This window comes from Peromyscus eremicus, chromosome 16_21, assembly GCF_949786415.1.
Source record: "Peromyscus eremicus chromosome 16_21, PerEre_H2_v1, whole genome shotgun sequence".
NCBI classification, from domain to species: domain Eukaryota; kingdom Metazoa; phylum Chordata; class Mammalia; order Rodentia; family Cricetidae; genus Peromyscus; species Peromyscus eremicus.
In genome coordinates, this window is record NC_081432.1 from 61,626,662 (window position 1) to 61,697,099 (window position 70,438).

At 53.1% G+C, this 70,438-nt stretch overlaps 1 protein-coding gene across 1 annotated transcript; it reads right to left on the reverse strand.

The window, feature by feature from the left end:
- Positions 1-23,861: 23,861 nt before the first annotated feature.
- Foxp4 (forkhead box P4) lies at positions 23,862-59,040 on the reverse strand. The gene is made up of 16 exons (XM_059281815.1): positions 58,800-59,040; positions 45,142-45,237; positions 38,113-38,235; positions 37,618-37,704; positions 36,037-36,184; positions 35,707-35,920; positions 35,361-35,465; positions 34,640-34,727; positions 33,518-33,601; positions 33,205-33,373; positions 33,046-33,122; positions 32,227-32,328; positions 28,299-28,420; positions 26,494-26,560; positions 25,845-26,014; positions 23,862-25,517 (listed from the first exon to the last, which is right to left on the reverse strand). Exons 1-16 carry the CDS (start codon positions 59,025-59,027, stop codon positions 25,370-25,372), a joined length of 2,028 nt encoding a protein of 675 aa, XP_059137798.1. The 5' UTR covers positions 59,028-59,040; the 3' UTR covers positions 23,862-25,369.
- Between the last annotated feature and the right edge of the window lie 11,398 nt (positions 59,041-70,438).

Here is a 70,438-nt window from a genome sequence, read left to right on the forward strand (position 1 = left end):
AACAAAGTGTCTTAAGTAGACCGTACACTGGGTTAGAGAAGGAGCCGAATTGATACTGTTAAAGAAAATTCAAGAAAAAACAACTAAAGGCACATAGGGGGACCAGAGCTGGAGAATAAACAGAACACCAGTGACATGAGGTTATAGAAATCAGTCTAACCCACGACTGGAGGCCCAGATTTAGTGAAGGGGAAAATTTATTTTATGTACGGGTTGGCGATATGGCTCAGCAGGTAAAGGAGTTTGCTGCCAAGTCTGACCAGCTGAGTCATCCAGGTGGAGGACAGAGAAGGATGTTGGGTACCTGCTCTATTGGGGCATCACTCCTTAGAAATAAGGCTTCTCACTGTACCAGGAGCTAGGCCACCAGCCAGCCCCAGTGACTCTTGTCTACCCCACAGTGCTCAGGTGACAAGAACTCACATAGCCATACCCAACTTTTTTTTTTTTTTTAAACTTCTTTATTGGCCGGGCGGTGGTGGTGTACACCTTTAATCCCAGCACTCGGGAGGCAGAGGCAGGCGGATCTTTGTGAGTTCGAGGCCAGCCTGGTCTACAGAGCGAGATCCAGGAAAGGCGCAAAGCTACACAGAGAAACCCTGTCTCGAAAAAGCAAAAAATAAAATAAAATAAAATAAAATAAAATAAAATAAAATAGTAAAATAAAATAAAATAAAATAAAATAAAATAAAACTTCTTTATTGACTCTTTGGGAGTTTCACATCATGCACCCCAATTCTGCTTACCTCCCAGGCCCCCCACATCTTCCCCTCATCCCTGTTGCGCCCCCCACAAAAGGAAGTTAGCAAGCAAACAAACAAAAGCAAAACAGCCCCCCCCAAACCAAACAAAAACAACAACAGAGAAAAATCTCTTTGCTTCTCCTTTCCCGCCTCTCCATCACCTCTCCATTGGTCCTGGTGGCACTGGAAACTTCGGTGTGTCACATAGTAGACCCTTTTGTCCCATCAGCCTTACTGGCAAATGTTCATTGCAATGAGTCACTGATCTGGTTTAAGGCCTCTGGTTTTTCGCACACCATCCTCCCTGGATGCTCACCAGAACTTCTCTGGGATATCCTGCAGTTGCCTGGAGTCTTGGAGATCTTGGGGGTATCTTCCTTCACTACCTCCAGCAGGCCCTAGATGGGGTGGATGTTAGGGTGGGCCAAGCTAAGGCTGTGAGCCTGGGTGTTAGCCAAGCTGGTCAGTCTGGGCCACTGGGGCCACCCACCCCAGGTGAGGGGGGTCAGCTCCCCTACATGCCTGCTCTCAGGGTCAGTTCACCCTTGCCTGTGGTGAGGGGTGGGGGCCATCTCTCCCGAGTTCAGGGGCCAGCTCTCTTGCTACAGTGTCCAGCGAGAGGCAAGGCCAGCTTTCCCAGGGCCAGTGAGGGTGGGGACAGCTCAGTACGGCCCTCGGATTTCATCTCCCACGGTTCCGAAGGTCTCCTGAGGTGACACAGGCCACAGACATCAACACAGACCCCAGCTGCAGTTGGACCACGGATCCAGACATGACCTTCAGCAGCAGCTTGGGCCCGGTCCTGGCTCTGGGTGGAAGGAATGGCCACTCAGGGAATGGTTCTGGCAGCCATGTGGTCACTGGACACCACCAAGGCCTCAGGTTGGGACCCCAATCCGTGGCCTCTACGTGACCTTTGGTGGCAATGCAGGACCCAAACTTCAGCACAGACCCTAGCTGTGGTAGGACCATGGACCTGGACAAGGACCTTGGCAGTAGCGGGGTCTGGATGTCACCACTGTCCCTGTGGCAGTATGGCCTGAGACACCAACATGGCCCTCGATCTCAGGTGTCTGTACAGCCTTTGATGGTAACAGGAGCCTTGGACATCAGTACAGACCCTGGCTGCAGTAGGGTCACAGACCCTGACAAGGCCCTAAGCTGCAGCTCTGGCCCAACGTCACCAAGGCATTGAGTAGCAGTGCAGGCCACTCAGCTCTGCATGCATCCTGGCCCTCGGACACCAACCTGGACTCAGGTGGCTGATCTGACCCTGGGCATCCTCATGGCACTAGGTGGCAACAGGAGCCACATAGGTCAATCCGGACCCTGGATGCTATAGGGCCATGGACCCAGACATGGCCTCTGGCAGCAGCCTGGGCCTGGATGACACCATGGCCCCAGGTGGCAGCACAGGCCACCCATAACTGTATGGCCCCTGATGTGGCATGGCCCCCAGACTCCAACCAAGCTGCAGGCTCCAGCCCAGATCCTGGGCCTCTGTGTGGACCCTAGTGGCAACCTGGGCCACAGACTTCAACACAGATCCCAGTTGCAGCTGGACCACAGACCCAGACATGACCCCAGACAGCAGTTCGGCCTGGTCAGCATCCTAGCTCCAAGTGGTAGCCCCGGCCACTCAGATCAGGATGGCTCTGGCATGGCCCCTGGACACCAACAAGGCCACAGGTTGTGGCCCAGACCCCAGGCTTCACGTGTCCTTTGGTGGCATCATGGGACATGAGCATCAACTTAGACCTTGGCTGTGGAAGGACCACGGACCCAGACATGGTCCTTGGCAGCAGCCTAGGCCCGGTTGTCACCATGGCCCCAGGTGGAGGCAAAGGTCACCCAGATCAGTGTGGCCCCTGGACCCAAACACGGCCCCAGGAGGCGGCCCAGCCCACTGGAATCAGCATGGCACTTGATGGCAACAGGAGCCGTGGACATCAACACAGACCCTGGCTACTACAGAACCAGGGACCCAGACACAGTCCTTGACAGCAGCCTGGCCTGGACATCACTGTGGGCCTGGGTGGCAAGCAAACCTCTTGCCTCAGTCTACTCACCATGGACCCAGGTGGCATGCAGGCCTCTAACATCCGCCTGCTCCTCACTGTCTTCATTTCTTCCGCTCTGCGTCTTTCCACAGCGCATGAACCATTCCGCTTCTCTGTCTCTCCCATTTCTCCACCACATATTTCCTTATCATAACAGGGTCCCCACACCCGGCTCTGGCCGGGCCCATGGCTGTCTTCCCGCCAGCCAGCACCTTGAGGACCCGCCATGTCCAACTTTTTATGTGAGTTCTGGGATTCAAATGTAGGTTCTCAGGCATGTGCAGGAAATGCTCTTACCCACTGAGGAATCTTTTCTGCCCTTAACATTTTATTTACTAACTCATTCATTAATCTACTCACTTACCACTTTTTCATGCTAGGGATTAAATCCAGGGCCTTAGACATGTTACACAGATGCTCTATGGATGACTTCCCTCTCTCTCCCTCCCTTCCCCCCTCCCTCCCCACCCCTCTCATGTGTTACTGGGAACTGAACTCAGGGCCTTACTATGCTAGGCAAATTCTCTACCACTGAACTACATCCCCAGGCCACTTTCATTTTCAGACAGGGGTCACTGAGTTGCCCAGGCGTCCTTAAACTCATTCTGTAGCTCAGGCTGGCCTCAAACCTGTGATCCTCCTGCCTCAGCCTCCCTACTAACTAAATTCCCGGATTACGGGTGTGAGCCATCATACCTAGATTACATTTTATTTTAGTATTTCATTTCATTGTTACCAATATAATTATTGCATGAAAATCTTGATTATAAAACTCTAACTGGGGCTAGAGAGATGGCTCAGTGGTTAAGAACATGTACTGCTCTTGCAGAGGACCCAGGCTCAGTTCCTACCACACTGGATAGCTAACAACCGCCAACACCCTCTTCTGGCCTCTGGGAACCTTGCACTCATGTGCACATAAACACATGTACACAAATAAAAATGAAAATAAAATTTTTTGAAAAAGAAAACTGTGACTGGTGATTTTACTAAAATTTGAGCATAAAGAAGAGGTTTTTAGAATACACATTCAACAGTGCATGAATTATTGGTTTTTAGTTCATTGTTAAACCAAACATTGCTGCCAGCCCTTATAACAATCTCCCAGATATGTAATATTACCTAAGTTTAGTGATTCGTATATTTTGTATATTTTGCTCTTTCATCATTTAAAAAGCAGATGTATGTGTGGTGGTGCATGCCTTTAATACCAGAGGCAGGCAGATCTCTGTAAAATCAAGGGCAGCCTGGTCTACTGAGAAAGTTCCAGGACAGCCAGAACTACATAGAGAAACCCTGTCTTGAAAACCCAAAACCTAAACAACAAAAAGACTATATATATGTATACATACATACATACATACATATATATACACATACACACATATGCATACTTTCAAAATAAAATTTTCATTTGACCATGGAAAAGCCACGTATAGTTGTCTTTCACATTTAAAAACCACTTAACTTTTGATTTAAGTAAGAGAAAGACCAGTGTCAAGCATCCTGACTCTTCAGCATAAAGAAGCTGTGTCGGGAGGAAGATGTGGTGATGCTCACCTTTTTTTTTTTTTTAAAAGATTTATTTATTTATCATATATACAGTGTTCTACCTGCATGTATCCCTGCAGGCCAGAAAATGGCGCCAGATCTCTTTACAGATGGTTGTGAGCCACCATGTGGTTGCTGGGAATTGAACTCAGGACCTCTGAAAGAACAGCCAGTGCTCTTAACCTCTGAGCCATCTCTCCAGCCCCGGTGATGCTCACCTTTAATCCCAGCACTTGAGAGGCAGAGGACAGAGATCCGAAGTTCAAGGTCATCCTCAGCTCCGGGGTTTTGTGTTAGCTACAGGAGACCATACACAAAACAAACAAACAAACAAACAAACAAACAAACAGTAAATAGGCATCATGCTGTGCACCTTTGATTCCAGCACTTTGAAGGCAAAGGCAGGAAGATCTCTGTGAGTTCAAGGCCAGCCTGATTTAAGCAGAGAATTCTAGGCTAGCCAGGGCTATATAGTGAGACCTTGTCTCAAAAATAAAAACAAAACAAAACAAAAAACAACTTTTTTGTTTCTGTCTTTTTGTGTTAATAATTGTTAATATTCTGGTCCACCCCTTGAAATCCTGCCTCTTAGTGCTGCCCTGCGTGTACAAGGAAAACTCCATCCGTTCCTCTCTCTCTTCTGCTTTCCCTCCCACGAGGTGCACACCCCTTGCCCTTCTCTTTCTCTCTCTTTCCCTCTTTCTCTCTCCCCTCTCTCCTCTTCCCCACCAAACAAAACTCTCCACTGAGCGCTGTCTGCATGGCATCTCTGTCTCTCATCTGCCATGGGGCACCTTGGCTCTACCCGCCAGGACCTCCCTCATACAATATAACAATAGTGACTTACAGACCAGCCTGGACTAAGATATAAGACTGTCTACACACACACACACACACACACACACACACACACACACACACACACACACACACACACAGAGAGAGAGAGAGAGAGAGAGAGAGAGAGAGAGAGAGAGAGAGAGAGAAACAGACAGAGAGACAGAGACAGAAATTAATAATGTTTTTCTCAAGTCAGGTGTGATGGCTTACACTCTGGGCTACATAGCAAGCTCTAGACCAGCCAGGGCTTATGGTAAGACCCTGTTTTCAAAAAAACAAAAATAAAATTGAATAAATATTTTTCTCATCTTCTAGAAGAAGATTGAAGGCTGACGGTCACATTCACCTACAACTTACTGATAGACAGGCCTGAATTGTCTGACAGGTGCCTGCTCCACCCGGCTGGGAGCAGAGCCGAGGATGGGGCTGGCCTTGACTTCTCCAGTTTCTAAATGACCAGCAGGAACAACAGCTTGGTGCTTGCAGAGTTCTTCAAGGCAGACGCAGCCAGCCTGCTGGTGTCCAGCACCCGTCCTCAGAGGATGCACTTCTCATACTAGCTGAGACTGTATTTCACAGAATGGATTGTGATAACTTTTATGATGATGGAGTTTTCTGAGGACTCCTTTGCCCGTGTGCTCTGGGGTATAACTGTGACAGTTGGCAGTCTTAGGACCCAGCTACTTCTCTCTGCACTGTCTGGGAAGAGAGGATGGGGGAGGGGTTAGGAAGAATAGAATGTGGAGAAGTTTCTGGAAGAGGCCTATAAAGATGCTGCAGAGGATCTTTGTGAGTTCGAGGCCAGCCTGGTCTACAGAGCGAGATCCAGGAAAGGCGCAAAGCTACGCAGAGAAACCCTGTCTCGAAAAAAAAAATAAAATAAAATAAAAAAATAAATAGATAGATAGATAGATAGATAGATAAAGCTGCTGCAGAACCTCTATAGAGAACAGAATGAAATGCTGTAGAGGAACTATTCAACGGGCTGGGGAGTGAAGACAGATTGATGATGGTAGACGTGCTAGGGGCCTTGATGGTTTTCCTCTGGGGACAACAGACTCATTGAAAGGAATGTCAGCAGGAGAAGCTTGCAGCCGGGATGTGGGTTGGTGGTTCTGAGTTGTCTTCTGCAATGGCTTCTTTACTCAGCTCCTTGTCAGCCTGGGAATAGAAACCAGTGCCACTTGGCAGTCCTAAAAATAAATGCAGCCCAGACAAAGACAGAGGCCTGGATGGTGAGAGCCAGAGACTGGGTAGGACTGCAGAAACCTTGACTGACCACACAAAGCCAAGATGCCTATGCATCCAAAAAATTTTGATCTGATGGAATCAAAAGGATTCAAGGCTTAGGTGTGTAGCTCAATTGGTAGAGTACTTACCTAGCATTCCTGAGGCCTTGGGTTCAATACCAGTACTACATAAAACCAAACGGAGTGGTTCACTCCTTTTACCCCAGCATTGGGTGGTACATGATAAAGGATCAGAACTTTGAGTGTGTGCCAGCCTGGGATGCAGACCATCCTGTAAAAAAAAAAAAAAAAAAAAAATCAAATGTGAGTTACTTTTCATTGTGTCCAAGGTCCCCCAAATAATCCCTAATGTCTTCGTGGCATGTTCCCATGGCCTGATCTCCTACCAGAGACACTAAACCCTTAAATCAAGAGAGGCTTCCGCGCTCTGCCGTTCGCCAACTCTAACCTCAAGTTTACCCCTGACAGTCTCTCATCCGAGTCCCATGTCCCTTTTAGATGTCAGTTAAGGTCTCACTCTGAAAGACAGAGATGATTAAATTCCACAAGCGACACTGGGCCATCACCAGCCCAGGCTTGGGTCGTTTATCCTGCTACAGCCCAGGCCAGCTTGATCACTTCATCCTCCTGAGGGTAGGATTATAGGGATGTGCCACATCCCCCACACCTCAGCCTAGTCTTTAAAAGGAGTCTAGCTACTTCTGCTTCAGTCTAGATTCCCTGGACTCTGGTATACGTTGCTGGGAGAAAAAAAAAATCCAGCCAGCCTCCATGTACTGCAACCACCCTAGCAGAATGTAGCCAGCTAAGGACCAGGATTGCCAGCTTAACTCCTCAGTCACAAGCGTAACACTTAAGTAGTGCTTGTGTTAAGCTTTGGGGTAGTTTTTCTTGTTTAGACACCGTCTCAACATGTAGTAGTCTTGGCTGGCCTGGAACTTGCTGTGTAGATCAGGCTTGAACTCTCGGCCTCTGGAGTGCTAGGATTAAAGCATGTGCCGTGTTCAGCCTTGGGGTGGGTTTTATATGGACAGACATGCGGAGGTCTGGTGAGAGCCTTCTCTAGGTCATTCCATCCTAATGGGATCCCTGAGGGTGGTACCTTTAGTTCTGTTCTCAGGTGAAAAAACGGAAGTTCAAAGGGTGGCATCCTCCTGCCCTCCCACAGCTGAGAAGTAGTGTATCCTGACTGCACATCTAAGTCTGACTTCAAGGAAGTTGGGCTGGCTAGAAGGTATCGAGGGTGGGAGGACTGTGTCTCCAAACGTTAGAAAAGGGGAGCCACGCTATCCATGCCTCTTACCTACATAGGACCATCCTGGGCTACAGCAGGAGCCGGGTGAGGGATGGACAAGGGTCGGCTGGAGTGCTGACCAGGAGTTGCATCTAGGTGAACAAAGGCTCTTTGTGGCCAGGGGCTCCTTTGTGGCACAGCACCCTGGCCCTTCTTCCTCCTCACTTTGTGTGAAATATCTCCTGGTGTCACAGGGTTCTGGTTGAGTGCTATTTCCCCAAAGGTCTCCTGGTTCAGTCAGCTCACCAGCCTGCCGCCCGTGTGACCAGCCTCTTGCTGTGTGTATCTACAAAGTGACTGTCACAGGGTCACCTGCACTGAGCATTCCCTTAGTACACTGAGTCCCTGAGCTGGAGATCACACGAGGCTCTCTTTCCAAATCACGTCGGCTATGTCCTTTTCCATCAACTCTCTGGCCCCTCCTTCTCCCTGTCAGCGTGTGCCATCCTAATGGCACCAAGCCAAACCTGAAACCTTCATCCCCCTCCAGTAATGACATTATACACCTCTGAGCGTGTGAGTTCGGAGATCCTGCTGGGTACCGCTGGGTTAAGCTCCGCAGGATTGCATGGATGTCCCGACAGGTAGCCAGCTTTCCTTTGGGAACCAGGGAGGAGAATGGAGCTTTTCAGTGCAATTGCTGGGGAAGAGAGGTGTGTGTGTGTGTGTGTGGGGGGGGGGGGGGTCCTGAATGGGAAAGTCAGCTGGCCTCAGATTTTGTCACAGCTGAGGTAATAGCAAAGTGAAAGAACATTCTGGAAGCTACTGAAAGGACATTGGGGTCTGTTGTGTAGCTTCTTGATCCTCTGATTATGTCCTGGAGTGTGTCTTTGGAATTAAAAATTCCATTTATTATTTATTTGTTTGTGTGTGTGTGTGTGTGTGTGTGTGTGTGTGAGAGAGAGAGAGAGAGAGAGAGAGAGAGAGAGAGAGAGAGAGAGAGTCAGAGGACAATCTGAAGGAGTCAGTTCTCTCTTTCCACCATGTGGTTCTCACAGATCATCTTGGTGGAAAGAACCTTTATCCATGGAACCACCTCAATGGCCATGTCCTAGGACTCTTTCTCGTGTATGGCCTCAGAACAAGAAGGTCCCTGCTGCCACCTCCTCTTCAGTGAATTTCCATTCTCTCAGCTTGGGCAACACTACACAGTTCTGGTAGGAACCACATAAGCCTCTTCCCATATTGCTGTGGGATGGTCTGTATGTCAAATGTGTTGCTGATTGGTCAATAAATAAATCACTGATTGGCCAGTGACCAGGCAGGAAGTATAGGCGGGACTAACAGAGAGGAGAATTGAGAGAACAGGAAGCTGGGTGGGGGAGACACTGCCAGCCGCCACCATGACAAGCCGCATGTGAAGATGCCGGTAAGCCACAAGCCATGTGGCAAGGTATAGATTAATAGAAATGGATTAATTTAAGCTGTAAGAACAGTTAACAAGAAGCCTGCCACGGCCATACAGTTTGTAACCAATATAAGTCTCTGTGTTTACTTGGTTGGGTCTGAGTGGCTGTGGGACTGGCGGGTGAGAGAGATTTGCTCTGACCGTCGGCTAGGCAGGAAAACTCTAGCTACACCATATGACCTTCTGAATGGCAGCTTCTTCTCCTTCTTCTCCTTCTCCTCCTCTTCCTCCTCCTCCTCCTCTTCCTCTTCTTCTTGTTCTTCTTCTTGTTTTTCTTCTTCTTCTTCTCCTCCTCCTCCTCCTCTTCTTCTTGTTCTTCTTGTTTTTCTTCTTGTTGTTCTTGTTCTTCTCATTCTTCTTGTTCTTGTTCTTCTTGTTTTTGTTCTTCTTCTCTTCCTTCTCCTCCTCCTCCTCCTTCCCCTTCCTCTTCATCTCCCTCCTCTTCCCCTCACCTCCCCACCCCTCTCTCCCCTCCAGTGCTGAGGATGGAACCCAGGATAGACAGCATGCTAGGAGACCACTCTATCACTTAATTCCAGCCCAGCCATGTCTTTCCTCTTCCTACTCCCTTGTTCTCTTTGGAAGGCTCCTCCGTCCTCAGCTCAGGAGAGATGGCTCAGTGGATTAAGTGCTTGGTGTGCAAGCATGGAGATCTGAGTTCAAATCCCCAGAATCTACACAAAACTCCTACGGAGAGGAAGGAGGCAGAAACAGGAGAATCTTGGAAGATGCAGGTCAGCTAGCCTGGTGTACACAACAGAAAACGTACAAAACAAGAGGCTCTGTCTTGAACAAGGGGGGGATGAGGATGAACAGCAGATTGTGTTCTAACCCCCACACATGCCGTGTGTGTGTGCCAGTGCCACATGCACATATACAAATGTGTGTGTGTGTGGCAGGAGGTAAGTGAAAAACAAAGCCCTTCCCGGGACAGCTGCTCCCTCTGCTAACTGTCTCCTCTGCACAGCTTTGCAGGCAGTGTGTCTGCATGCCGCAGAGCTCTAGGCTGAGCATGGAGTGTGACACGAGAGCCCTGGAGTCGCCACTCATCTCTACATAGGCCGGTTTCTAACATCCAGTGACAGGGCAAAGCAAAAGTTGTCTGCCCTCTGGAACTTCAGTGACTCACCCCGTAATCATGTAATTGATGGCCTGCAGTCTGACAGGTCCTGGGCCGGGTGCTGGGGCGACATGGTGAATGGCGTCTGGCCCATGTCAGTGGTCTTGACCCTCTGGAGCCAACAGGGAGGCACTGAGTGCTCTCCCACAGCCGGAGCAAGAAAAGCTTTTTATCCTAAGCTCGGTAGAAAAGCGGGACCCCTCCTCCTGGGCTCTCGCTCCTGTCCATCCCCAGTTCTTTGAGTGGACTTTCTGACCTTAGGACCCATCTGTAAAGAGGAGATGGGTGGTGCTGAGGAGGTGACTCGGTTGGTGAAGTACTTGCCAACACACACCGTGAGGACCTGACTATGGATGTCCAACACCCTTGTAAAAAGCCAGGCACTGTGCCCCTGTGATCCCGGTGCTGGGAAGGCACAGGCTGGAGGGTCCTCGGGGCTTCCGGCCAGTCAGTCCAGCTGAATTGGTAAATTCAAGGTTCAGTGAGAGACCATGTCTTAAAAAATAAGATGGTGAGGTAGCTAAATGGGTAGAGACGCTTGCTTCCAAGCCTGACAACCTAAGTTCAATCCCCCGACTCACATAATTTTTTGTTGTTGCTGGGTTTTTTGAGACAGGGTTTCTCTGTGTAGCCTTAGCTGTCCGGGAACTCTGTAGACTAGGCTAGCTTCAAACTCGGAGATCCACCTGCCTCTGCTTCCTGAGTGCTGGGATTAAAGGTGTGTGCCACCACCGCCCAGCCCTGTCTCTTTCTCAGGTTGACCTGGGCTCTCCTCATCTTGTGTGTACAGATCCTCTACTCCGTGCTGTGAGGAGTGGTGAACAGGAGTATGTTTGGGGAATTTGCATGTCTCCACATGTTTTCCTGTCTGCTTAATTAATAGGCAGGCAGGGCACGCTTTTAGGTTAGGGATAATTTTCCCTTAGAATGTCAAAGGCAATGCTCTTTTCTGATGGTGCGGTTGAACAATCAAGCATTGCTTTGAGTCTCTGCCTTTTGATGTGCCTCTGCTTTCTCTCTGCGAGTCTGTGAGATCTGTTCTTTCTGTGGGGGTTCTGAAACTCTGTGGTGGTGCCCTGGGGAATAAGATTTTCCTGGCTCTTTGGCCTGCTCAGCTTGGAAGTTCGAGTTGAAAAACTCTTGAATTGCTTCTTTTTCCTTCCCCTCTCCAACTAACCCCCATGTGTCCTTTTTGAGAGGTCTTCAACATTGCCCAGGCTAGCCTTGGACTCCTGGGCTGAAGTATGCCTCCTGCCTTAGCCTCCTGGGCTAGCATTGGGTTCCTGGGCTGAGGTATGTTTCCTGCCTTAGCCTCCTGGGCTAGCCTTGGGCTCCTGGGCTGAGGTATGTCTCCTGCCTCAGCCTCCTGGGCTAGCCTTGAACTCCTGGGCTGAGGCATGTCTCTTGCCTTAGCCTCCTGGGCTAGCCTTGGGCTCCTGGGCTGAGGTATGTCTCTTACCTTAGCCTCCTGGGCTAGCCTTGGACTCCTGGGCTGAGGTTATGTCCTGCCTCCTTAGTATCTGGTACTACAGGTACCACAGTGTCTTTTCTGTTTTCCTTTATGGTTTGTGTGTGCGTGTGTATATGGGGGGCACTTTTAATATGGTCTTTATTTTATTCTTAATTGCAATACTTCAATAAAGAGTAACTGTTAGCTTATCTTTGGTTTAAAAATACTTCCTTATCTTTAAAGATTGTTTATTTTTATTCTGTATGTATGAGGGTTTATATCTATGTGCACTACATGTGTGCAATACTCCTGGAAGCCAGAAGAGGGAGTTGAGTCCCACACAGAACTGGAGTCACAGATGGCTGCAAGCTGAGATGTGGGTACTGTGGGCTTAACTTAGGTTTGCTAGAAGAGTGCTATGTGCTCTCAACTGCTGGATCATCTCTCTAGCCTAGTTCTATGGGGGATCTGATACCCTTTTTTTTTTTCTTTTTTCTTTTCTTTTCTTTTTTTTTTTTTTTTTTTGAGACAGGGTTTCTCTGTGTAACAGTCCCAGCTGTCCTGGAACTCACTTTGTAGACCAGGCTGGCCTCAGACTCACAGAGATCCACCTGCCTCTGCCTCCTGAGTGCTGGGATTAAAGGTGTGTACCACCACCACCTGGCTTCAAGCCCCTATTCTATTTTATTTAATTTGAAATAGGGTCTCACATATCCCAGGCAGGCCTCAAACTCTCTGTGTGGCAGCTGACCTTGAACTCCTAATCCTCCTGCCTCCTTCTACCTCCTGGTTACTGGCATGAAACTTGTGTGTCATTATGCCTGGTTTGTGCAGGCTTAGACCCTGAGCCTGGGGCCTTGTGCATCCCAGGCAAACTCTCCTGACTGAGCTGTATCCCTGGCTCTATTTTTTTTTTTTTTAAGACATCGTCTTGCCATGCAGCCTAGGCTGGCCTGGAGTCCTTGGCAGCCTCACTTCCCAGCCTTCTCAGTTCCGGGACTCCAGGTTTTTACCACATACCTGGCCAGACCCTGTCTTCAACTTCCGGTCCTCATGGCTTTTGTTTTCATTTCTGCTACTGTATTTTTAATTTCTAAGACTTCATTTTGTTCTATGAGTGCTCATTTTTGTATCATTTGACTTTTATTTTATGGATATAGCATCATATCTGAGAATAAATGGTTATTTTAGGCTAGGCATGATGGCGTACACCTTTTAATCCCAGCACTGGGGAGGCAGTGGCAGGCAGATCTCTGTAAGTTTGAGGCCAATCTGATCTACATAGAGAGTTCTAGGCCAGCCAGAGGTATACAGATTTACGTGTGTGTGTGTGTGTGTGTGTGTGTGTGTGTGTGTGTGTGTGTACCTGCGCGTGTGGGCAGGTGGGAGTGAGCTGAGGTACCTGAGTGAGGAACCTACAGGGAGGCCTGCGTCTTGGCTGTCCTTGCTGGCTGAGGACTTGGCCGCCTCAGTCGCCCTACCTGCCCCTCCCCCAGCTTGCCGTCTTGCTTGCTGTGTTCATCTCCTAGAGTCCATTCCTTAAAATAAAAAGATCTGTGTAGGTCTCCGGCTTCAGGAGGCAGGAGGGGAAGTGCATGAACTCGGTCCTCCGTCTTTAATTAGAAGTTGCTCAGCTGGGTTTTCTGTTGTCTCCTCAAATTCTGCTGGACGCAGGGCCCCTCTTTCATCTTCCACCACAAAATGAGCGCCTGCTCCGCAGATCCTTCCTCCTGCCCCTGCTTTCTGTCACTCTGCTATCGAAGCTTTAAAACCATAGGGTCCCTTTGTACCTTTGTTTTCCTGGCCTCCTATTTGTGGAACAAGGTCACCTTTTTCTCCTTCCTCACAGCTCCCTCCCACTTCCCTTTCTTTCACAGCCGCCACCCAGATCTGTCTCCTCACAGCAGGGCAGCGGAGAAAGGCCCTGGGGAGTGATCTTCCCGCTTTGTCCTCGCAGCTGGTCTACCAAATGAAAATGGCTGTCTAGTTTTTGCTTCCTTTGGTTTGGGTTTAGGCTTTCTTTGTTCTGTATTTTCAGGCAGGGTCTTGCTATGTAGCCCAGGTTGGCCTCAAACTCACAACCCCTTCCACCTCAGCTTCCCTAACAAGTCTGTTTAAAAGAAGAAGAAAGGGGTTGGAGAGCTGGCTTGGGGGTAAAGAGTATGCGCTGCTCTTTCCAAGGACCCATGTTCAGTTCACAGCACCCATATTAAGTACCTTGAAGCTGCCTGTAACTCCAGCTCCAGGAGATCTCAGGCCTCTGGTTTCCTCAACACCTGCACTCACATGCACACAACAACCCCCCCCACCACCACCACACATACACACACACACACACACACACACTCATAATTGTAAAATAAAATAATTTTTTTTTAAAGACTCTGGGGCTGAAGACATGGCTCAGTAGTTATAAGAACATTGGCTGCAGCTGGGGGGTGGTGGTGGTGGCGGCGGCGGCGGCGGCGGCGGCGGCGGCGGCGGCAGCAGCAGCAGCAGCAGCAGCAGCAGCAGCAGCAGCAGCGGCGCACGCCTTTAATCCCAGCACTCGAGAGGCGGAGGTAGGCGGATCTCTGTGAGTTCGAGGCCAGCCTGAGGTATAGAGTGAGTTCCAAGAAAGGCTCCAAAGCTACACAAGAGAAACCTTGTCTCTTTTTTTTGTTTGTTTGTTTTTTGAGACAGGGTTTTTCTGTGTAGCTTTGCGCCTCTCCTGGAACTCACTTGGTAGCCCAGGCTGGCCTCGAACTCACAGAGATCCACCTGGCTCTGCCTCCCGAGTGCTGGGATTAAAGGCGTGCGCCACCACCGCCCGGCCTGAGAAACCTTGTCTTTAAAAACAAAACAAAAGAACATTGGCTGCTCTTCCCGAGACCTGGGTTTGATTCCCAGCACCCACATGAAAGGCCCCGGGGGATCAGAGTGTGAGTTACCACTCACAATCGTCCGTCGGTACCTCCAGGTCTTGGAGATGTACATGATGTACAGGCATACACACAGGCAAAATACTCACACACATTAACAAAAATGGGCATGGTAATAAATGCCTCTAGTTCCAGCACTTGGGTGTTGGGTGCAGGTGGATCTTCGTGAGTTCAAGGCTAGCCTCATCTACACAATGAGATCTAGGCCAGTCAGGACTTCAAACTGAGACCCTGTCTCCAAACAAAACAAGGAAAAACCCAAACAAAAAGAAGAGGAGGAGGAGGAGGAGCCGCAAGCGATGGTCACACCTCTAATCTCAGCCCTTGGCAGCAGGACCAGGAACTCAGGGTATCCTTGAGGCCGAGTTGGCCAGAGTCCCTTTCAAAACCAACCAGACAACAACAGACTTAGCAGGTATGAGCCCTCGCTGTCCAGTGTGATGACTGGAGTCCACTCCCTGGAACACAGAAGAAGCCAGATGCTGGGGCCAACATCTGGAAGCCCAGCACTCCGGTGCACAGGGAGGTGGAGACAGGACCGGTGCCTGGAAGCTCCAGGGCCAGACGGCTTGGAGTGCTGGAGGACATGATGCCACAGAGGCAGACACAAGAGAGACCCTGTCTCCACAAGTGGAAGTGTCTGATCCGCACGTGTGTGCTGTGATGCACACGTATCACACACAACGGCAACAATAAAAAAACTAAAGGAGAGCTGTCACAGCCACCGAACATAAACTGAGCTACATTTCCAGCCCTTTGGTCAAACATTTGATGTTGTTCAGAACAAAAGTCCAAGTTTCTGGGATGAGCAGCAGCTTCCAGTGTCGGCCTCCGGTCTACCTGTCCAGGCTAAATCCTCCCGCCTCTCTTCTGGGCATGCCATTCTGAAGCACCCTCCCTTCCGGACGCTTCCCTCTGCCCAGCCACCTCCCGTCACTCAGCTCAGATCCCGGAGAAGTTACACAGACAGGACCTTCCCAGGTCCCCCCCCCCCCCACTTCTGCCTGTCATCTGGCTCCCTGGTTCCTTGAGGAGAGAGACTGTCTAACCCACTTTGTATTTTAAGACCTCATCAGTGTCTTGCGAGCAGGACAGTCTCGATAAATTTTGAATGTATGAGTGACTGGCCCGTTACATTTCATTATTTATCTGCCTCTTCTCTGCCGCCTTTGCTGTCATATATTAATAACACTCTTTATAGGAGGCCTCTTAAATAATTAAGGTGCTTGAAAGTGTCAAGAAGGACTCTCTCCCCATGGAAAGCCGCCTAGAGCAGAAGGGACTGGAACAGTTCTTCTCTTTGGTGGGGATGGGAAGGAGGATGTCCCTATGTGGACCAGCTGGAGAAGGTTCTTTTCAAGTCTTTTAAATTTTGTGTGTGTGCGCGCGCATGCGTGTGCACATGTGTGTCAGCCGTTAGTTCTCAGAAGCTGTCCACTTAGTTCTATAGACAAGGTTGTCTTTCCAGCCTGGGGCCCCCTGGGTAGGCTGCACTGGCTGCCCAGGGAGCCCCAGTGGGGGAACTCCCGCCTCTGCCTCTCCAGTGCTGGGATTTCAAGTATGCACGGCCTGTCTTTTTTTTTTTTTTTTTTTAACTTGGGTCCTGGGGCTCGAACTCAGATCCTCACGCTTGTGCAGCCAACACTTTACTGCCTGAGCCATCCCCCCAGCCCCTGCTGAGTGGTAATTTTTGACTTAATAGTTACCTCACTACACAGTGGTGGTCGTTTTGCCAGCTCTTCTGTGACCCCCAGAGGCTCCAGGCCTGGGTCTATTAGTGATCCCCAGGGGCCCCAGAACCAGCTGGGCTCAAAGCAGGGGCTCAGTTAACACTGAGCCTGGGTGTGAAGCAGAGGCTCAGTTAACACTGAATGTGGGAGCAAAGCAGGGGCTCAGTTAACACTGAATGTGGGAGCAAAGCAGGGGCTCAGTTAGCACTGAGCCTGCGTGTGAAGCAGACCCTCGGTTAACACTGAGCCTGCGTGTGAAGCAGACCCTCGGTTAACACTGAGCCTGCGTGTGAAGCAGACCCTCGGTTAACACTGAGCCTGCGTGTGAAGCAGACCCTCGGTTAACACTGAGCCTGCGTGTGAAGCAGACCCTCGGTTAACACTGAGCCTGCGTGTGAAGCAGACCCTCGGTTAACACTGAGCCTGCGTGTGAAGCAGACCCTCGGTTAACACTGAGCCTGCGTGTGAAGCAGACCCTCGGTTAACACTGAGCCTGCGTGTGAAGCAGACCCTCGGTTAACTGTCATGAACTGTCTGTATGCTCTGGGATAGAGAAAGACACGTGAGCCAGCGTGGGGTCCTCTCTGAGACAGTGAAAAATCAGGCCTGGGTTGGTGGCAGACCTTGGCAGCTAGGAGCAGAATGGCCTCTTGGAGGGCCTTCTGGAGGCAGGCAGTGACAGCGGCTTCTCTAGAGTGTGTGAGAGGAAATTGACGCTGCAGGGGGATGGGGCACAGCTGAAGAAGAGGGGCGCGGGTCCCTGGGGGGGCTTAGGAAACTTCTTCACGCTCATGCTGATGTGCTGAGCCCCCTCCCCCACCACACCTTATCCAGGGTACCCATTAGGCTCAGGCCTTTGTTGGTGGAAGGGACTCCCTCCCCATTCCCTCTTCTCCAAACGCCCAGGGATGGTTTCCAGACCACCCCAGGGTCCCATCCCTCTTCCTGAGGATTTTGTATTGAGCTGAGCTCTGAGCAAAGCTTCCTTAGTGTGTGTGTGTGTGTGTGTGTGTGTGTGTGTGTGTGTGTGTGTGTGTGTGTGTTGGGGGAGCAGGGTGAGGGGGTAGGGGAAGGGTTGAGAGAGTGGAGGCGGGGAGGCCTGGCCCGTGCAAACTCAGAATCCTGTCCTTTACAAAGGAATGAAGTCATCCTGGGCGAGTCCAAGGCAGTGCCCCCTTCCCTGGTCACCTGAGGGTCTGCTCTCTCCCCTTTGTGACTAAAGTCTTGGGGACACAGCCTCAGCTCTACACTTCTCCCCACTATGCTCGCTCCCCAGCTGACTGTCTTCTGGGCTATTCTGTCCTCGGGTGCCATTCTCCGCCTCTATGGGCCCCTGCCTTAGCCTGGGCTAGCCCTCTCCTGGGTCTGTCTTTTGAGACTCCTCACCTTTGTTTTGGGCTTCCTTTGTGGCCACACCTCTTGCTGGATAGCCAAATGTGGGTCAGATGTGTTTCACCAATGTCCATCTGTCCATCTGCCTGGCACGGGCAGCTAGGTGCTCTACCACCTTCAAGCCCAGGTGAGACTTAGTCTACTTTGTCCTGACTTGAGCTGAGTGGGTCAAGATTCTCCCTGGGATGTAGGCCTCACACCCTGGAACAGCCTCCCCCTCCACTGAAAATAGAATGTGTAAGGCTTTAAGCCCAGCCACGGAGCTGCATCTTAGGCTCGGGTGGAACCTTCCATTATTTGTTTATTTGGGGGGAGAGTGCATGCCACTGTGTGCATGTAGAGGTCACAGAACAGCCTGGGGCATGGTCTCTTTTGACCCTGTGGGTCCTGGGGGGTCTCGGATCTTGGCAGCCAGTGCCTTCTTGCTGACCTTCTTGCTGGCTCTTTCTGAGGTATGGTGTCCACAGGTAGCCCAAGATGTCTTCCAGTCCCTCAGCCTCCAGAGTGGTTAGTTACAGGTGTACACCACCATGTCTGGCTGCTCTCCTTGCCCCTCCCTCCTCTCCCTTTTGAGACAGGATTTCATGTAGTCCAGGCTGGCCTCAGACTTGCTATATAGCCAAAGCTGGCCTTAAACCCCTGGATTCTCCTGTTTTCACCCCTAAGATGTAAGATTACAGGTGTGTGCCGCCTTTACCAGTCCAGCTCAGCTCCTTTTTCTTTTTAAATTTTCTCATGTTTACTTATCTATCTATCTATCTGCCTATCTATCTATCTATCTATCTATCTATCTATCTACTCTGTGTGTGTGTGTGTGTCTGTGTGTGTGTGTGTCTGTGTGTGTGTGTGTGTGTGTGTGTGTGTGCTGTGGCATGCATGGAGGTCAGAGGACAACTTTCAGGAGTGGGTTCTCTCTTTCCACCATGTGGGTGCCAGCAATTGAACTCAGGTTCAACTAAGGGACTTCACCTACTGAGCCACCCTCCTGACCCCAGCTCTTCTCCACCCCTGCCCCCTACAGGGTTTCTCTGTGTAGCCCTGGCTGTCCTAGAACTCACTCTGTAGACCAGGCTGGCCTCGAACTCCGAGATCCGTCTGCCTCTGCCTCCTGGGTGCTGGGATTAAAAGCAGTGCCACCACTGCCTGGCCTCTTTTCTTATTCTTGTTTATGTTTTGAGAAAGGGTCATGCATGTTGAGACATGCCCAAGCTGGCCTGCAGCTTTCTAGCCTCTTGAAACATTCCAGCTAGGGTGACAGGACGACCCTTGCTCTCTCTGCCCAGCTCAAACTTGACATTAGCAACCTACCAGAAACCCACGGAGGGCCCTCCCCGCTTACATCCATCCCCTTCTCCTGGAAGACTGAGTTCTTGTCACTCCTATACATTCCTTAAATCTCTGCTGCATGTATATACCTGATAGAACATGGCCATGGATGTTTTCAAACACGCTGTAAGTGTAAGCGTTCTGTGTTCCCCGCTCCTCGACACACTTTTATTTTTTCATTATTTCTCTTACGTTGGTCCTGCTGCAGGGCCCTCGCTTAGTCCTTGTGTGTGCTGCACACTACATTGTAGCACACCTGAGTGCCCCCTCTTGTGAACCAACACTTAAGCACGACCCCGCTTATTGCCCTGACTTTACCTAACTCCATCTATTTCTGGGCCATAGAAGCAACTCCGTCCTGACAGATGCCTTTTTGAGTGTCCTGCTCACCCCCCTCCCCAGAGCAGGTAGTGGCCTGGTCTAATTTGGGGCCAGTTCAGGTCCTGGGGAACCGAGGGGGGGGGGCCCTAGTGGGAGGACACGCCCATCCCACCTGGGCCCTGCCAGTTGGCTCGGCTACCTGGGGGTGGCCAGCCCCGTGCCTGCCTGGACCCTCTGCTGGGATAACGGACCTTTCAGAGCAGGCAGGTACAGCGGCAGGCTGTCTTTTGAAACTTTTGTTTTTTACGTCATTTATTTATTTTACATGGGGGAGGTGTGTGCAGATCAGAGAAGTCAGTTCTCTTCCACTGTGTGGGCTCTGGGGATTGAACTCAGGTCGTCAGGCTCGGCAGCAAGTGCCCTTACCCCCTGAGCCATCTTGCTAGCCCTGTTTCCCTAAACTTTTGATCCTGAGGCCAGGGCAGGGGACCAGGCCCTGTGGTGGGGCTGTTCTGCAACCTGTGGAAGGGGCCTCTGGGTGTAAAGCAATCAATGATGGGTGTGCACGCACAAGCAAGGCTGCCGACTCCCACTCCAGACAAGGCTTTCTTTGTCTCCCGGCCCCGAGGTGCTGCAGAAGGCCCTGTGTGATTATTTCCTCAGGGCGGTTCGGCCTTGCTCTGCTGCAAACCCGGCTTTACCTCATTCAGCCTGGAGAAGAACATCAGCTGGGCGCTCAAAAAGCCACTGTACCTACCTCACCCTGAGTGAGGCTGTGTACCTACCTCACCCTGAGTGAGGCTGTGTACCTACCTCACCCTGAGTGAGACTGTGTACCTACCTCACCCTGAGTGAGACTGTGTACCTACCTCACCCTGAGTGAGGCTGTGTGCCTACCTCACCCTGAGTGAGACTGTGTACCTACCTCACCCTGAGTGAGGCTGTGTACCTACCTCACCCTGAGTGAGGCTGTGTGCCTACCTCACCCTGAGTGAGGCTGTGTGCCTACCTCACCCTGAGGCTGTGTACCTCACCCCTGAGGCTGGGTACCTACCTCACCCTGAGGCTGTGTACCTACCTCACCCTGAGGCTGGGTACCTACCTCACCCTGAGGCTGTGTACCTCACCCTGAGGCTGGGTACCTACCTTACCCTGAGACTGTGTACCTACCTCACCCCTGAGGCTGGGTACCTACCTCACCCTGAGGCTGGGTACCTACCTCACCCTGAGGCTGTGTACCTCACCCTGAGACTGTGTACCTACCTCACCCCTGAGGCTGTGTACCTCACCCTGAGGCTGTGTACCTCACCCCTGAGGCTGTGTACCTCACCCTGAGGCTGTGTACTCCTCTGCTGAGTATCTCCAGAGAAGCAATAGGCACTAAGTATCTCTCCTTCCTTCCCCAGGGGACAAATTTGGCCCCTACCTCCTCACATTCTGTATGTAGCCCAGGCTAGCCTCGAACTCAATGGCGGTCTTCCCACTCAGCCTCCTGAATGCTGAGATTACAGGCATGAGTCACTGTGTCTTTTGAACCACCTGCTAGCTAATTAGACCATGCCTCAGTTTCCCCATCTGTGAAATGAGGATACAGTACCTAACCTAGAGTTGTGGGGAATGAAACACAGAGTTTCTTGGAGGACACAGTAAATCTCATTAAATGTTAGGGGTTTTGGGGGTGTGGGGTTATTTTTGAGACAGGGTCTCATGTAGGCCAGGCTGACCTAGGACTGTATGAACCAGAATGACCTTGGCCTCCTGGTCCTCTTGCCTCTCACCTGCTGGGACTACAGGTATAGGTCACCACAGCAGGCTAAATGTTAGTACGTATTACTGTTAGAATTCATTTTTCCTTTGGGTGAGTGAGCGGCTGTGGAGGTCTCTGACTTTGGGTCCCCACATTCTTCCTTCCTTCCGGTTTCCTGTAGGCCATTTCATAAGCCCCACGTTGGAAGATTCTGGAAAGCCCCAACAAATAGCAAAAGGAACTCTTTGGCTCCGGGTTAGGCAAGGGGTAAGCGCTCCTCCTGCACGCAGCGTCCCCTTAGCGGGTCGCTTTGTCTGAAGCGCCCTCTGCCGGCCGCAGGCAACAGGCCCCGCGACGGGGTGGCGGGTTCTGGTAGAGGCCTTGGGTGTGCAACAGGACCTGCCTGAGTCGGGTTCTGAAGTTTCTCCACAAGCGCAGGAACGCTAGATCAGGACGAGCCGCCGGCCGCAGCCAACACCCAGTCAATGGGGGACGACCGTGGGCTGCGGAAACGGTCGGTTAGCAGCACTGGCTGCTCTACAGAGGGCTGGAGTTTGGTTCCCGGCACTCACACGGTGGCCCATAACCGTCTCTGACTCGGTTTCCTGGGGGTGTGATGTCCTTTTCTAGCCGCTGCAGGTTCCAGGCACTTACATGATGCAATTAACAAACACGCAGGCAAGATATTCATACACATAAAATAACCTTCAAAAAGTAGATAACATAACCAGGGACTCACGGGGGGGTGCAGGGGGGAGGCTGGGCGGTGGCAGACTCCAGCCAGGCGGATCTCTGTGAGTTTGAGGCCAGCCTGGTCTACAAAGTGAGATCCAGGACAGGCTCCAAAAGCTACACAGAGAAACCCGGTCTCGAACCCCCCACCCCCCAAAAAAAAAACCAAAAAAAAAAAAAAGGAGAGAAGCTAGACAGCATGGAGGACTTCCTGATGGAAAAGTGAGTGAGAGACAAGGCAAAGTGCTGGCATTAAGACTACCGTGTTGGAGACAGTGGTACACAATGTAATCTTAGCACTGGGGAGGCGGAGCCAGGAGACTCGTCCGAGTCCGGCCTGGCTTCTACACCAAGTTCCAGGACAGCCAGGGCTATATAGGAAAACTCCGACTCAAACACAAAGAGGGTAAAGTGAGTTTCTAAGCCCCGTGGTCCTAGAAACTTGCTATGTTGTATAGCACAGGGCAGTCTTCCTCAGCCCCCAGTCGACCTCTAGCTTACTTCTCGACACACTGATAAACATGCGCCACCAGTCTACGGGAGAATGGGAACACAAACCAAAAAACCACCTGGATCCCAGCTGAAGCAGGAGAAACTGAGGTTAGACTGCTGGGAGTATAAAGTGGGGTGGGGAAGATGCCATCGTGTCCCCTTAGGGTCTGCAGTAAGCAGGCCACCACAGGGAAGAGCTCTCAGAACAGGCCTGCTTTTGCAGGGTAGGTAAGGGCGTTGGGTGCTTGTCGGCCAACACCCCTGGATTCTCCTGCGGCCTTGGGGCCGGGAGAGGGGAAAGGTCTCCTAAGGTTTGATTGCAGATGGTGCTATCCAGAGTAAGCACACACCGCCCTGCGGAGGGCCAGGCCACCAGAGGGGCTGTCTGTCAGGGCGAGCAATGTGCGTCCATGTCCGTCTGTCTCCAAACGGGGCCTGTTCCTCCCTCAATGGCGTGTGTGCGTGTGCGTGCATGCGTGTGTGTGTGTGTGTGTGTGTGTGTGTGTGTGTGCATAGACAGACACAGGAGATCTCAGACTCTTGCCGAGTATACAGAGGACTAGGCAGAGGAACTAAGGTGAGGGAGAGAGGTCAGTGAGCCAGGGTTAGAGGAGAACAAGAGGGTCGGCAGGTGAGGTCACCCGTCCCACAGCGTCCCACAGCGTCCCACAGCGTCCCACAGCGTCCCACAGCGTCCCACAGTGTCCCACAGCGTCCCACAGCGTCCCACAGCGTCCCACAGCGTCCCACAGCATCCCCGAGGAGTCTCCGAGGTTGAGAAGCAGCGTGTGGCTTGCAGGGTGACGGCATCTGCAGCTCCGCTGCTTCCCTTGTGTGCCCCTCCCCGTCCGGCCCCCTGACCAGTCTCCCCGGCATCGGCAGCTGACACCGGGGTGGGAGAGGACCTGCAGATGAGGCCCCAGTGGGCAGCCCAGGGAGCAGTGCTCCAAGGGGATGTCACCCACGGACAGAACTCACCTTGGGACTAAGAGTTGAGTCACTTCTCTCCGTCTCCTCCTCCTCCCCACCCAGGGTCCCCCGAATGGACCAGACCATTCTTTTCCCAACCCAGAGGCACCTGCACTATGCCACTGCGGACCCATGCACCTCAGGGCCAACCGTAACCAACCCTGTGGTCAGGACGCACACCTGACGTGGCCAGCCAGGTGACATGACGGCTTAGTTGGGCATCACGTGTGGGGCAGCACACACTTAGCCACAATGGCCCAGGCCGCGGTCATGAGATGTAATACTCTCCTGGATGGAGCAGGGTGCCCTGGCTGAGAATGCCCTGTCAGCAACCGACCTGCAACAGGGTCTGGCATTCAGGACTGGAGGTTAGGAGAAGTCTGGTTCACGCAGGGTACCAGCTGGGAGAGGGACCCAGGAGGACCTGTGCTCCGGCTTGCCCGCCATTCCTGTCCTCAGCAAATCTTCCGGCTCCAAGGGCCCTCCCCTCCCTCGCCTTGGTGACACACACAGGCCCCGGTAAATAGAGGACTTTAATATTTCTGTGCTGGTCAAACGGAACACAGGTGGGGATACATGGGGAAGGCCGGGGCCCCTTGCCTCTAAGGAGGGCGGCTTGTGTGGGGTGGGACAGGGGTTGGTGGTGATAGGGGTTCTCCTGGGACAGGTCCAAGGAGTCTTTCTCAGGAAAGGGGCCGTGGCAGGGTGCGCTGGGCATCCCCGACACCCAGTCCATGGCCTTGGGTTGTGGGTCCCCCATAGGGGGTCTGTGGAGTCTCAACATTTTCCAGCTCTTCTGCTAGAATCCACTCTCCCAGCATGATAGGGACTTGGTCCTATGCAGGGGTCTGAAGAGCCCCCAGAAAGCAGCCCAGGGGTGGGGGCACGATTCTGCCCTCTCCCTTCTCCTTAGGGGGGATAAGAGCAGAGGGGAACTGGGCAGGACCCCTGGACCCTGGGGCGGGGGGAGAGGAGAGGGTCTTGCCACCAACAGACACTGTAAACTTTGGTTTTAAAGAATAACTTAAGTGGAGGGATGGCTTCCAGCCTGGGGCCAGGGCGAAGAGGGGGTGGGGGTGCTCGGCAGGCGACAAAGGAAAAAGCCAACAAAAAGATTTGGTTTTTGCTTCCGGCATAAGAAAGGTCTTTGGTCATCCGTTTAACTGGGGGGACAGGAAGAGGTGCTGAGGGGGTGAGAGGACCCCAGTGCAGGGGCCCGCAGGCTGGGGCTGAGAATGGTTCCTGCCTGGCTCTCTCCCATACTGTGATACTCAGGTCACCTATGCACACAGGTCTGAAGGTGCCCAGCATGGGGGGGGGGGTGTCCCTCAGTGCTTCGAGTTGGGGTGCCGCAGGAGCACCCAGCAAACAGGGTGGGGTGGAGGCCTGTTTCGTCTGGGTCCTGCCTCAGGTCGGGGAGGGGGAAGGGCAGGGCACAACTTGCCCCACCCCAGCAGCTTGAGGGGCTGGGCTGCAGGGCTGGGCTGCAGGGCTGCAGCTGCGTTCCCAGTCTGCTTGCCCCATTGAGCAGGGAGCTGGGGCTGGAGAACATTATAATCTTCACAGTTGGGAAAGGGTAAGGGAGGACGAACCAGGAAGGGTCCTCTGGCCAGAAACCTCTGCCACAGCCAGGGCAGGAGATGAAGGTCAGGGGTGTGAGGGTGGCTCAGCCCGCCTGCCGGTCTCCCCTGTGCTAAGGGGCCCTGGAGGGGAGCGCTGGTGGGGGGAGGGCCCTGCTGCTGCTGGTGGTGGTCGGGATACAGGGGAGGGTCTGAGAGGGTCTGGGCCCTCCATGTCCTCTATGGGTCCCGGGCCAAGGGTTCTGTGTCTTCTCAGGGGGCAGGGATGTGCCTGCCCCCAGGCGTCTGTCAGTCAGGTGGCTTGGGGAGCTGCCGGCCCAGGTCTCCCCCCGTCTGAGTCCCCGAAGTGCCTTGAGGTTGGAGGGGCTGTAGAGTGGGGTGGGTGGGCTGGGGTCCGGACTGGGCGGCAGGGTCTTGGCCTGCCCTGCCTGCCCACCCAGCCCTTAGGACATGTCCTCTCCTGGCAGGTCTTCCTCCAGGTCCCTGTCTTCCGGAGGCCCCACGGTGCTGGGGTTGGGGGCACCCAGGGGAGGCCCTGGCCTCCTGTCTTCCTCTGCCTCAGCGGGTTCCTCTTTTACTTGCACCTGGTGACTGATGGAAAGGGTGATTTGAGCATGTGGGTGTCAGGGCTTCCCCTTCCTCCCACAAATTCATCCAGAAGCCCAGGACCCTGCCAGGATCCTGTCATCTGAGGTCTGACCTCCCCCAGGCACTGTGTGAAGAGAAGAGAGGCGGACGTGGGAGGGGTGATGGGGAAGAAGGACGAGTATAGAGAGATGAAGGGCAGGGGGAGGGAGGGGGGAGGGGGGAGAGAATTGTGGGGGTCATGAAGGTGGAAGCGATCACTTGTCCACTGCGTAGAGATGCTGCGGGGCAGGTGAGCCACCGCCCACATCTGAGGGGCTTGTGTGAGCTCACCTGTACTGAGCAGGGGAGAGGCGAGGGGGGCTGCTGCTCCCGTTGCTTGGCAGTGGCTCCCCAGGGGCACCCATGTCATCCTGGCCAAGGGGCAGAAGGCTGCTGGCCGAGCCAGGGTTCAGCATACCAGGACTGCTGAGTAGGGGGAAGCTGCTCTCTGCCAGGGCAGCCTGGGGCACACAGGGTGGGGCTCTCAGTGGCTGGAGACCCTTCCCCACTGTCAGAGCCCTCACGTGGATGGCACACTGATCTATCTGGCCAACTCCCCCCACCCACCCACCCACCCAACACACACCAGCCCCAGAAGTCCTCATCCCACCGCCAGCTTCCCTGGAAAACTGTTCTGGCCTAGGAAGCCTCCCCCCCGCCCGCCCGCCCCCCAGCCCTGGGGACAGAGGACCCTAGTCTGATGGGCTGGGGGATGGGACTCCAATGGCCGTCCCAGTCTGCATGTGACATGCCCACTCTTTCCAAATGCAGGCTTGAAATCAGAGGTGCACACTGGTACAGAGTTGGAGTAGAGTCGAGCAGCAGAGGGCTGAGGCCAAGAATGGGCTCTTCACCCCCCTTCCTACCCACCCTCATCCACTGGGGGAGAAGTGTAGGCAAAGCCAAAGGCAGGGCAGAGGGGGCAGGTGGGCTCAGTCACCTGGTAGCTGGCGTTAAGTGCCCCATAACTGAGGCCCGAGATCATGTTCTTCACCAGAGTGGGACTCCTAGGGAAGAGAAGGTGGACCTCAACTCACCGGTCTACACATGACCTCCCCGATTCTAAGCCAGAATGAAGAGATGCACTTCGCTCTCCCATTGCTACAGGGGAGGCTACAGGTGGGTCTTCTCTGTTCTCTCTGCTCTGTTCTTAAGGCACACAGCCCTGCAGGGAGCACGGACTGCCAGCCTTAGAGCTGACAGGCTGGAAAGCAGGAGCAGTACTCCCAGAATTCCCCTTTCACAGGGTGCGGCCCGCAGTTTCTCTCTCTCATTATTCCGCCCCCCTCTCTCTTTTTCTCCAAGGTCTTAGCCGAAGGACATGCCTTTAATCCTAGCACTCATGAGGCAGAGGCAGACAAGCCTCTGGTCTACGGAGTTTCAGGCCAGCCTGGTCTACAGAGTGAATTCCAGGAAAGTCAGGAATAAACAGAAAAATCCTGTCTAAAAAACAAACGAAAACAAAAGAAAAAGAAACAGGGTCTCTCATAGCCCAGGCTGGGTGCTGAAGTGCCTGTAGCTGAGGCTAGCCTTGAACTCCTGATCCTCCAGCTTCTACCTCCTAAGCTCTGGGAACACAGCACTGTACCACCATGCTATTCTCTGACGTTGGCGAACAAAGCCTGATCTACAACTTATATCACTCCTTGTACATAAACTCCACTTTCTGGAACTCTCGAACTTAGGAGAGACGAGCCATGTGCTCACACCTGCTCCCAGGAGCACCATCCCCCAAGAGGGGCCCTTCTGCTCCAGAAGCCACAGGCTCTGGGGAAGCCAAGACCAGGGCTGTCTGCCTCCCACAGAACATCTCAGAACTCACACCACAGGGAGAAGCAGAGGGGCACCAGGGCCCAGGCTGGGAATGAGATGACATTACCAAGGGCGGAGGCAGCATGTAGACACATAGTAGGGCATTTCGCAGTGGTGCCCTGCACCTGCTGCCCTGCACCTGCACAGCAAGGCTATGCTTGGGTAGAAGAAACATCAGGTACTAAAGGTATCTTAGCCCGGGGCTGGAGAGGTTAAGAGGTTAAGAGTACTGGCTGCTCTTCCAGCAACCACATGGTGGCTCACAACCATCTGTAATGAGATCTGGTGCCCTCTTCTGGCCTGCAGGCATGCATGCAGACACAGCACTCATACATAATAAATAAATAAATAAATCTTAAAAAAAAAAAAAAAAGTATCTAAGCCTATTGCAGGCCTCCCCTGAGCAAGAGCCTCTGGCGTGTGTAGAGGAGAGTAGACGCTGGTATGAGAAGGGAAGGTTCTGACCTACTGTGTGGTGAAACATCACAAACCTGATGTGATACCCGGCCCTGGACCCAGCTCTGCCACCAACCTGCTGGTGGCTTCCTGTCAGCCCTCTCCACTCAACTTTGCCTCTGTGAAACAGAGGTGGGGCCCAGGGTTCTCCTCCTACGATTGGGAGGAGTGTGGGGGGGCAGCTCTCACCTCGGCCCACATCCCAGCTCTGGCCATGACTCCTGTGGGAGTCACCTCTCTGGTACCCTGTCCCCCTTGACTCCTCCTCTTAGTCAGAAGTGAGAACAGAGGACATCAATGCCATCTCCCGACTGTCTGTCACGTCCATGCAGCTTGCCAAGCGCTGGTCTCCTCCACCCTCGACACCCACATTCCCCTTTCAGGGTGGCGTTTGGAGCCCAGGTGTCTTTGAGAAGCAGGGGCTGGCCTGGTTCAGGCCACGCTTGGGCACAGCTCGCCCAGCCGGGGCCCACATACCCTGTCATCTTTGGCGGCCTTCGTTTCTGATATTCCCGCTCATCCACGGTCCACACAGCCCCCTTGACGTTCTCCACGCGGACGAAGCATTTATGCAGGCTGAGGTTGTGGCGCACGGCATTCTAGGGATACAGTAAATGGGGTTCACCGCCGTTCCGGTGAACATACAGAGCATCCTCCCATGGTCCCACATCTCATGTCCCAGGGAGCAACAACCTCCCACGCATCCCAGACGGGGAGAGGGAAGGCTCTCACTGGCCCTGCCGCCGGGAGTCCCTCCCCACTCTTGCCTCATCTTAGAAAATCTTGTCTTGGATAGGGTGTGGTGGCACAGGCCTTTATTCCTTAAAGTGGGAGGCAGAGGCCAACCTGGTCTATAGAGGGAGTTCCGGGCCAGCTAGGACTACATAAAGAGGCCCTGTTTCAAAAGAAAGAAAAGATAATGCTGCAGACAATGGAACGAAATATTCCTTTCCCCTCCTCACACTGACAGCAGTCATTCCTGATTTCTGATTTTTTTCTTTAAGATTTATTTATTATGTATACAGCATATATGACGGCAGGCCAGAAGAGGGCACCAGATCTAATTACAGATGGCTGTGAGCCACCATGCGGTTGCTGGGAATTGAACTCAGGACCTCTGGAAGAACAGCCAGTGCTCTTAACCTCTGAGCCATCTCTCCAGCCCTGATTTCTGATTTTTTAAAGGCGGAGTCTTTTTTTTTTTTAAATGTGCATTGGTGTTTTGCCTGTGTGTATATCTGTGTGAGTGTGTTGGATCCCCTGGAACAGGAGTTACAGACAGTTGTGACTTGCCATGTGGGTGCTGAGAATTGAACCCAGGTCTTTTGGAAAAGCAGCCAGTGATCTTAACCTTTGAGCCATCTCTCCAGCCCCCTGGCTTCTGACTGTAAGACTGACCATGGACCCTGGTGGCTTAGAGAAGCTGGGGCATTGCACCTCAGGCACACAAGGAACTCTGGGCTTGCAAAGAACTTCCACAACTACCTCGTGCTTCTCCGCTACCTCTATGGAGCCTGAGGCTTTGAGCTGTGGCTCTAAACAGACAGCTTCCTGGGAACACAGGCATACAGTGGAGCCCAATACATACACACACGTGGAAATACATTGCTAACTTGAAAGGACGGCCTAAATGCACAGCTGTGAGACAAGAAGACAGAGAGAGGGTAAGTCACCTTGTTACCACCACCTCCTCCTGGCAAGAGGACTTCAGAAATTGAGGTCACCTGGTTGGTAGGACACATGGGTGGGGGTTGCTGGGCCTAATTCCCTCTGGAAGCCTGAGTGAGGGCCCCATCTACCCATCTCCTGTCCCCAGGTCCCTTGGTCCCACCTCCATAACTCTCTGCTCTGTTTTTCGGTCTCTCACCACCAGTCCCAGCCCTGTCCCCATTACCTGTCCCCCCTCAGCCTCCTCCATTCGCCCCATCCCCGTCTCCTCTTTACATTTCTAAACGGGGAAGGAAGCGGGCAGGGCGGGCAGTGGGCGCCCCTGGAGATCCTCTCTCCCTCTCTCCCATCCAACTCTTGCCTCTTGCAACTGGCCCGATTTCATTACCAATTTTAATTTGCCTCTAATTAAATCCTGTGTATTTTTCCGACTCGCTTGCTAATCCACGAGGGAGGCGGGCGGCTGGAGTGGAATCTCACGGAGCGATAATTACAAAGGGCCTAATCACGCCGGGGCTCCTGCCTCGGAATAAATTTGCCCGCATTACGGGGCTCCGATCCTCCACTTTGCAAATGAGAATGACCCCAATTTCCGAGGGTGGCCTCGCCGGGGCTTTTTTCCCTCGTTTCGAAGCCTGATTCGTGATGAGAGACTAATTCGTTACGCTGAAACATTAACGGCAATTTAAGGGGTCTGGCGGAGGTTGCGTAAACAAAAGGATGGGCCCACAACACAGGCCCTAGGAGGGGATGGCCATGGGAGGGCTGGTGAGGACCATCAGCTTGGCAGATGGTAGCTCTGTCCCCAAGAAATGGCAGCTGGCCTGGCCCACACCCGCTCCCAAGCCTGGATGCTCTGGGTCTAAACAGCATCACCTTATGGATGGGGGCCAGAAGGGGTGCAGGTGGGGACTAAGAAACCCAAATAAAGTAGAGGAAGATGACCCGGAGGATGTGCAAAACAGATGGAACAGAATCAGAGGGAAGGAACCACGGCTGCATTTCCCCCCAATACCATGAATGAAGTTGACTGGCTGAAAACTCTCAAGGACAATGTAGATCTCAAGCCAAGATAGTCTGACCGGATGTGTCTGTGTGGGCCCCTGGGTGGTGCAGGTAGCAACACAGACACATTGTGTATCTGGACCAGTGTGTGGGAGGGATGAAACAGAGACCAAGTGACCAGATGAGTTGTTTTAACACGGCCACTGAGAAACCAAGAAAGCCACCTGAACCTGCTTCCGCACAGAAACCAGGCTCTACACTGTATTAAACTTCAGGTTTAATGTGGTGTGACTGTATTATTTGTAAAGCCTGCCTTCCAACCTGGCCTGCAGGTTGGAGGCGGGACCAGGTGGCCCCAGAACTCGATGTTGGCTCAAAAAGATAGCAGGACTGTGGTTGCCAGGAAGTGACATCACTCATAGCCAATCAGAATGGCTGTCCCAGCCACACAGTCTCTAAGCTTTGAGAGCTTGGCATAGGAAAGGGAAGATGATGTGGTAGGCCCTTCTAATAGCCCTTTGTACATTACCAAGGTAGAAAAGGCTGGGCAACAGCAGACCGCACCTAGTGCTTGGCAGTGCCCGGCCCCAGGGCCTCGTTGTGAGAACTGAGAAGGGAGGTGGTCTGTTTCGCTGCAGTTCTTTTCACTGGCCAGCAGGGGGACCCGAGAGCCAGGGATACAATTAGAGTTCTGAGAATAGAGACGCCCCCCACCCCCCACCCCGCGTCTAGACTTCCTGAAGGGGCCAATACTCCCTCCTCCCCCTCCTCCTCCTCCTCCTCCTCCTCCTCCTCCTCCTCCTCCTCCTCCTCCTCCTCCTCCTCCTCCTCCTCCTCCTCCTCCTCCTCCTCCTCCTTAATTTAGATATCACCTTCCCACCTTGCTGCATAGTGAAAGACACACAAAGTGTGCGCACGCACACCCTATCTTCACTACAGAGTAGTTGAGTGCCCCGGCCCACATCTCTGTGTCCCATTTTCCTAGGGTCTTGCATTCCTCCGGTCTCCTAGGAAATGCTTAGGACTGAAAGTGTTAAACGACTAATTGGATAGAGACAATGATCTCCCTGCTACATAGGTTAGCTGGGTGGCGTGTGAGTGCCCATTTGTGTCCCTAGGAATGGTCCATGGCCTCAGTCCACCCATGTATCTGGGCCATATACCTGCGACCTCTTCCTGGACTTCATATGAGTCTTTAGTTACAGAATCTAGTTCCATGAAGTACCTATGGATTTACCCTAGGACCTGCTACCAAGAATTCACCCTCCGAGGCCCTGTCTCACAGGGCTGAGTTCTCTGTACCTTAGAGTGCCATAGAAGAGAGAATTCATTTCTTCCCATTAAAGAGACAACACAAGGCTGGCCAAGGTCATTAAAAGGAAGTCCCCGTGCAAGCCTAGCACACACAGGGCTGGGTTCAGTGCCCAGCACTGCCTAACAGGGTGTGGTGACGCACACTTGTAACCCTGGCACTCAGGGAGGTGGGGGCAGGGGGGTCATTTGAACCCAGGGTTTTAAGACCAGCCTGGACAATACTGCCAGTCCCTGACTCACAAAGGGGTAGTTAGGAACCCTCTGCACCTCCTGCTAAGAGTGAAGTGTGTGTGGCCCTGATGGGCTATTTCTGCAGAACTGCTGAGGGGCCAGACTATGCGGCGGCAGCTTCGGTCTCAATGGGATGGAGGTTTAAGAAGTCAGAGCGGATGAGGGGGGATGGAGGGCAGGGTCTCACCTTCCAGGTGGCAGTATTCCTTCGGAAATAGGCGAACATCCTGGTGAACCAGTTATAGATCTCATTTAGAGTCAGCTGCCTGTCTGGGGTTTCCAGAATGGCCTGTAGGCAAGGAGAGAGCCTGAGCCTGAGCCTGAGCCTCAGCTGACGCCAGGAGGGCTCCCAGCCCTGGGTTTTTACCCTTCTCTGCAGCCTGACTCACCCGCTGCAGTGTGTATGTGGATGGGTAGATGCAGGCCTCAGTGAGGCGGGCTGGGTGTCCCAGCAAGGCCAAGGAGCTAACAGGGGCTGAGGGTATTGGGGACCCAGCCTCCAGAGGCTACACATGTGCACAAGGGACAGAGCAGACTCTTCTGGGCTTGGGGTTGAGGGGAAAACAGGGCTTCACATGCCCTTTCCAGAGGAAGCAAAGCAGCACCATTCTTGAGGCAGTTGGGAATTTGTCCTTATTTGGGCAAAGTGCACCCTGAGAGTGTGAGAGAATGCACACCTGTAGGAAGTCCCACAGAATGGACACATGTGTTTATGAATATCATGTGAGCATTGAGAACATGAGGATTATAGACAGGAGAGAAGGAACAGAGAGGGAGGAGGCTAAGTGTATGTACGTATGCAGAAATGAGCATGACACTGTGGATACGACAGTGAAAGTGAACGGGAATATACTCTGAGCTGCAGGCAAACTAAGCCACAGCCTCCAGGAGGAAGACCAGAGGAGAGGGTCCCAGGATCCTCTTGGAGGTAGGGACCTTATGGTCAGGTACCAGAAGGCCTGAGGACAACCAGCCTGCCTTCCCCACTCCTACCTTCCACACTTACCTGGCGGATAAGGGAGGCGTAGGTGAAGGGGGGCCTGACATCAGCATTCTTGTAGAATTCATGATTCTGGGCCAGCTCTGGGGGAGACAGGCAGAAGGTGAGGCAGCCAGACTGGGTACCCGCCTAGGGGGGAAATCACCCCTCCCACAGCAGCCTCACCTGAGGAGATGGGGGAGCAGAATTTGTCGCTGCTTCTCCTGCGAGCAGGGCCTCCACTGTGCAAAGAGGCAGAACCCAGGCCCGGGGGTCGCAGGGGTGTGACAGGGGCGGCGGCTGAAGTTGGGGGGTGCACAAGGCCATCTGGGAATGGGTCTGCAGAGACGGTCACCTTGGAGAATGAGGAGGAGCCAGGGGCTGGGTTCAGCTGTGAGCCATGGGGAAGGTGCTAAGCAAAGCACCCAAGGAGCTGTCCCCTGAAGGCCAGGGTATGCTGTGGAAGGGCTCAGGGCATGCAGGGAAGTGGGGTACTCACTGGCTGGCTGAAGGGCTTGGGCTCTGAAGGCCGCATATGCAGATGAGCCATCATGGCCTGCAACCTCTCACTCTCCTTGGCGAGCTGTGAAAAGACACAGAGAAGTAGGGCCACAGTGAGGGAAGACAATAGGTCCTTATCCCTACATGCCATCCTTCACCAGAATACGCCTCAGAAAGCCCCAACACTCACACACACACACACACACACACACACACACACACACTCATATGGACAAATACACACACACTCACACATATACACAATCACACACATACACACACCCATACTCTCTTACACACACACACACACAGAAACATCTGCTCCCTCTGTGCCTTACTTCTGAAAACTTTCTGAAGGCCTCAGGCATTCTTTGCCTTCTGGACCTCCACACCCTCAGGGCCAGGATGTGACACTCTCTCCCTTTCTCCGTGGACATCCTAGGCTCAGTCTACACCATCCTTACACACGGACGGCCTCTTCCAACCAGCAATGTGCCCTTTCTCCCCACGGAAGGCAGAATCTGTGGTTGAACAACCCCAGTGCCTGCCTGGTTCACTACTGAGAGGTATGTGGGAATGGATGAATGATTCACTTCCTCCATTCATAAATTTGATGCATCTTACAACTATCCTCTCTCCACAGGGCGCCCTGTTAGGAGCCAGAGACGGATAAACATGGATGGCTGACTGACTCTCTTGAGAACTCCATGCAGGAGCCAGGGTACCTGGCTCTAATCCCAATTCCTCCAGTCACTGAGTGGCCACCTGAAAGTTTCTGTGCTCGAGTCACATGGGGATGGTATCAGTGCAGGCATGGCAGCCTCTCTGAGGATTCCAGGAGCTACCTGGATGGCTGAAGAAGCACGGCACAAAGCAGGCTGTATGCTAGCCACTCACATCAGCCTTGTGTTCACACAGCACATAAAACACCTCACTGCGCACCCAGCCTCACACTCAGCTCACCCTCACAACTCATCAGTCCGCATCTCACACTGTGGTAATTAAGACCTAGAGAGCCTAAGATGTTGGCTCTGAGCACAGGACCCTCCCACGACACCCCCTGCCCCTTGGGCAAGGCTGAGTCCCCTGTGTGGCCCTCCCTGCACACCCTGGAGCACACCTGGATCTCCAGCTGTTGGACCACCTGCATCTGCACGCGGCATTGGGCCGTGCTCCGGTCATCCAAGGCGTGTTCTGTGTTGAGGTGTCTTAGAGAGGAGGAGGTCAGGGAAGAGTGAGCCCTGGGCTTTCTGACTTCACCCCTCCAACCCATCCTCCAACCCCAACTCTGTCAGCCAGCCCCTCGCCAGAAAAGCAGACAGAATAAGAGATACAAAGGAGAGAAGGGAATGGAACAAAGGGGTGGGGGCAGCGACCGAGGAAGCTTTCTCCTCAGCCTCCTTTGATGTCTTAGCTAAAACCGGGCTATAGAGAGATCTAATTGCAAATGAACTAATTAAGTAAACCTCTGACGAAGCGTGAAAACAATTTGTTTGACCCTGATGCTGCAAGGGTCCGGGAGACAGCGGAGTTAATCAGTCAGTGACAGAGCTTGGCACTGTGGTGGCGGCTGGCCGCCTGCTGCCAGCGCCTGTCTGCCTCCCACCCTGCCTGTCCTCGGCTGGCCATCACTCTCCAGGATGTGGAGAGATAGGCTTCCTCCACTGACACCCCTGATCTGGGGTGGGAGGGGGAAACTGCCAGCAGGAAGATGGGGGGCGGGAAAGCAGAGGAAGAGCTAGGCCACCCCGCAGCTCAGCTCAGCTGGGACATTGAGGACCGCAGGTGACAGGAGGCTGGACAGAGAGGGGCCCTTCGGGGAGAGGCTGGGTGACACCTACTTGATAAACTGGCCCAGGTCTTCACACAGGGTCTCACAGCCCGGCCACTTGCATTCTCCATGTCCATAAAGGGGGTGGGAACTGGGGGTCTCCTCATGGGAGGAGCTAGAAGTGGAGGAAAAGGTAGTGGTCGGAGCCCCCAACAGCTCCCCCTCAGCAGCCTGGGTCCAGCTTTTGTCTGACTGCTGGCTTCCCATTCTGTATACCCGAGGCAGGAGGTGAACTCCTGGCCCTGAGCTCCAGCCCCTCCCTCCCTCTCAGTCCCCACCATGGTGCCACCCTGGGGGTTCCAGGTACAAGCCAGAGCAGGGCCTTGGCACGTGCTACGGCCTGGGGCCATCCGTACCTGTCTCTCCGAGATGTGAGCACAGTGGGCTGTCCGTTGGGTAAGGGGTGGTGGGAGAGGGGTGGGGAGACCTTGGGGGGGCTGGCGAACGAGGTAGCGGTGGCAGCTGGGCTGGCGAGGTCCAGCCCCTCCTGCCTGACGCTGTCCTCAGCAGGCTGCCCTGGGGCACCCTCGCCCTTCCACAGCTGAGGCAGGTCTGTCGGGCACACGGCTGCTGCAGGAGAGAGAGGCTGGTTGGCTGGGAGCCCAACACAGAGCCTGTGCCTCACCCCGGGCTTGGGGAACGCTCGGGACTGGGGGCGGGGCGGGGCGGGGCGGGGCAACGCTCACCTTGCGGGAGGGCCTGGAGGGGCCCTGAGGCTTGGCTAGGCTGCAGGCTGACCAGCCCCTGCCTCTGCAGGTTGAGCAAGTGCTGTTGCTGCAACTGTTGCATCTGCAGGAGCTGCTGCTGGAAGGCCAGCTGTTTGTTCCCCAGCGCCTGGGAGGGAGCCCGAGGGGGTGGGCAGAGGGGGGTGCCGTTGGCCTCAGCCGTGCCATCTGGCCCCCACGCCGCCGCCACCCCCTCCCAGGGCCTGTCAGCCCCTGGAGCTGTCGTGGTAGCGTCTGCGGCTGCAGCTTCTCTGCTCCCGGCCCAGCTTCCATAGGGCTGCATGCCTTCTCGCAGTAAACACACGCATGCACGCACGCACGCACACGCGCAAACACACACAGCCAGACCCAGACACGCAGCACGACGCCCTCCCTCCTCCCCCTCCGCGGCGGCTTCAGCTATGCACACCCACAGCTGTGCGCCTGGGGGGGGGGCTCTCATCACAGTGATAGATGAGCCCGTCAGATCTGGGGACCACTCCCACCTGGAGGAGACCCTTCCCACATGCCCAGGCCCCCCTTCTTCTAGGGGGGTGGAGACTTTGCACCCCTATCCCATCCTATTTTGCTTTTTAGATGCAGGAGTATCTAAGGAGTAGATGGGACCTGAGCAGCCTCAGCCAGAGTCCTGGAACAGTGACATCAGCATCGCCCAGACACAAGCTCCTGGTTCCCTGCGTGTGCGTTCCTGACCCCTCCCCACTCAGTCCTTCACACAGGCACTGACAAGTCAGGCTGTCAGCAAGTTTCCTGAGCCCAGAGAGCCAAACACGTCCTGGACGTTTGAGAGGCCAGGATCTCTGCCTGCCTGCCCTGGGGAGCGGGCTGGTGTGAAAGTCACTGAGGCAAGAGGATAAACAGCCTAGATTCAAAACCAGATCTGGAGCAACTGAAAATGCACTGGAGGAGCTAAAGGGGTGGGGAATGGCTGGAGACCATCAGAGCAGCATGCTGGGAAGGGCAACCTGAAGTGGGGCCGCAGTCTGGTCAGGAAGGACACAGGGACCTGAGGTCACCTCTCAGGAGGCACTGTGTGTGGCAGGGGGTGGGGCAGAGCTGGGCTGGGGAGCTGTGAGAGTAACCTGGCGAGGGCTGCACAAGGCATCATGGGACGGGACAGGAGCTAGGGCGGCTAAGGTCAGGGAGGTACACCGCTGAGGGTCCTCCAGATGGGACAGCTGGCTGACCAAGGGACAAAGTGGGCAGCAAGATGGTACGACATGGGTCCACTGGATATAAGCAAAGGCCACCAGACACATCTGATGACGTGCACACACTTCTACACACATGCGCAGAGACAGTACAATTTGAGGGACGGAGAGAAAGAATGGGTAGGGATAGAGAATTGGTGGCATGTGAATGTCCATCCTAACTTCTTTCTTGAACCCTCCCCTCCCAATGTTCTCCTGGTTTTCTACTATTCCCACAAGGCCTTTTTTTTTTTTTTTTTTTTTTTTTTTTAATCAGACTGAAGAAGGCTGGGTTGTCCGTTGGGACTGGAGAACTCAGGGGACATCTGGGCTGGGCTCTGCAGCCACTCACCTCTTTGGGCTGCTGTTTCCCAGCCTGCTGCTGGGTAAGGAGCTGCAGGTGGAGCTGTTCTTGCTGCTTCTTGTAATATTCCTGCAGCTGAGGGAACAAGAGGGGTTGGTTTCCAGGAGCTGCTAGGTGCAAACCCAGCCCCGCCTTGCCAAAGCTCCTGCAGGCAGGGCATGAGAGTTCCGTGAACATGGCCAGGCAGAGAGAGAGAGAGAGAGAGAGCTGAACTCTTCGGCATGTCACCGAGAGTGTGTGTTGGGGGATGGGGGCATGGTGTTCCACTACTTCACCCTGCTCCCCCAGAGTTCTAGAGACAGAAGGGAGGCTAGCTCGTGGGAAGGAGGAGGGGGAGGGAGAGGCAGCTGAGGACTCTCCCAGCAGCCCTGGAGGAATGCAGATCCGTCTGGCCTGGGCAGTCTCTCTGGTTTCTGCTACAGCATAGGTCCTCAGTGAAGCTCAGGGAGGGAGTAGGGGATGCTGCCCTGGGGCTAGACTCACCTGCTGGAGCATGAGAGCCTGTTGCTGCTGCAGCAAGGCCTGCAGCTGAGGAGGTGACAGGATCTGCTGCATCTGCTGCGGAGTAAACATCTGCTGCGACATCATGGCCACAGACACAGGCACCTGTGGGATGCACCCCGTCAGTCAGAGGTAGTGCATGGGCACGGCAGAGTGTCTCTCCAGTGCGCCTGCCTGGGTTCATATTCTGGCTCTGCCACCTATGGGGCTGCGTCTCTTTTGACTTTTTGTTTGAAATGATTTTTTTTTTTTTTTTTTTTTTGCAGGTGGTGATGAGACAGGATCTCATCACGTGTCCCAGGTTGGCCTTGAACTTCTTATCTTCCTATTTCCCAAGTGCTGGGATTACAGGCCCATGCCTCTGTACTTTGTTTTATTTGAAGATATTTTCACTCTCTAGCCCAGGCTGGCCTTGAACTCCTCTTGTCTCAGTCTTCCAAACGCTGTGATCACAGATAAGAGCCACTGCACTCCACAGAGCTGTCTCTGGACATATGATTTAACATGTCAACCTCTTCAGGCTCCTGGAGGAGTAGCAATAACAGTAGCCAGAGGCTAGTGTATAGCAATGACCAATAATAAATGGCTGTGATCGAGGGATGCGTGGTCCCAGGTGTGGGAGATGAGACGGCACCGGAACAGACCACTGGGCTACTTCCAGCTCTTACTTAGTTTGAGATCCCAGCAAAGTGACCTGCTTAGGAGCAGCTGGGAGACAAGTCAAAAGTATCCCACCTGCTGGCCATGGTGGTGATGGCCTATAATTCTAGCACACAGGCAGATCTCCTGAGTTTGAGGTCAGCCCGATGGACACAGCAAATTCTAGGCCAGCCAGAGCTACACAGTGAGACCCTGTCTTCCCCCAAGCAGCGCACTTGACATGATTGCACTCTGGCACGAGCCCACCTGGACTCACTCTGAACACCTGTGTTCATGGTGCACATGGTGGTCCAGGGCAGAGGCCCAGAGAGCACACACTGCTGGGACCGTTCTGGAGACGTGCACGTGAGTGGACTCACATCTGCAGTGGAGTAGAAAGCAGAGCAGACCAGCAGGCTTACAGTCACTTGCCCTCTCTGGGACATCACTGTCCTCGAACATAAAACACAGGAACTGGGCTACAAGAAATGAATTCAGGATTCCCAAAGCCCAAGCAGAGTAGCTTTCTGCCTCCTGAGCCTGTTAGCACTCTAGAAGGTGCAGAGGATTTGGCCACAGTAAAACGGTTCAGAGAAGAAACAATGACGTCATATTTTCCCATAGCCCTACCTTCTCTGAGCTCCCTCAGTCACAGCAAGGCAGTTTAAGCCATTACACAGTCCTATGGTGGCGAACAGGTGCTCTGATGGTGTCCCACCACAGGCTGGCAGATGGGCTGGGCTAGTCTAACGTGAAGGGCCATTGGCTGAGATCTCAGGGTGACTACCCTCTTTGACGCTTTAACCCCAAGATTGGGGCTGTGGCTCTGTTGGTAGAGCACTTGCCTAACATTCAAAAAGCCCTGGGGTTGAACCCCAGCACTGTATAAAATCAGGTGCACACCTGTAATGCCAAATACCAGAAGAGTGGATGCAGGAGGGTCAAGAATTCAAGGTTAACTTTGACTACATATTAAGTTTGAGGACAGCTTGAGCTACATGAGACACTGATCCAGACCAGAAAACTACTACTACTACTACTAATAATAATAATATTAAGAAGAAGAAGGAGGAGGAGGAGGAGGAGGAGGAGGAGGAGGAGGAGAAGAAGAAGAAGAAGAAGAAGAAGGAGAAGGAGGAGAAGAAACTTAGTCGGGCCGTGGTGGCATGCAGCTTTAATCCCAGCACTCAGGGAGCAGAGGCAGGAGGATCTCTAAGTTCAAGACCAGACTGATCTATATACAGAGCAAGTTCCAGGACAGCCAGAGCGACACAGAGAAACCCTGTCTTGAAAAACCAAAAAGAAAGAAGGAAGGAAGAAAAGAAACGGTTACCACCAGGACTAGGAACTGAGGTCACTGAACTCAAACTCAGGGCTGAGACTTGTCAGCCTCTCAGCTGGGGCTCCCCATGAGAGGAGGAAGGGAAGGCCGCCCACGGGCTCAGTGTTGGGGTGCTTCCAGCCTGAGTTCTCTATGCTGCCACCCACCTGCTTCTGGGCATCCACCAGCAGGCTCAGGGACGCCTTCCACTGAGCCCAGCCCCAGGTCCCTCAGCCTGTGGGTCTTGACACCTCAGCAGCCCAGCCTTAGAGAGAACCTTTCTGGGGTGAAGTTTCTTCCTCCTCCTATTTTCTAGTTTTTCAAGACAGTGTTTCTCTGTGTAGCCTTGGCTGTCCTGGAACTCACTCTATAGACCAGGCTGTCCTCGAACTCAGGGATCTGCCTGCCTCTGCCTCCACCTAAGTACTGGGTTTAAAGGCATGTACCACCACCGCCCAGCTTGTTCTTTTTAAAAATTAATCTAATCTTGTTTATTAATTTATTATTATTTCATTATTATTATTAATAGTGTGTGTATCCCCTACACAAAGGACAACTTTTGGAGCTGATTCTCTTTTCATGGGTTCTAGGGGCTCGAACTCAGGTTGCCGGGCTTCTGTGACAGGCGCTTTACACACTGAGGCACCTCACCGGCCCTCATCACGGCTCCTTGAAAAGGCTAATAAGCACCGTTGTCTCCGTCTGGCCTGGGAGCTGAACATCATCCCTTCTCAGCCTCACACTGGAGAAATGATAATGCTGCTGACTGAGCGAGCAGGTGCCAAGCTGGTGGCTAAGCCCTTTAGCAGGTCGTCTCTCCCCAGTGTCCAGAGCAACCACTGAGAAGTGCACACCATCTCCACTTAGATGGTGGAGGTCAAACAACCAGCCCCCAGCCCCAAAGGACAATAGCAGAGTGGAGCATAAAGGACATCCCAGGGGTCACTTAGGGCAACTCGCAGGTCACTTGTTCCAACCACTGCAAGAACGGAACAGGAGTCAGGAGAGAGGGCAGGCAGACACACCCCAAGGACCCTACTGGGCACCAGGACAGGAATGACTGATGGTAGAGAGGAGCCAAGGACATGGCCTAGCCTTCCTTGGGGCTTTCTGACTTGGGAGTCGAGGAATGGAAGAGATGGCCTGAGAAGGTGTTTCTGGGCCCCCGGCCTCCGGTCAGTTGGCTGAGTAGCTGGCTGCAGAAGCCTCAGTGGAGATGGACTTCACCCTGTGTGCTGATCTCCAGGTAGCCAGCCAAATGGAGCCAAAATAGACTCAGTAGATGGCTTGGCCCAGCTATCACCATGCTCATCTTGGGGTTCTGAAGAGTGGAGGCTCTCTCACGGTATCTGCAGACACGCTGGGCTGCAGTGTGTCAGTATGGACGCTGGTCAGCTGGGAGGCTCAGCAGCTGGGAGTCCCTGTCTAGAGACCAGCCTCAAAGCTAACACAATCAATAGCACCATGGCAGGGAGGATGGCTGACTGCCAATGCTACTCGGGCCCCAGCTCTCCACCCACCTCGAATGCAGACTGCTGGGTAAGGCGGCCCGATTAGGAGGAATGAGACAGTGTCTGACATGGAGGAAACGTTATCCAGGGGCTGAGGGTTGGGAGGATCCAAATTCAACTCCTGAAGGATAGCCTCTGGGGTCCCTGGTAAGAGGATAGTATGGGGCACAGGCTGCCACGTGGTTTGGGTCTTGCCAACGACCAGAAGATCCTCAGGCTAATTCTGTACTGAAGTTGATTCAGAAAGACAGTGGTGGCCAGGAAAGGGGTCTAGTGCCTGTCATCCCATCACGTGGAGTCTGAGGCAGGAGGATTACCTCAAGTCTGAGGTCAGCCTGGGCAATTTAGTAAATTCCTGGCCAATCAGGACTACAGGGATGGGAAGGAGGATAGGAATGTAACTTAGTGGTAGGGACTTGTCCAACACGCACAGAACCCTGGGTTAACTCCTAGCACTACATAAACCAGGTGTGGTGGTGCATGCCTGTAATCCTAGGTGGAGACAGAAGGATCAGAAGTTCAAGGTCATCTTCATCTATATCTACATAGAGAACTGGAGGCCAGCCTGGCTACATGAGACCCTATCTTAAACAAAAACAAAAACAAACAAAAATCCAAAAAACCTCCATAAAACACAAAGCCAAAGAAAAGGCACAACTTCCAGAACTGTGGGGCTGAGAAAGAAGCCAAGCTGGCCCTGACTGCCTCTTCGAAGTCCTCCCCGGCTGCCTGCTCACAGCCTTCTGTGACTGATTTCTAGTTACAGCGAGGGCCACTCCTCGGGCTTAATACCGCCTTGAAGCTCACCGAAGCTAGCTGCAGGAAGATGGTAAATGAGGCTGGAGGTGAGGGACAAGTGACCTGTCCAGGAGCAGAATGTGGCCATGGGACCCCAACAACTTCCCTTCATTACCCACGTCACTCAAGTCCTAAACCCACAGCACATCCTTTCTGCTAAGGGGCCCGGCCTTAGGCGTCCCATTTCTCCACTAGCCCTGGGTCCTACTTGAGGACAGAGTTCCCACGACCCCGCCCCCCCCCCCCACAGTGAAGATGGGGTACGGTGGGAAGCAGGGGAGGCAGACCTGACCCTGGGATAGACAGGACTGGGGAGAAGAAGCTCAGGAACCCCGGGACTTGGGTGGCACAGGTGCGTCACTGACTGGGGTACCACATGGAGCGGAACTGAGGCCAGTCCTTTGGGCTCAGGCTAGTCTCTGGCCTTATTCGTAGGGTGTTGCAGTCGGTTTTAACTGTCAACTTGACACAACCTAGAATCGCTTGAGAAGAGTCTCAATGAGAGATTGTCTGGATCAGGTTGGCTTTCGGGAATGCCTGTAGGAGATTGTCTTGATTACATTAACTGATGGGGGTGTGTGTGCCCGGAAGTGAGTGGCATGTTGGCACCATTCCCTGGACTGTGGAAGAGAAGAGAAGACGAGCTGACACTAGACACACATGCATCCATTCTCTCTGCCTCTGGGATGTGCCGCCTTGAGTTCCTGCCTCGACTTCCCTGCGATGATGGAATGTAACTTGGACTTGTGAGCCAAATATACCTTTCCTTCCCTAAGCTGATTTTTGTCAGGGCCTTTTATCACAGCAACAGGAATTAGGGCATGGAGCGACACTGACTAGTTAGTTACATACTCTCTCTGAGCCTTGGCTTTCTCATTTGCAAATGGATTAATAATAGCAGCTTTCCCATGGGTATGAAGACAGCGACACTTGCAGAGGGCCAGCCTTGGGTACTCACTCTGCATCCAGGCTGGTAGGGGGTGGGGTAGGCTTAGGTGGTTCATTCGGTAAATGCTTGAGAAGACCCTGAGTTTGATCTTCCACCCCTACCTCTGGGACCAGCCAGGGTAACCTAACCGCTGAGCCCCAGGCCACTGAGAGACTGTCTGCGGAGGTGGGGATGATTCTGAAGCTATCTTGGGGTGACATGAGAGGTAATCTTGGCCTCCACATGCACATACACATACGCACACAAACGGGAACACATGATATCTTCTGAGTGGGTGAGGAAGCTGATTTCTGGGAGGTGAAAAGGCAAGCCGCGGGCTACCTTTTCTCTCCTGGAACCCAATTCGAGGCAGCTCTCTTTGGCAGGGGAAGGCGTCCTAAGGAAGTGATCTTCAGATAACCATCTCAGCACCCAGCTGGAAAGTCCCCTGATGCTGGTCCTCCTCCAAGTCCATCCACCTCCTCCTGTCCTGCTGGGTTCACTTGATGCTTTCCAATTGTGGAGTGTGTGTGTGTGTGTGGGGGGGGGGTTTGCTCTCACCTGCCTGCTTTATAAGGAGGTGCTAAGCCAGGCCAGCAAGGGGAGCGCTGCTGGAGACCCAGAGAACATTCGTGGGGAGCTCCCTCATCCTCTGCGACCTAGTCACACACCCCCTGAGAACTGTCTCCCCTTGAGATCTCCCTCCCTCCCTCCCTCCCTCCCTCCCTCTCCTGCTGCCCTTTCCAGACTTTGTCCCCCTCCGCGCCCCAGCCACAACCCTTTGCCAGCTCCCCACTCGGAAGACCTCTCAGGTCGCTTAGACTGCTCTGAGGCCACCGATGGCCATGGCTGCACAGCTGTCTGGCACCTTGAACTTTTTCAAAGCATTTTCCAAACATATGCTTAAAAGAAAGAAAGAAAAAAGCATAGATAACTTGTCTGTGAGCACCGGACCCTCTCCAGGACCATGCTGTATCCTTCAAGTACCCTGAGTCTATCTTATGTCCCTGTCCCCTAAGTTCTCCAGGTCCCCTCGGGGCCTCAGAGGGCTCAGGAACAACTCGACACAGTGCTCACCCCATCCCTTCCTTAAAACTTCCTTTCAGAGCCTGGCTTAATCCAGTCCTCGGTCCTAGCCACCCGCTCTGCCCCAGCGGGGAGGGGGCTCGGGCGGCTGGGAGGAAGCGGCTGGCCAGAGTAGTGACCCATTGGGACCCAGACTGCGATTCTCCCGCGTTCTTTGGGGACACAAAAGGTAAACAGAAGGCCAGGCTTCCCCACCTCCTGCCGCTCCCCCTCCCCCTGCAGCCAGCCAGATGGGCCGACAGGCTGGGGGGAGGGGAGAAGGGAAAAAAAGGGCAGATTGTGCAAAGGAAAACACAAGAGACAGGGAAGGCAAGAGACAGGAAATAGGGAGAGACTGGGAGAGATAAGGGGGAGGGGAGACTCAGTGATTCTTCAACTGAGCAATCTGGGAGGGGCCAAGACCCAGCCTGGTGACCGGGTAGCACGTGGGGAGGAAGGAGGACAGCCCGAGAGCCAGCGGGAGGAGCCCGGGTGAGTCAGGTCCAGAGAGGGTGCAGACAAAGAAGCTGGGCAGACCCAGGCCTGGCCGCTCAGGTGGAGACGGGAGGTGTTAGTGCCTCGGCCCCACCCAGCAGTGACTACTTCCTCAGGAGCGCGGGGCTGGGGAGGCGGGCTTGCTCTGAGGGGTCTGTGACCTCTCCCTGGGCCTAGCATCCCCCCAAGTCCCCGTCCTCCATCCCAACCCTGCCCGGTGCGGGCGGGCGGGCGGGCGGGTCCGCCCCTCTCACCTGCACCGCAGAGGCCGACTGTTTACCGTCATTGTTCCCGGGGGAGTTCAGGCTGGAGGCTTGCTGTAACAGGAACTGCCGGGCCACCTGGAGAGCCTGTAAGACAGGGGCTGAGTCAGTGCGAGGCCCCAGCAAGGCCCTCAGAAGTGGCTGGGATCCGGGATGAGTATGGAAGCGGGTGGGGGGTTCGGGCTGTAAGGAGGAACACCCAAAGGTCCTGAGGGAGGGTCACAGGTCCATATGGGCTTGGGGTAAGGATGGAGGTAGGAGAGGCTGGGAACCGTCATGGTAAGAATCACAGTAGTCGTCTAGGACTCACCCCGGGATCAGAGTGAGTCCATTGGTTTTCCACTGGGACAGCAAAGGTCAAGGGTCAAAAGGACTCCAGGTGAAAGGGCAGGAAGGTGAACTCAGGGTAGAATAGTAGGTACTTTTTACTGAGAACCCATGTGCCTGGTGCTTCACAAATTTCTTTTCATTATCTGTTTTTGAGGCAGGCCATGGCTGCCCTGGAACTCACTATGTTCAAGACCAGGCTGACTTTGAACTTAAGAGATCCTTGGGCATCATTCAGGGCTAGAGGCAAGCTCTCGATCCTGTTATAAAGCTGTGAGTTGGGCTTAGCAGCCTTCTCTTCCAGCCGAGGCAGCCAAATCTCTAGGAGGTTAAGTCAGTGACTTGTCCCAAGATCAGCAGCCCTGGAAGCCTGCTTCTGAGGTTTAAGGAGGGGAGGAGGAGTGTCCGCCAAGAAGCGACCTACGGGAGGGGCAATGCCATGAAGCTAGGGCACACGGGGGGTACAGGGGGGGGGGGTGTGGAGGGGAAGGGTCAGGGGCCCCGAGGAAACTGATCAGTCACATGAGTGTCTGGGCTTGGTGGCCAGTGACAAGGGACTGAGCCAAGGTGATCCTAGGAATGGGATGTGTGTGTGGGGGGGGGGGGGGAGGTGGGGGGGTACAGCCTGTGAATAGGTGGGTGGTGATAGTCTGGTAGAAGAGTGAGGGGTCAACCCAGGAATGTGCTCCCCTGGGGCCCAGCCAAGACCTTGTCTCCAAGACCTGGAGGTGAGGTGGTGGCAGTGGGGACCTGTCCAGTGAGTTCCAGGTTCCTCAAAGGCCTCCTGGAGAGCCAGAGCAGATGTATTCAGGCCCTGGAGGCAAGGCTTTGGCACCAGGCGCATATGGGCTGCAATCCCAGCTCTGTAGTTGACTGGCTGTGACCTTGGGTAAGTCATTCCATCTCTCAGTGGTTATGTCGCTTTATCCGTAAAACTGGGACACTACCCACTTCAGAATCATGCGGAGGGATGAAAAGACCAAGACTGGCACCTCGTTGGCATTCAGGAAGTGTATACCCTTTTCTTCTCAATCATCCCCAGGTGGCTCTCTGCTTACCCACACTTGTTAGATGAAGGTGCCCAACTTGTAGCTGGCTCGCACCCTGGCGCACACACCTGTTTCTTTCTCACGTGGATTCCATTCTCCTACCCCAGCATCTTTAAGGTAAAACTCTTTTCTCTTCTTTCCCTGCCTGCTCTTCCCGAGGCTGAGGACCAAGCCCAGGGCCTCCTACACCTCCTCAGGCAAGCGCTCTACCACTGAGCCACACCTCCAGCCCCGGCCCCACCATGGATGCGTGGTGGACACTCACAGCTCGGCAAACACCCTCTGAGCGGCCACTGTGTACCCAGTGTAACTGTATATACAATCCGCCTGCGTGGTCCTTCGCGGTGTTGACTGGCACGGCTTCCTGGGGCTTCGGTCTAGTTTACCTTAGGACACTATCTAAATACTCACTGGTGTATCTATGGGAACGTGCGTGCTCCTAGGCAGCCCCGTTGCCTGACCACCCCCAGCTCCGCCCTCCAAATGGCCCAGACTTCCAGGCGGAGTCAGGATGCTGCCTCTCCTGAAGGGTTTTCTTTAGAAAGCAGAAATTGGACCTTCCTGGGTCAAGAGATTCCGAGAAACTACAGGCAGAGAGGGTGGTAAATGGTGTGGAGAGGCAGGGGGGTGGCCCCGGGGCCCCCAGGAAGGAATTCTGGCTTCTGTCGCCTAGCTCTTATTGGCCTCCACGTCTAACCATATACATAATTCTTCTTGTCCTCTAGGGTGGAGATGGCACAGAAGGGCAGCCGGGCGGTAAGGGGTGGGAGTGGGGGTTGACCCCAGAGCTGACCAGCACAGGGGATTCAAGAGACATTCGTCAGTGGGAAGGGGACACACCCTGATGAGGGGGTACAGCAGCAGGGTTCTGGGGAAGTTCAGGAGAGAGCCTGGCCCAGTCTCTGGGCCTGCAGAGTAGCCAGGGGAGTTGAATTCATTCCTCACCAACTCTCTTTCTTTGTGGTTCCCTGGAGCACGAAATTACAAGATTTGCGGGGGGAAGGGATGTGTGTGACAGGGTCCTGCAATCTCATTCCTGGAGGCAACAGGCCCTCCACTCCCCACCTCATGAACTTCGCTCTCCTCTTTCCACCCTGTCTTGGGGAGCTCTCCCCCAGGCCAGCTGAGTTAGGTGAGGTGGTTTACCCCTCTCTCTCTATTCCCCCACAGGGGTATCTGCTTCTTCTCTCCCTCCTTCATTAGCATGTATGAAGTGCCTACTGTGTGCTAGGCCATGCTAGGTGGTGGGTGGCCCTGCCCCCAGGTGTTCCACTGCTGGGGGCAGGGGGGTCTCTACGGGACTGAGGACAAAGTAGGGAACTGAACCATCAATGTCACCCTCATGTGGTAGGACTCCCGTGCTGTGGGGCTCTGATGGGGCCTCCCAGAGGTGATGGCCCTAGGGTCCTGGAGACCTGGAGGGTCTGCTCATCAAGTGGACCAGGAGGAGAGGTGCTCCTGTGCTGTGCTATCACACCTGAAGTGAGATGTGGGGGCTGACAGGGCTTGAGACAGTCCCCAGGTCAGGCAGAACGTTGGACTGTGCTGGGAGGCAACGGGAAAGGCCGGAGTCTGGCTGCAGGGGCCCCGGAAGCTGACGACCTGCTCTCCAGGCACCTCACTCACTCACTCACTCCCTCCTTCCCTTCTTCCCACACAGCCTGGAGGGATGGGACACCTCCAGGGACAAAGCAAGTTCCTTTCTCATCCTCGCCTAGAGCCAGCCTTGACCTACCTGGAATGTAGTACCACCTAAAGAATAGACTGAAGGTGCCCAATGATGGGTGTGGACAGATTCCAGGACTGTGGTCTAAGCTCCCCTCCTCAGATGGCCATGCCATACCACACACCATGCAGTGTGGGTGTGTGGGCAGTAACTGCTGTCCTGGGCTCTACTTTATGCCGTGAGCTTTGCTGTGCATGCACCTGGCTGAGGACGGTGCTCTGGGAGCCGTGGGCATCCCCAACCTAGGCTGTCTTTTTGAAGACTGCCCACTGGGCTAGGCAGGTCTAAGGCATTGAAGCTTCCTAGTTTCATTCATCAGTGTAAAGAAGCAAGTGCCAATGTCTTTTGCCCCTGCCACTGAGGGTTAAATAAACCCCTGGACCCACAGCCTCTGAGACATGAAAACAACCAGCCCTGACCTCACAGCCCAGCTCACCTTCTCCAGTGATGCTGACCAAACTGGAGCCACCGTGTGTGAGTGTGTGTGTGTGTGTGTGCAGGTGCATATGTGGGGATATCAGAGAATAAATAACTCTGTGGAGTCAGCTTTCCCCTTTCACCTTTACATGGGTTCTGGGGATCGAACTCAGGAGGCAGGGTTCCACAGCAACTATTTACCCGCTAAATCGACTGGACCAGGAGCCCCTTAAGAGCATGGATGTTGTCAAATTCACCTGTGAGCTTCCCACCCCCAACACATAGTAGGCATAATTCCTGCACACAAAGTCCATCTTCTTTCAGGCTAAGTATGGAAGGCTGGCAGGGGGTGATCCTAAGTTCAAAGGCTAAACCTGTAAAGAGCTTTGTAGTACTCAAGGCGCTTCTGTGGTGTCAGGATGGCCAAGAGGTCCACAGTGCCAGAGCCAAAGCACCTCTGCAGACACTAACAGAACTGTCCAGGAGCATCCTTGCACTAAGCTAGGCAGGGCAGGTGTAACTCTGTTCACTTTATAGACAAGGAAACAGGTCCAAGGTAACGGCTCAGACCCAGACATGGATCCAGGCAAAACACCAATGCGTATAAAAGAAAAAGAAAAGAGCACAGAGATCCAGAAGGGACCTAGGGCTCACCCAGAGGCAGAGTGGCAGAAGCTGAACCGGAATCCACCAGACCTAAGGCTGAACTCGGCAGGAAAAACGAGCATGAGCCAGCGGGTAATGGGAGACTCCATATCAGTGAGGCGTGTTCACATGCAGTGCTGAGGGTCAGGCCTAGACTTTGTCTAACTCCGGAAACCCACCTTCTTGTCTGTCTCGGGAAACTTTCTGGCAAAATTGGAATTCAGCCCTATCCACATTTGTTGATATTTATGTGAGCTTTTGTGATCAGCTCAGACCACTAAGCTCGCAGGGCAAGTACCTTTAGCCCCTGGGCCACCTTATTGGTCCTGTGTTGATCATTAATGTGCTGAGGACAGGCTGGATTTAGGTGAAGGGGGGCCCAGAAGGTGTCCAGGAGTGCGGCCTTCACCCACCCCCTCCCTGAGTCTCAAATCTGAGAAGCAACTTAGGAAAGGCTATCAGCTCTAGGCCCAGGACAATTTAGTCACTGACCTATTGTCCCAGGAGCCACTGCCAAGTTCAAGGAGGAACTCTTTACTGCCTGAGCTCTCTAGTTTAGTGGGCTGATATGACCACCAAACACACAGGCCAAACCTGACACAGCTAAGCCTTATGCTGGGGACAGCAAGTTACACAAAACACGGCCAAGGGAGACCTGAGGAGACACTTCACTGCAGAAGCGGCTAATTCTTCCCAGGGAGAGTATTCAAGGCTGAAAAGGAGAGGTGCAAAGGCCCTGAGGTAGAAAAAGCAAACCATGAGGTATATCATAAACTATACACAGGCCAGCCAGGTGGCGCGTGCTTTTAATTCCAGCACCTAAAAGCAGAGATAGGAGGATCTGGAATTTGACACCAGCCTGGGCTACACAGCAAGACCTCTCCAGATGTACTCTCTCTCTCTGTCTGTCTCTATTTCTCTCCTTTCCCCTCAACCAAATAGCAGGCTGAGGCTGAATTCTACAGACAGACATGGAGCAACTCAGTAAATAAAGGCAGTTTTTTTTTGGCTTCTTCTATATGTGTATGTACATGTTCCTATGTGTGCTAACACATGCACGCACGCACGCACGCACGCACGCATGCACGCACGCACGCACGTGCATGCGCCTGTATGTGGAAACCACACCAGTAAAGACTCAACAATGGAATCCTCCTCAATAGCTCTCCCTTTGTTTTTTGAGACGAGGGTTTTTCCCAAGTCTGCCAATTTGGCTAAGGTAGCTGGCCAAACTACCGACTCTGCCCTTCCAGCACTGAGAGTCTAGGCTTTTTAAATGGGCACCAGGGGCTAGAACTCAGGTCTTAATAATGCTTGCATGCCAAGCACTTTACTTGACTGAGTCATGGCCCTACTCTGTTTTGTTTTTGTCTTTTAATATTTTTTTCTTTTAAAGTGTATGGTCTTGTTTGTTTGTTTTTGCCCATGACCACAGCCATTCTGGTGCCACAGAGGCCGGAAGAGGGCATCAGATTACAGACAGTTGTGAGTCACCATGTGGGTTCTGGGAATCAAACCCTAGTCCCTAGGAGAACAGTCAGTGCTCTTAAACCACTGAGCCATCTCGATGGTGTTATCTATTTCTGTTCTGTGCTATCTAACCCCTGCTGGTAAACAGCAGGTGTCTAATACGTGCTCCTTAAATACTCATCCATCCCTCAAAACTTTCGGACAGATCAAAGGAGGGGATGGCAGGGAGAAGGGGTCAGAGGCCTGAGGTCAGTGGCAACCACCATAGACCAAACTAGCCCAGGGAGACACAGGTTCTAGACCAGTAAGGCTTTTTCCTCCAGTGAAGAGGCATAAAGATGAAATTACACAGAGAAGGGGGGCAAAGAGTGGGTGGTGGGGAGATTATAAAACCCCCAAAGTGATTCTACTTTTCTTCCCTTGGATCTTTTTTTTTTTTTTTTTTAAAGAAAGCTTTTTGGAAAAGGCTGTAAATTTTTTTTACACCAACCTCGTAAAAATGACATCGGCATATTCTCAAATTAGAACCATTAACATGAAAACCAGGAAAGCACAGGCACAGACAGGCCTCCCAGGTGGGAGACATCCCCAGGACAGTCCAGATTCAGGGTCCCTGCAGAGGGTTCCCGCTTCTCGAGAGGCTGGCCTCAGCAGGTGCAGACCAGCCATGGGCCAGTGGCAGAGAAAGGACTTTGTCCCTGGACAGCTCCTGCGTCCTGCCCTTGCAGGTGCCAGCACAGGTGGGCTTCCCAGCAGCTTGACTCCCAGTGACAGCCAAAGCCAGCTTGGCATGGTTCTGGGAGAGGCAGAGCTGGGTCTAGTGTCTGAGGGGATGGCATCTAGGCATCGACAAGGAGCGAAAGTGCAGAGGTGGACGGCATGGCTCACAGTCAGGTCCTCTGTCTGAGCTGTAGAATTCTCCAGAAGTGGGTCTACTCCACACTGCCTGGCCCCAGCCACTTCTTCTGGGGCTGGATTTAGACTAGAAACCAGCAGATACCTTCCTCAGGGATCCTACTAGGGCATTTCAGAGCAACCCCAGCTCACACTGTAGGTTCCAGGGGAGCCCACGGGTGACTGGAATTCAACTCTCTGCACTTCAACCCTCACCCTAAGCCCTTTGCCCTCAGGAGAAACAGACTACCCCTGCCCCCGCACTGTTCTCCTCAGTGGGGACTAATCCTGGCTTCTGTGGAAAGGAGGTAACAGCAGGGAGCCAGAGCAGAGAAGCTCTGTATGGGTCTCCTGGAGGAAAGCCAGGGGTCCTTCCCCCAGGCTCGGGGCCCCTTCTTTTCTCCGAAAGGGGCTACCTCTTGGCAGATAGGATGGCCTTTGGCTCACTAATTCAGGAAGTGGCGGGCAGCCATGCCCCCCATCCCCTCAGTCCCCACCACTTCTCATCCACCTCTCCCCATCTACTTCTTCTGTGCTGAGGTACAGTTCTGAACCGCTCCCCACCCGAGTGCTTTTCTTCTGCACACCCCAGTTCCCCTGGGGAGGGACTCCATCTCCAGACGGACAAAGAGAAGTTAGTTACAGGATCAAAGAGGACACAGAGGAATCCAGGGCGTGAGGCTGGAGGACTGAAGATACGGCCCTGACCAGCAGGAAGGCTTCAGACAACTGTTGGCAGCCTGTGGGCGGCGGGGCGGGGCTGATCCCCTCTGGAAGCTCCCTTTCCACCCAGTCCTCCTAAGTAGCCCGGCAGAAGAGGGCCAGATGGAGGAAAAGCTCTTTCCATTCTTCCTCTCCCCTCCCCCCAGCTCCCTGACCCCCCACCCCCCATCTCTTTGGAGGGGGTGAGTTAAAAGCCCATTACTGGGCTCAGCCCCCCAACCCTTTTGAATCTCCTCACAGGATGTGACGGGGTGGGATTTGGCCCGGTTGCCATGGCAACTGCAGTGGGAGTTCCCAGACGCTAGGCAACCCTCTGGTGACCCTCTCTGACCTGTCACCCCTGCAACCCAAGGACAATGGGAACGCTGGCTCTGGGGGCCCGGGACGCCTTTCAGCTCCGTGGCCATTGGTTCTGCCTACCCCCACTCTGCCAGTTCAGCCCTCCTGGCCCCAAGTCCAGCTGTCTGCCAGCAAACCAGACCAGTCCCTAAGACCTTCCGAAATCAGGGCAGGGGCACACCTCTCACGGCCCAAGCCCAGTGGGTATTTGTGGGTCCCCACAGCATTTTCAGTAGCAGAGGCAAAATAAGCCTCAACTGTGCCTTGCTCAGGCTGACCTCCAACTCAATATGGTAGCAGAAGATGACCTTGAACTTCGGGTGTTCCGGTCTCCACCTTTCAAGTACTGACATTACAGGCCTGTGGGTGACATCATGCCCAGTTTATACAGCCGCTAGGGATCGAACCCAGGGCATTACATGTGTAGGGCAAGCACTCTACCAACTGAGCTACATCATCACGGCCTAGAGTTTCTGAAAGGTCTGTTGGTCCTCCCTCACCACCTTTACAGGATAGTCTCCACAGCGAGCGTGGCTGTGGAAGACGTGGGAAAGCCCCAGGGAGATAATGGAGCCTGGTTCTCCAGTGGCTCTGTTAGTAATAACCGCTCTGGGAAATACTGAAATGGGGTAGCCAGCAAGGGACTCTGTGCAGCCAGAACTGGCCTGGCAGCTAAGCTGGGTCGCCCCCTCACCTCTGTTTAAACAAGGTCCCAGCCTGCTGTTGCATGGAAACAGAGCACCAGCTCTTGTTCCGAAGTGACGTGGCTGGCCTCTTCAGCACTGTTTGCTCCAGCCTAAAGTCCTGTCAGCCGCCTGGCTTCTGACTCGCCCTGTCTGGCTGTCTCTCAACTCATTACTCCTAAAGGCCAGGACTGCATTTCCAGGACTTGTTTACCAAAGACACAGGGACCCACAGACAAAGGGACTGGGGCTGAGACCCTAGGAGGGCAGGACAGACTGTCAGACTTCTGCCTCCAGCAAGCACGGGGCGGTGGTTAGAGTCCTCCCAGCCTTCCTTTTGTTTTGACACAGGGATTCCTGTAGGCTAGCCTCCTACTCTCTGTACCTAAGGATGACATTGAATTTCCCCGCTGCCTTCCTCCTGCACCTAAGTACTGAAGTGCTACCATGCTCAGCGGGGATGCCTGTGTGTGTGTGTGTGTGTGTGTGTGTGTGTGTGTGTTCACAAGTGTGTGCCAGTGTGTTCACATGTGTTGAGACAGCGGTTGACTTTGGGATGTCCTCAATTGTTTTGCCACATTACTTTAAAATTTTTTATTCATCTATTCTTCAAGGATTACAGACATGCATACAATGTATTTTAATTGTATCGACCCCTAGCCCCGCCCCCGCCCCCCATTCCCACCTTATTTTTAGACACAGTGTTTCTCACTGAACATGGCTGGGGCTTATAGTTTCAAGTAGACTAGCTGGCCAGCCAGCTCCTGGGATTCCTGTCTCCCCCGTCACCCCAACACACTATGCTGGGATTATAGGTTTGTTCTACCACACCCAACTTTGATGTGGGTGCTAGGGATCCAAGCGGTCTCTCATGCTTTACAGAAAGCACTCTCCACTCAGCCATCTCCAGGGCCCCAGGGCTGCTTATGTCTGAGTCAGGGTCTCACCAAGTAGCCCAGACTGTTCTTAAACTTGAGACCCTCTTGCCTCAGCTTCCTGAGTGCTGGGATTATAGGAATGTGCTACTATACTTGGCTTTAAATTGACTTTTTTCCCCCCTCTGTTTTCTTAAATTATTATTATTAGTGTGTGTGTACATTTGTGCAGGGGCCCGGTTGCCACGGTGCAAGTGTGTGGACAACTTTCAACTGTTAGTTTTCTTCTTCTACCATGGGTTCTGGGCATGAGTTCAGCAAGTGCTTTTACCCAGTGACCCATGTCTCATGGGTCCTGCTTTTCTTTCTTGTTTTAAGAGACCCTTTTAGCCAGGCAGGAGGTATTCTCACTCACTGAGTACTCACACACGCATTTAGCACCTACTGTGTGTGTGAGAAGTTCTTCCTCCCACATCTCCCAGGTCACTGTGGCTGTAGTGGGAGCGACAGGGAGAGGGAGAGGGAGAGGGAGAGGGAGAGAGAGAGAGAGAGAGAGAGAGAGAGAGAGAGAGAGAGAGAGGGCTGAGCCCTGAATGAGGCACCTGGAGGCTGTCAATGCTGCCTCTGGCTGTCTCATCAGCGAAGTGGCCTTTCTCCCCAGGGATGCTGAGGCAATTTGATGACATTTAATGTCACAGTGAATCCAAAGGCTGTCGTCTTCTACAGACTTCCTGCTTAGGGCTGAAAGGCAGGTGGAAGCAACAGCTAACTTCCCTTCCTTGATCTTGCTTCCCCCGCCAATAATAACACCTACTTTTAGGGGACCAAGAGTTGCTGAATGTTCTCTCCCAAAGCCTCAGTTCATCTGTGGGAAATGGAAGAATGACCCACAGACTATGTTTCACTTTAATTGAAAATTTTATCATTTTAATTTTGTAGTGTTATTTTCAAGGTTTGGAGCCAATGAAACCTTTTCTTAAATCTCACATATTTTCCTTGGGCCTGGGCACTTCGCCCACGGTGAGTCCAGATGGATAAAACGGCCATCCCAGATTATTTGTGAAGCCGATACAGGATTTTCCAGGACTTTGGGATGGTCCCCAAAACAAACAGGAGCAACTGGAACGTCGACTTGAGATGGTAAGTCATGGCCCATGTACAGGGCAGAGCCCAGAAATTTGATCAGTACAGACGGTTCCGTCTCTCCTGCCCAAACATCTCCCCAGTTACCCAGAGGCCTGTGTTTATGCCTCATGGCAAGCTTTCTATTTTCCTTTTGAAATTACATTTTGTTTATTTATTTTGTGGGTATGTATGTGTGTACACAAGCCACAGGGCATGTGTGGGGGTCAGGAGACAACTTGCTGGAGTCAGGTCTTTCCTTCTACCTCATGGGTTCTAAGGATCGAACTCAGGTTGTCAGGTTTGGCGGCAAGCCTCTGAGCCATTTTGCTGGCCCCAAGGTTTTTTGTTTTTTTGTTCTTTGTTTAAGTTTCCAGTTTAGGCAGCTCCTCCAACCCTCTGCCACATTTGAAATTTTGCATGGTTCTCTTTGCAAAGAGATGCAGGAGGGTCCAAAACTGCGTTGCCTTGGAAAGGTTCTAGGGGTACATGTTTTTAAGATTTATTTATTTATTTATTTATTTATTTTTTTAAAAGATTTATTTATTTATTATGTATACAATGTTCTGTCTGCACATATCCCTGCAGGCCAGAAGAGGGTGCCAGATCTCATTACAGATGGTTGTGAGCCACCATGTGGTTGCTGGGAATTGAACTCAGGACCTTTGGGAGAACAAACAATGCTCTTAACCTCTGAGCCATCTCTCCAGCCCCCAGATTTATTTTTAATTATGTATATGTAAGTGTGTTGTCTGTGCATATATGCACACGAGTGCAGGTCCCTACAGAGGCCAGATGAGGGAACTGAATCCCCAAACCCGCACTGCAGATGTTTGAGCTGCCACATGGGTGCTGTGAATCAAACCTGAGTCCTCTGCAAGAGCCCATGTGTAGTTATATTTTGATTAAAAAAAAAAAAAGGATTCTGTCTCAGCAGAAAGCACAGACTCAGTGGGTCTCTTCCCCCAGAGAGTCTGCTTAAGATGGATGATGTGACATTGCCCACCAACATCCAAAGATCATATCCCTGAAGATCTGAGTTCAATCCCTGGGTCCCACATGATAGGAGAACTGACTCTCCAAAGCTCCATGCATGCACTGTGGCATGTGAACACCACACACACACACACACACACAAACACACACAGGTAATATAAAAAATATGATGCTAGGTGTGGTGGCTTACTCCTTTAATCATAGCATAGAAAGGCAGGCAGATCTCTGAGTTCCAGGGCAGCCTGGTCTATACAGCAAGCTCCAGGCCAGCAATGGCTAATAGTGAGACCCTGTCTCAAAACAAAACAAACAAACAAAACAAAAAAAAACTCCACAAATATGGAGAGTGACTGAGAAGGTCCCCTAAATCCATCTCTGCTCTCTGTACACAGGAACACACACACACACACACACACGCAAACAACACACACAGAACTGTTAACTCCCCTATTTTTCACACCTACTTGAACAAGTGTGAGGAGTGTCACACCCAGCTGCTTGGCATCCTAACAATTAGTATGTTAGTGGCAAGGTCGTGCCCTGTGGCTGCTAAGGTGCTGCCTGGGACTCAGGACAGGTTCCTTTGGTCCCTGTTTGAAAGGACCGATCACCTGAAGCATTGGTGAGCTGCTTCAGGTGTGACCCTGGAGCCTTGGGTGTTAAGAGGGTGTGTTGTGGCGGGGCGGTGGTGGCGCACGCCTTTAATCCCAGCACTTGGGAGGCAGAGCCAGGCGGATCTCTGTGAGTTCGAGGCCAGCCTGGGCTACCAAGTGAGTTCCAGGAAAGGCGCAAAGTTACACAGAGAAACCCTGTCTCGAAAAACAAAAACAAAAACAAAAACAACAACAACAACAACAACAACAACAACAAAAAGAGGGTGTGTTGTGGGGTAGGGAGAAGCCTGGGTGACAGCGATGTCTGGAGGAGCAGGAAGGCCCTCGCTGCACAGGGAGGATGGTATGGAGCACCCAGGGTCCTGTTCTGCTTTCCCAGCTGAGCCCCTAAGGGCCAGGCCACCAGCAACAGTTTAAGAGGCAAAGTCAAACAAGAAGACTTCCAAGGCCAGGGCTGGCTGGGCTGGTTCTTCTGAATCCTTCAAGCATTATCTCCTCCACCCTAACCCTTGGGTGGGGCTGAGACCTGCTCATTCATAAACTAACTAGGTTCTTCACCTGGTGCCCCTGGGTCTTCAGAGAGGCCAGATTACAGTCATAAAAGAGGAAAGGGCACACAGACTGGGTTCCTAGTGTGAGCCTTTAAAATACAAACCTGGGGGGCTGGAGAGATGGCTCAGAGGTTAAGAGCACTAGCTGCACTTCCCGAGGTCCTGAGTTCAATTCCCAGCAACCACATGGTGGTTCACAACCATCTATAATGAGATCTGGTGCCCTCTTCTGGCCTGCAGGCATGCTTCCAGACAGAACACTGTATACATAATAAATAAATAAATCTTCTTTAAAAAAAAAAATACAAACCTGGGCTGGAGAGATGGCTTAGCAGTTATTTGCTGTTCATCCAGAGGACCTGAGTTCGATTCCCAGCACCTGTATCCGGTGGCTCATAATCATCTATAATTCCAGCTACACAGTATCTGACGCTTGGGTCCTTTGCAGGCACCTGAACTCAAGCACATACTGTGTGCAGAATGAAGATATACACATAATTCAAAATATAAAAATAAGATAGGTGGTGGTGGTGGCACCAGAGGCAGGCAGATCTCTGTGAGTTCCAGGCCAGCCTGGTCTACAAAGCAAGTTCCAGGACGACTATTACATAGAAAAACCCTGTCTTGAAAAAAACGTGTGTGTGTGTGTGTGTGTGTGTGTGTGTGTGTGTGTGTGTATGAGAGAGAGATTGAGAGAGAGAGAGAGAGAGAGAGCGAGAGAGAGAGATTGAGATTCTCCTCCCTCCCTGCCTTCTTTCCACACTCTTTGGCCACTGGTGCCTGTAAGTTTAACCTCTTCACAGCTCAGATCAGAGACTTAGGCAGCCTTGGTTCACAGCACAAATAAAAACACCCCTGTGTGCACAGCACACACTCCTAAACCTGTTAATATAGCCAGTTTCTCAGCCACGTGCCTGTAAGAGCCAAGACACCCACAGACTCAAAACAGACTTTCAAAGCCTGCTGCCCAGGCGGCTGTCGGCCCTTATGGCTTTGCTGGGACTATTTCAAACTTCATAAACTTGGGCCCACAGTACCACTTGGAGCTCCCCAAGCTCAGGCTAGCCACCAGAACAGCAGACACACAGGGAAGCCCCTGGAGGCTGGCCCTTCTCACTATCTAAAAGACAGGGTGCTGGGCAGGACAGAGCAGCGATGGATGCCCGGGTGGCCCGGAGGGTGTGGGATAAAGGCCCGAGGAGATCGGCCGGCTCCTACCTGTTGCTGCTGGAAGTGCAGAAGCTCGGTGGAGCTCATCTCGCCATTGCAGTCCGCTCCGCCGCCGCCGCCGGCGGCCTCCCTGCCCGAGCCGTCCCTACCCGCAGCCGGAGCCGCGCCTGCCGTCCCGGCCCCACTGCCACCATCAGCCTGCCCAGAGAGGCTGCCCACGCCGTTCTGACCAGACGGAGCCGACCTGATTGTCTCCGATGCAGATTCCACCATCATGTCGCTCTCTCGGGACCTGGAGAAAGAGACATGGGGGAGGGGCTGAGGCTCAAGGATAGACTGCCAGGGCAGGTTCTACCTGGGGCTACAACTGAAAGCTGCCCCCACCCATCACCCACCTCACCAAACCCCGTCCTAGGGCGGTCCCTTCCTCAATTTCCCAGAAGCTCCTCCTGAGACCCTCTCAATGTCACCCCTTCCTCAGGGTTAAGGGGCAGCTGCATTTCCTTCTTCCAGTGAGAGGAGACCGGGGAGGGTAGGAGATGAGCCCGCACCTCTCCCCTCGGGGTCCTAAACCTGTTTTGGGATCTCCTTTCAGCTGGGACCTACCAAATCTCTTCCCTTCCACCAGCAATGTCCCTTGCCTTTGTTTCCATATAGATGCGGGAGTTCCCTGAGGGCAGAGGGCCCTAATCAACACAGGAAACTAGCTGCCCTAAGCCCTTAGCATCTACGGAAGGCATCCTGGGCCCACTATCCACCTTCAATTCTTAAGTCCTCAGCCCAGCGACCAAAGTAACTCTTATTTATTACTACCCACAGCCCAAGAGTCCTCCTCCGAACAGTGAGATCTGTATTTAACACCCATTTCACTGATGGGAAAACAGAGGCTGGGAGTATAGGCTTAGGTAAAGGCTTAGCATGTTGGAGGCCCTAGGTCCAAGCCCTAGCAAGCCTCACCCCCCAAATAGGGCAGTTAGTGTAATTCAAGGCTAGAGTGTGTGCTCAGCATGTGAGGCTTCGGTTCCCATTCCCAGCACTAGATAAACTGAGGCGGGAAAGAAGGAAAAAAACCTGTCACACCTATAATCTGTTTGGGAGGCTGTGGTAGGAGGAGTTCCAGGCCAGCCTGAGCTACTGGAGAACCTGCCTCACAAACAAAAAGATGGAAAGATGGCTCAGAGGTTAAGAGCACTAGCTGTTAGTTCCTGGCACCCAAATAGGAGTGCTCACAACTCCAGCTTCAGGGGATCAGACGCCCTCTTCTGGCAACCACAGACACCCACCCACCCACCCACACAAACAAAAAGTAAATCTGAAAAAAAAAAAAAAACCAAAAATCAAGTCTTTTTTAAAAATATATTTATTTTATGTGTACGTGTATTTTGCCTGCATGTATGTCATGTATGCAGCACGTACATGAAGAATCCTGAAGGAGGAGACATCAGATCCCCTGGAACTGGAGTTACAGACAATTGGTAGCCACCATGTGGGTGCTGGGAATCGAACCCACGACTCTGTCCTATGGAAGAACCACCAGTGCTCTTAACCACTGAACCATCATCTCTCCAGCCCCAAAGTCAGGTACCTTATCCAAAGCATGAGGGTCAAGGCCCAAATGCCTCCTCCTTAAACCTGGTCACATGGAGTGGCTGTAACCTCTCCAGACTGGGACAGTGAACAGCAGGGAGAGCAAGGCGTGAGGAGTTCCCTTCTCCAGGTGTAGAACATCCCACCAGCCTGACACACACTTCAGAAGGGGGACGTTTAGCATAAAATGCTATTCTGAAACCAGGAGGCGTAGTGCATGCCTCTGACCCCAGGGACATGGCTGTAATCCTGGGACTCTGAAGCAGAGGGATCACAAGTTCAAGACTCTGCCTCAAGCCCCCAGCACTCACTAGCATGTGCACACGCGGACACACACACACAACAAGCTCTTCTCAAATCTAGACTCTATATTACCCAATGAACAATCACCCTAAAGGGAACAGTTGGTACCCACCACAGACTGTTGTTTAACATATGTCTCAGACTCCCTAAACCTCCGTTTCCTTGTCTGTCAAAAGCATTTCATCCCAGCCTCTTGGAGACCTTTATAGACCATGAAGGCACCTGCCCAAGTAAGCCCTCATCAGCCCTAACCGTGAGGGCAGAGGTGACGAGGTTCAGAGAGGCTAATGATTTGTCTGATGTCACACAGGGATCAAGCCTCTTGAACACCCAGTAAGGACCGGAGAAGCCGGTCAGATAACCACACATCCTTCTCGGCCAATAGGATGAGGCCCTTCAGGTAACAGATTGAGGAAACTGTAGGAGGTGGCTGAATTACTTACTCTTCCCAAGGTGAGGCTCCCAGCATCCTCCTCCTCCCATTCCTACTTTTAAGTCTTTCCTTCTCTCCCCGGGGCCACGTGTTCAATCTTTATCCCTGCTGAAAGCAGGGTGGGAGGTGTGTAAGGGAATGGGGGGGGCAGAGGGGTCACACCACCACTCTGGAGGTGTGTAAGGGAATGGGGGGCCACGCAGAGGGGTCACACCGCCACTCTGGAGGTGTGTAAGGGAATGGGGGGGCACAGAGGGGTCACACCACCACTCTGGAGGTGTGTAAGGGAATGGGGTGGCGCAGAGGGGTCACACCACCACTCTGGAGGTGTGTAAGGGAATGGGGTGGCGCAGAGGGGTCACACCACCACTCTGGAGGTGTGTAAGGGAATGGGGGGGGCAGAGGGGTCACACCACCACTCTGGAGGTGTGTAAGGGAATGGGGGGGTGCAGAGGGGTCACACCACCACTCTGGAGGTGTGTAAGGGAATGGGGGGGCAGTGCAGAGGGGTCACACCACCACTCTGGAGGTGTGTAAGGGAATGGGGGGGCGGCGCAGAGGGGTCACACCGCCACTCTGGAGGTGTGTAAGGGAATGGGGGGCACAGAGGGGTCACACCACCACTCTGGAGGTGTGTAAGGGAATGGGGGGGGCAGAGGGGTCACACCACCACTCTGGAGGTGTGTAAGGGAATGGGGGGGCGCGGAGGGGTCACACCACCACTCTGGAGGTGTGTAAGGGAATGGGGGGGCGGCGCAGAGGGGTCACACCACCACTCTGGAGGCCTTCTCAGTTTTTGACTCTGGACTGTGCTGAGAGGAGCAGGGGTAGAGTGTGGAGGTGACGGTTTGGAATTGATTGAGCACTCCGTCCCAAGCCCGTAATAGCCATGTCAGCCCCAGGGCTAGTAGCTACCAAATGATGGATGGGTGGGCTCTGGCCTCCACCCACCACAGCACAGGGCTTCGGCCCCCTCCCCTGAAACCACCCACCCCGAAAACTACAGGAATAACTTCCCCTACTCAGGCCTGGGCCTCAGCTGGGGGCGAGGAAGTGGGGAGACAGCAGGAGCCCACTGCCTGCTCCCCTCACTTTCCCTTTTCCTAATTCCAGCCCTGCTGGGTAGAGGGCAGCTTCCAGCTCAGAATCCCAGACGTGCTGCTCTGAGATCTGAGAACTCCTGGGCCCCAGGGGACAAAGACGAGAGCCTCGGGGGGTGTGAGCACTCCCTTGCAGGAGAAAGCAAGGAGAATCTGGCAGCTCTTTCTCCCAGGGAAGGGAAAGTGGTCCCCTTCCAACATTCACAGGAGCACAGCAAAGTTGTAGCTCTGACAGCAAGTTTGGAAAAGGGGGGCTGAAAGGAAGGAGGATGCCAACGAAGGTGCCCCTTCCTTTCCCATCCTTTTGGAAGGAGGAGGGGTACAGCGATACCAAGTGAACAACATAATTGTGGCAATGCGCCATGTAATAATAGCTATTCAAGGGCCGATCATCCATATTGAACAAGCCTCTCATTTGCATGCTTGAGATTATAAGCATTTGAAAAGTCATTTCCGCAGGGTGTATGAAGAGCAGCCATTCCCTATGGAGTGTGCTCTGGCCCCTCCTGGGGCCCTTGCCCACTGACACACACCCATACACTTCCTTCCAGGTTCCCGCCCACCCACCAACACTAGCCCCTCAAACCCGAATGGCAGGAACTTCCAGGCCCTCGAGGAATCCTCCTCTTTACCCTGGCACACCTGCCTTCCAAGACTGAGCACAGCAACAGCCAACAGCCAACAGCCTCCCGACTCCTGCCCACCTCTCAGAAGAGTTGTTGTAATGGGATGGGGAGTTCCCTGTACTGTGGGTGAGCAGGCGCTTATGTCTGGGGCTCAGCCAGCTAGAGGCTGGGTGGGGTGGGGTGTTGGGAGTGCGCCGTTATCAGTGCCCAGTAACTAGGAGGGGGTTGGAGCAAATCACTGGTGTGCCTTTTGACTCTGGCTAGGAGAGACAGCATCCTAGGCTCTGTCCCAAACCAACCATGAGCCCTGCGCCTTCTTACATCTTAGGGACTCAGTTTCCCTTCTCTCCATAGGAAAGTAGTTTCAGGAGCTCCTGGGAGGTGGGGGCGGACTCCGTAGCCTAGTTGGTGGATGTGAAGCCACAGTATTTGGGTATTGCTGGGAGCCACCAGGAGGCCATTAGAGTCACAGTCTCTTATCCCAAAGGCTCCACCCAACATGGACCACAGCTGGCTGCTCTGGGCAGGCCTTCATTCCTATACTCCTGTCTTACTGACTTCACATATTCCTGTCCTCTCTGTATAGTCACCCCTTTCTGCAGCAGGGAAGGACACAAGCTGAGACTAGACCACTTAGAGTTGTGTGGCTCTGGGCCAGTCACTGGCCACTCTTCAGATCATAACCCCTTCAGACTTGGTGTGTGCTCCTCAGCACTCAGGAAGGGTAGGCAGGGGGATCAGGTTTTCAAGGCCAGCCTCAGCTAGCAGCCAGCAGGCCCCTGCTTTTCCCTACCCCAAAAAGCCACTAAGGAGTGGGCACCAAACATTTTCAAATTTCCCTAAGAATTGCTAAGACTAGGGCTTCTCACCTCAGCCAGCATTCCCAGACCACTCCCCCACCACATGTCCTGGGTAGTGGAGGACCATTTACAGGGTGTGTGTGTGTGTGTGTGTGTGTGTGTGTGTGTGTGTGTGTGTGTGTTGGGGGCGGGGCGGGAGGGTGATCCAGGATGTGGAGGGCTACATGTGGGTAGATCCTAGTCTCCCATACTCCGGATTCCCTTGGTAAAGTCTGAGCACTAGGGAGCCATGGTAAGGCCCGGGCTCCAGCAGGCGTCCTCTGAAGGCAGGTCAAACCCACAGTCACCTTTTCCGCTTTGGGGAACTCCGTGGACATCCGAGGGCTCCCACTTTCCCTGAGGCTTTTGCCTCTACGAAGCACCCCAGCGGGAGCGAAGGCAGCAACGCCTTCTCGGAACCAGCCAGGGTCCGCCCCGTCCCCTCCCTGCCGGAAGTGACGAGTGGCACCTAGCTAGGGGCCAAAGGGGCCCTCCAGGCCTGGGGCGCCTTTGGGAGTCGGAGAAAGACACCAGAGCCCTACACGTGGACAAACCTTTTGTGCCTTTTCGCGGGCCCATATGGCGTGGGGAGTATTAATTACCGTCGCGTTTTAATTAACAGTCGCTTAATCTGAGCTGTAACATTTGCCACGACACCCCGCGCCTCGCCGCGAACCCGCGCCGCCCGCCCTGCCAACTCATCAATTAATTTTTATTGACGTTTTCTTCCCCCAAACAGGCACAATACCAGGGTTTTCCAATTAACACCTCCGCGATCTCTAATTAGTGCAATTAACAGACTGATGGATGCCCGGAGTTTACCCGCGAGGGAGGGGCTGGGGGGAGACCGAGGAGCGTGCGCGCGTCCCGCGTCCCCGGGAGCAGCGGCGGCGCAGCAGCAGGAGAGGAGACAGATGGGGGCGTGGCCATGGGTCACCTGTACCCGGAGTCCTGGTGGCCCCTGAAGCAGAACGTGGCCCTGGTGAGAGTCTGGCACTTAGGGCTAGAAAACTGGTATCTAGCTGCAGCCCTGTCGGTCACAAACTTGCTGAAAGACTTGGAGCAAATAAGTGGATGTTGTATACTTAAAACTCCAAAGAAAGCCGAGGAAGCCGATTGCCGTAAGAGACAGAACGTCCTAAAGCACAATACCATGGAGAGGAAAGAGCCCAGGGATGAACCAAAACCTTAGCGTGCCTGTACTGGGCTCCATCCCAGAGTTCCCCGGTGCAGCTGACCTGCTTGTCTGAGGCAGTAGGGCTCCGAGAAGGAGATAAAGCTTCAGTTAAGAGCTAGCTTTCCCATGGTCCAAACTAGTTAGATGGACCTCTGAGGCCATGCACTCACTCAACAAGCACTTAGGGTCCAATGAACCCAAAAACAGATCTAGCCACGGAGCCCGAAGGGCAGTTCTTTCTAGGAGGTATGCAAAGACTCCCCCAAGGCGATTGGTAGAGGTGAAGGCCCCACTCATGTTTTCTTCTGAGTATCTGTCCCTGAAAAGGTGGCCACTTGTGGGGTTCTCTCTCCCTCCACAGCTAGCCGGTCAGGAGTATGTTGTACCAGCAATGATCCTTCCCCATTCATAGTTTCAGAAAGCATTTAGGCAGCACCAGTGTGCCTGGCTGGGTATGCAGAGAACAGGCTTTGGCATGCCATTCTAGGGCTCGCCTTCCCGTGAGGGGAGACAAATGATAAAGTCATATAAATAGCACCTCTCAGATGAGATGAATTCTATCCAATGTGAGGATAAAGAATAAATGGGACTCTAATTTTTAAAAATATAGTACTTTTATTAATTCTTGAGAATTTCATACATGCACACCGTGTCTTTTGATCATACGAAACTCCTCCCCACACTCAGGGCTCTACCTTAAATGGAGTCTGGATTGGGGAAGGCCTCTTTTGCTAAAATGAATTAGCTGTGAAGGATGAATGGGCTCGGCCAGGCAGACTATAGCCTGAATGCCCCCCTCCCCCCCAAAAAAAACACACACCACACACACACACATGCAAAGGCCTTCATTTACCAAAAGAGAGCCTATTGGGTTCAGACGTCTCTAGGACTAAAGGTCTTTGGAATAGTGACATTTCCTAGATCACATAGAAAGACATACATGAATATGCATGGAATACAGTACGGAGCTCACTTTTTTGCCCATTCCTTTCTCTCTGGCTATCCTGCTAACAAGTCTTTTCAAGGCCATCAGCCTTGGTCCTACAGTCAGCTGAGTGCACTTCTCAAGTCGAGGACCCAGAGACTCAATGCATCTCTGACCTTCACTGGCTGCCGGCTGCCGGGAACAGGGAGAGCTCTGCAAGCAGCCACTCACTGGCCGGCCACCTACCGCTAAACCTCTCCTGGCATGATTCATGACATGAGACAGTGAGGTCACCAGCCTTAACCCCGGCGTCCAGATCTCTAATATGGGGCTGATACCAATAAGTCATCCTTTCCTCCAAGGATGCTTCGGAATCAAATAAGACACAGTGCGTGAGTGAGGGGGTCAGAGAAGGGCATTCCTGGGCTCCCAAAGGCCCAGCTGCAGCCCCTCTCTGGAGTTCAAAGTTCACCTGACCCCTTCCAGCCTTCCGTTCAGCTTCTGAGAAAAGTTAAGGTAGGACCCACAAGCTAGGGAGCCTCTAAGGGCTGAGGACCCAGCTCAGTGGCATAGCATTCGCCCACCACAAGCAAGGCCCTGATTTTCACCCCAGGCAACAAACACCCTCTCCCCAAGTTCCTGTCCTGGAACTTGGGGACTTTCCCATCTGTGGATCAGGGGCTGGCACCTCAGCTTCCCTACCTACACACCTGTGCCTGAGTGCCAAGGCAAAGATCCTCCATAAATGGCATGTGGCACCTTAAGAGCTACCCGCCCCCAAATCTAGGGACCATGCAAGCCCTCTTAGCACAAAACTTCAGGGCTAGAGAGGCTTAAAGACAAGTAGCAGGGCAAGGATGGACCCATTTCAAAGGGTCACCTGGCCCACACAGCCCTTGACTGGGAATCTGTCCTGGGCTACCTTTGGAGGAGGGGTTTTCTCCCAAGTTTCAAAATTTTTTATTTTCTAATTCTAAAAGCAAAGGACACATTCTGGAGGGAGATGTATAGCTGGGTGTGGTGGTACATGCCTATAGTCACACAACAGGCTGAGCTAGGAGGAAAGAGTTTCAGGCTAGCCTGAGCTACACAGCTAGATCGTGTCTTAAAAAACAAAAACCATGCCAGCGGTGGTGGCACACGCCACTCAGGAGGTAGGTGTAGACAGAGCCAGCCTGGGCTACGCAGAGAAATCCTGTCTTGAAAAACCAAAAAACCCACACCAACCAGGTCTGGCATCCTAAGCCTGTAGTCCTAGCACTTAGTAGGCAGAGGCAAGAGGGTCACTGGAAATTTGGGTCAGCCTGGTCTATACAACACGTTCAGAGTCCGACACATGGGCTGTTACCTGTCTTCACTTAGGAGAACAGGACACTCCACATTTTGCTTAGAAGGTACAGTTACTTCTTCATCTTTATTTGCTTTTCATTTTGGTTTCGTTTCTTTCTGAGACACGATCTTACCAGACAGGCCAGGATGGTCTGGAACTCCCACAATCCTCCTGACTTTCTCGGTGCTGGGGTCACAAAGCCACTGCCAGGCTTTAGAGTCACCTTTTTTTTTTAGGTCCTTATGGACCTCAAACTGGCAATTTTGCTGAGGATGACCTTGAACTCTTGACTCTCCTGCTTCCACCTCCCAAGTGCTCAGACTACAGGCATGTGCCATCACTGCTCAGCTTTGGAACCGTGTATCTTTAAAGCTCTTGATCTCAGTGGTGTCCACTGATTGGTACCTGTGTGACCTTTCCTTCTGAAGACTCACAAGGGCCATTTCCCTCCACTCCGAGACAGTCTCTACATAAGGAAGCCAACACTGAGCCCCTGCGGCACGCACAAGCTCCTGGTAGAGAGGTGCAGAGTGGGCCCTTGTCCTGCAACTGGTACTGGGTACATGTGGTGGCAATCTTGGCAAACAGAGGTGAAAAAACACAGCCCTGGCTTCTGGTGGAGTGAAAAGGATGATAGGCAAACAAAGGCACCCAAGGATCTTCCTGACGAAGGGGCCTTAAAAACAAACCATCCCTACCTCTTCCTCTCGGTCAGTTAAATCGGACTCTGGGTGGTTGGGTGTGGGCATGGCACCTCACACAGCTTTCTCCAGGATGCTGAACTACAGACAAGGCCAGGGTGCAGAAACTGCCCCCCCCCCCCCACTCTGCAAATGTTATGTTAGGCATTGAAAGGATGGGTGCCCAGAGGGGGCGTGGTACTCTGGAAAGGCCCCCTGCAGGCGGCTTCTGCACTAGGTCACAGGCAGCAAAGGGCCTCCAAAGCATAATTTGCCGATGTGTTTCATTCTGTGTGTGTCTCTCTCTTCATGGTACTGGAGACTGAGCCTAAGTCCTCCTGTATGCCAGGCAAGGGCTTTACCACTGAGCTAAGATATTAACCCTTCAAAAAAACCTTTTTTTCCCCTAAAGTGTCAGGCAGGGCTTCCCTAAGGGACCCAAGGCTGGCCTTGAACTCACTCTGTAACCTAGACAGGCCTTAAATGTGCCTCAGCCTCCTGAGCAGCTGGGATTATAGGTTCAGGCCTCAAGTGCAGCTTACACTTCCTAGTCACAGCCAATCCACTCAGAGTCCCTGGCTGCCTCCACCATAGCCTGGCCCTCTTCTCTCCTCCACACTCCTGTGGCTCACTTTGAAAGAGGAACCAGTTTAAAGATGAGAAATAACTTGACAAGGTCACCTGGTCCCAGACCCTTCCCAGCATCCCACCTCAGTGGTGCCTCTGGTCCCAGACCCTTCCCAGCATCCCACCCCAGCAGTGCCTCTGGTCCCAGACCCTTCCCAGCATCCCACCCCAGCGGTGCCAAACCCACGGACCTGAGACACTCTTCCCTGCCACTCTCTCCATTGCCCCTTTTACGACGAGGACGAGGACGTCACAATACCTCCACCAGGCCTGGCAAGGGAGCCTCATTCAACGTTCTTCCCTATTACCATGACCAAAAGGAAGGATTAACAGAGACAGGGACGAGAGACAGAGAGAGAACCAAAGAGCCCACTCCATCTCATTAAGAAAGTAAACATAAGAGCCATCTAAGTGTCTAATTAAGCTTCTAATTAGTCCCTGCTTGTTACTAATGCAAATTAGATTACTCCGCTTAACTACAGCATGTCCACAACACCCTTGTTAATTGCGGCCTTTTGAAATTAAATTACTCCCTAATTAGCATATCAAAGCCATTGATTCGGAGCTGGGAAAGAAGAGGGCAAGAGGAGCCTAATGCCAAGTTTGGTTAATCAGACACAGCTAATTAAATAGTGACGTCTTACGTGGGGGGCCTGACGGTTCAGGGGTAGGGGCTAGCCATTCAGGGCCCAAATGACCATCTGGAGCCTGTCTGGAGCCTGGTTCTGGTGGTGCCCTTGGCACCAGAGGCTCCTGTAGGCTTGTGGCAGACCACCTGGTCTGGCACTCCATGGCCCTTGACCCAGGCCTGGCCCCTGTCTCCCCAGAAGATTTCTAGGCATGGCATTCAGGGACATCTTAGGCATCAATTCAGGGGTATCTAATACATAACAACATGCAAATAGGCAAAGACTGAGTGAGTGTTCCTGCACCTCTCTGTTCCTGCATCCAAGTTGGTTTCAGAAAGTGCCTCATTTTCTCTAGGCCTCAATGGGCCAGAACCCGCTTGTGATCCCATTCTTAGGGGACCTCCCTGTCAATTAATTGATAACAGGAGGCATCAAATCATTCTCTTGAGGATGTGAGATTCTGATGAAGGGAAATCTCATCGCTGGGGATCGGGTGGGAAGTGGTAGGCAATGATTCCTCTAATCAGGCTTCTGACCGAACAAGATGAACACAAGGAGGGTAAGTTTTGAGTGGGAGCAGGTAACGGGTGACGGCTTCTGCAGAGAGCCTGACCTGGACGGGGATGGGCCCCTTGGCACTTGCACAGCCTCTGGAAACATGAGGCCTTGAAATTCACTTCAGGGGGAAAGGGGAACCGACCTGCTAGGATTGGAGCTTAATGGCATTTGGTTTAACCCCAGAAACCACCAAAATCAGCAAGAACTACCCACCAATGTCGATTCTTAGCAGCAGCATGGGCATGGGGATTGGATTTGGGCAAGAGTGTCCTTACAGGTCTTCTCTTTGGAGTCTCTTGAGGCAGCTCCCCCCCCATCCCCCATTCTCCTTAAAGAATACTGGGATCATGCAAGTCAGGCAGTGGAGGTGCACACCTTTAATCCCAGCAGAGATCTGTGAGTTCAAAGACAGAGTTCCAGGAAAGCCAGGACTATACAGAGAAACCCTGTCTCAAAAAAACAAAACAACAACAAAACAAACAAACAAAAAAACCAAACCTAGGACCAAGCAAATGTCCATGTGAAAAGAAAATATGTAAACCAGATTCAATTTCTATAATCCCAGAAATTTTAAGACAGAGTCAGGAGAATATATATGAACTTAAGGCCAGCCCCAGCTACATAGTAAGACCTTGTTTCAAAAGGAAGGAAGGGAGGGAGGGAAGGAAGAGGGGGGGAGGGAGGGAGGGAGGGAAGGAAGGAAGAGGGGGGAGGGAGGGAAGGAAAGAGACAGGGAGGGAGGGAGGGTGGGAGGGTGGGAGGGAAGGAAGGAAGGATGGATAAAGAAAAGAAAGATCCGGAGTTGGAGAGATGGCTTGGTGGTTAAGAGCACTGGCCTCTCTTCCAGAGGATCCTGTGGGAGCCAGGCACACA

What these genes read in the sequence shown, in the direction of transcription:
- Foxp4 (XM_059281815.1), bottom strand. Translation starts at nt 59,027, where the DNA reads ATGATGGTGGAATCTGCATCGGAGACAATCAGGTCGGCTCCGTCTGGT. An exon ending in GGAAACAGCAGCCCAAAGAG is followed by an intron (nt 36,185 to 37,617) that starts GTGAGTGGCTGC and finishes GCTCCCTCCCAG; the next exon opens with GCGCTGGGGAACAAACAGCT. An exon ending in CTCACATCTCGGAGAGACAG is followed by an intron (nt 35,466 to 35,706) that starts GTACGGATGGCC and finishes CTCCACTTCTAG; the next exon opens with CTCCTCCCATGAGGAGACCC.